Source organism: Rana temporaria, chromosome 9 (assembly GCF_905171775.1).
Source record: "Rana temporaria chromosome 9, aRanTem1.1, whole genome shotgun sequence".
NCBI lineage: Eukaryota > Metazoa > Chordata > Amphibia > Anura > Ranidae > Rana > Rana temporaria.
Window position 1 is genome coordinate 118,027,982 of NC_053497.1, and position 72,089 is coordinate 118,100,070.

The 72,089-nt window shown below is 45.8% G+C and overlaps 2 protein-coding genes across 4 annotated transcripts in view; both read left to right on the plus strand.

Moving 5' to 3' along the window:
- The first annotated feature begins 1,172 nt into the window (after positions 1-1,172).
- TFE3 (transcription factor binding to IGHM enhancer 3) lies at positions 1,173-52,875 on the plus strand. Of its 2 annotated transcripts, XM_040324267.1 has the most exons (11): positions 1,530-1,610; positions 16,504-16,607; positions 21,007-21,120; positions 23,978-24,218; positions 24,296-24,547; positions 32,259-32,351; positions 34,559-34,676; positions 40,694-40,750; positions 46,943-47,018; positions 47,630-47,777; positions 51,437-52,875. In XM_040324267.1, the coding sequence occupies exons 4-11, from the start codon at positions 24,027-24,029 to the stop codon at positions 51,809-51,811; spliced, it is 1,311 nt and encodes a 436-aa protein (XP_040180201.1). In that variant the 5' UTR covers positions 1,530-1,610; positions 16,504-16,607; positions 21,007-21,120; positions 23,978-24,026; the 3' UTR covers positions 51,812-52,875. The 2 variants fall into 2 exon arrangements, with proteins under 2 accessions (XP_040180200.1, XP_040180201.1); XM_040324266.1 differs by lacking the exon at positions 16,504-16,607 and having other exon boundaries at positions 1,173-1,610.
- Positions 52,876-69,827: 16,952 nt separating this feature from the next.
- The window catches only part of GRIPAP1 (GRIP1 associated protein 1), a 149,483-nt gene continuing 147,221 nt past the window's right edge, over positions 69,828-72,089 (plus strand). The window contains exon 1 of one of the 2 annotated variants that reach the window (XM_040324268.1): positions 69,828-69,967. In XM_040324268.1, the coding sequence (XP_040180202.1) occupies positions 69,926-69,967 (42 nt within the window). In that variant the 5' untranslated portion in view covers positions 69,828-69,925. The remainder of the gene's footprint in view (positions 69,968-72,089) is intronic. The other variant, XM_040324269.1, reaches the window with a different exon arrangement.

Sequence of the window (72,089 nt, forward strand, 5' to 3'; positions counted from 1 at the left end):
TAAGTGACTTACACCGTCGGATCTTAGGCTGCAATCTCCCGCCGGCCGCTAGGTGTCGCCTCGGTCTTTTACGCGTCGGATATGCAAATGAGGAGAACCGCCGATTCAGAAACGAACGCCGTCGTTTGCGTTCGGCGGATAGTTACCCCTGCTATCTGAGGGGTAGCTAATGTTAAGTATGGCCGTCGTTCCCGCGCCGAGTTTCAAATTTTTACGTCGTTTGCGTAAGTCGGTCTGGAATACGGATGGCCGCAATTGACGTTACCGCCAAAAACAATGACGTCCTGGCGACGTCATTTGGAGCATGCGCACTGGGAAATTTCGCCGGCGGCGCATGCGCAGTTAAATCGGCGCGGGAACGCGCCTGATTTAAATTGTACACTCCCCCTAGCCGCGGAATTTGAATTCCGCCTAGGGAGTTACGATCCGACGGTGCAATTTTCGAGTTAAGTGCTTTGTGAATACTGCACTAGCCTCGCTAAATTGCCCCGGCGGATCGTAAATCACATAGATTACGCGGATCTAAAGATCCGCTAATCTATGTGAATCTAGCCCCCGGTATTGAAGTGGGTAAAAAAAATAAAAATAAAAATTATAATTTTTTATGAAAGAGGGGGAGAAGAAAGGGCAGCCGAACATGCCCCTTAGGGTGAAGATTCGCGTTAAAAAAAAAATAAGTTCGTAAATTTTAAACCTTGCCCCAGGTAAATAATCGATCTTAGTGTTCTCTCTGTATGGGGCTGCTTGAATCCGCACAGACCCCCACTAATCGAAAATGAAAATGGCTGTTTTGCATTCAAGGAGTTGTATAGTAAAGTGAGCAAATGGCAATCCAAAATGGAATGATAGTAGAAACTTGCTAGCCTGGTGTCACAATTATCGGCATCTAAAATCCTGAAATAATGGAAAAAATGTGCAATGTATCACCTATAATTAGCCCAAGGCCTGGATTTATTATGCAATGCATGGAGGTGTATGTTTACACTGCTGTCTTTGTATATGGCCCACCGCCGGTCAGCACATGGTTAATTGATGACGTTACACCTCAGCTGGCCTTTCATTGGCTGTACCATTGTCCTTCTGTCAGCCCATGCTGGCTGCGGAATTTCCCTTGTCTGTGAGTCATCACTTAACTCTCGCCACGCCAGGCTGTTGGAAGGAGAGGCAGCCAGTGTGTCTTGATCCAGGATTGAAAGGGTGAAAGTGCAGAGGGAGAGAGGAAAGTGAGGGAGGGGGAGGCAGACTCAGAGAGGAAGGACAAGAGAGGGGGGGGGGATCTTGTTTTGCTCTGTCCTAGTTATGGGAAGTACAGTATGAACTAAGCTGAAGACACTGAGCTGAGTGACACAACCCAGCGACAAAAGTACCAGTCTACAGGCCATACAGGGGGAGGCCAGGGGCGAGCAGAAAACTTGCTGCGGCAAAACAGGTGACCACGGTTGGAGAGCGAACGAGTCAACAGTGGTGGACTACCTGGGGTCCACCGTTTACGGCAACACCCTAGAGATGTCTCATGATATAGGCTGTGAGGACCCCACAGTACGCAGCCCCTCACAACATACAGTCTATGTCCTGGTGGGTTCCAGCGCAGACAGCATTCAGCTGCTGAGGTAAGGCAGAGCGTTGTAACGCTCACTACCGCCTCGTTGTGTGTCTGTGCGTCTCCCAGTTGGCCCTGCGCAGCTCGTGTTGGTGCAGAGTGCGTGGCTGGCGAGGAGACGGTTGTGTATACTCGGGTTATGTAAAGATGACTCCATACGGAACAGTATTTTCACACCTGAGACATCTGTGAGCAGCCAAAGCCGTTGGAAGGCAACTTTTATTTTGGCGGTGATCTTGGGGATAACACCTAAGCTGCTTGGATTTAATAAAAATACGGGAGACCATTATGGTTAGACTGTGTTGTACAATGGTTGGGGGGTCTCTGATTTCTAGCAAAAGTCTTGGCTGTTGAAAATTTGTCTTCGGAAACTTTGGTCCTAGGCAGTGGCCCCCCTCACAGTCTGCTTCATCCTCCCTTCTTTTCTACGTCTTTAATTCTTCTCCTCTATTATGCAGGCCATACGCGGATCAAATTCTGAACAAATTTCCTTAAAATCAGAAATCTCGTGCCCTTTGCATGGTGCCAACATTTTCGAAATTCGATCAACAAAGCCATCCATTTCACCTCATGTTGCCACAGAAATTATTTTTTTTTGGCCGGGAATCTTCTTTTCTTTCCAGGTCACGGCATTCTTTTTCAATTCTATTTTTCCCACATTTCTCCCATCATTGATTAGAAATTAGTTTGTTTTTAAAAAACATTTCTAACATGCTTTGAAATTCGATGGCCGTACAAAAATTGGCCATTGTTGCGGCCCACTAATGGTCCATAATTTGAATTGAAAATTTTTAGTTAAGATTTTCAAAAGAACGTCCTTTCGGCATTTGACCCATGTATTGCTGGATTTAATGGCCTTCTAATCTGTACCTTGAATCATTTCCAATATACCGTATATACTCGGGTATAAGCCGACCCGAATATAAGCCAAATTTTACCACAAAAAACTGGGAAAACGTATTGACTCGAGTATAAGCCTAGAGTGTCCATCTGCATGCCTCACTGTGACCATGCCTCACTGTGCCCATGCCTCACTGTGCCCATGACTAGACTGACGTTTAACATGGGAGTCTATGGAAGGGGTGCCCGGTTTGAAAAATCGGTGCTCCCCAGCCGTAGGTCCCCCAGACAACAAACTTTGCACACTTGTAGAGGAGAAATGGGGCTACATGTGTGCCAAGTTCCGGGTCCAGGGGACCTACGATCGGCCAGTCCTGGGGCCCCAAATTCACCGGAGAAATTACTGTTTAACATGGGAGTCTATGGAAGAGGTGCCCGGGCTTGAAAAATCGGTGCTCCCCGGCCGTAGGTCCCCTGGACAAAAAACTTTGCACACTTGTAGAGGAAGAGTGGGGCTACATGTGTGCCAAGTTTGGAAGAGGCATTGGGGACCTACAACCGGGTCCCCAAAGTCCAGGAGATCAGGCGCAAAAAGGTGACTCGAGTAGAAGGCGAGGGGGGCATTTTCAGCACACAAAAAATATACGGTACTCTCTCAGCAGCAAAGTGTCTCATGAAAATATTGGTGGGTACATAACTTCTGTAGATGGCCAAAGTTGACTGGCCAAACTATTCTTCTTCTATGGAGTCATTTCAAGTCCCCCAGATGGACAGAGACCTGTAGGTCCTCAGCATTTGAAGGGAAGCAACGGTAGGGTATAAGCAAGAGATGCCACCATTTTCAGCACCATTTGCAACAATCAGTTCAAGTAATGATCTCTTCTATCATCTGAGGTTATTGTAATTGCAAAATAGATTTTTCAGCATGTTGGAAAATATCTTTACGACAGATGGTTGTCCATGCTGCTTTGAAAGCATATAAAGGGAAGAAGCTTGAGTGTTTACAAAAAAACAAATCAAGGTGGTTCTAGGATAGTAGGGCACCCCACAGCCCATCCTTCTCGACTTGGGGGCACTTAGAAAGGAGGGTGGGGGGCCACAGGCAGGGGGAAAGAGGTGAAGCAATACTCAGCTTTTGCTTAGTCATTCAGCTCAACACAGTCAAAGGAAAACAAGGGCACTAGTCTGTTTGTATCTATTAATACACACACCCAGCAGGTTCAACATGGCAGCCTCAAATTACACCCTGGCCTGGAGAGAGTTAATCAGTCAACACCGGCCTAATAAATAAAGGAGGGCAAACATCAGCGAGGTTGTGCAAAGTGCAAGAACGCACAGCAGCCAATCACAGCTCAGCTTACTGTTGTCTGATCTGTGAAAGCTGAACTCTGATTGGATGCTATTGACTGGGACACATTGCTCTACAAGGCAGAGCGTTCTTGGGAAGGGGAATAAAAGAGGGTGACATTTTAAAACCGCTTTAAGGGAGAAATGACTGTCCCAGTAAACCCCAGACCATCCTTTGCATTCTTAATACTGTGCTGCTTCCAAGAGCCACTTATAAAACGCAAACAATGATAAGATCTTAATGGAACATGAAATAAAGGGGGAAGTCTGAGGTCAGAACTGTAAAACTGCAACAAGCCAGGACTACAAGGGTCAGTTATATAGATACAGCCTTGATAACAGAGCAGCAGGCGATGGGTTAAGTCGTACTGAACTGCTGGCTCTTATTATCAGACTAGGGTTAATGTATAGGCTTGTCTTTGTCCACAACAAGTGAGAATAGCTGACTTCAGCACCCCCCTCTTAGAGACTCTGCTCTTGGAATTATGCAATCCTTGGACTCTTGCAGTCTGCTCATACACAATCAAGGCTCCCTAGCTGAGCTCAGAGGGGCCCCTCCTTGGTAGGCCCCCTTAATCTGTATTGCATCATGGAAAGTCCATAGCTACAAAGAAGACAACAAAGTGCCACTTATTTATTTAAAGAGGTTTAGGATGATATGCGTTCAGTCCCAGACTGTGCAAAGGTGAAGTCTATGTAGTTGTTTTTATGAATACCACAGCCTCACTGCTTAAGTAAATAAGACTTATTTATTGGACCAAGCAGCATTGCACAGATTACCGTAGTTCCCTACCAACCGGTCATAATTCAGCTTCTGTCGGCTCTTTTAACGCTAGTTATTGCTAAGGCTCTGTTCACACCTAGGCGTATATACGCCTGAAGCGCGACGCCGCAGCAGCCCCTAAGACGCTGGAGGGATGATTTTACATTGCCCTCTATGGAGATGGTTCACATCTCCACGCCGAACGCCGTACGCCTGCCGCCTGAAAACAAGTCCCGGACCTTTTTTTCAGGCGGCTTTCGGCATTCCGCAAAGGAGATGTGGACCTGGGGGTAAGCTGCATTCACAATCACGGCGTTTTATCGCCGCAAATCGCGGTACAAAACGCTGCAATTTGTCGCCACAATTCGCGGGACAAAACGCCAAGGTGTGAATGCAGCCTGGCCATAGATGAACTTTTTTTTTTTTCTTCAATTAGCCAGCAGGCTGATTGAAAAGAAAATATTGGATTCACCCATCCACCCAGGGGAGGTAGATGGAGCAATTCTCCCCGCTGTGCCATTGTATTTATACCAGTTGGGCTTCTGTCAGGATACACTGATCAGTGGCTGCAACACATTGCCTCAAGCCTAGCAAACACGGCCCTAATGTTGGACGGCAGTGACCGATTCGGTAGAAAATGGCTGACATTTGGCTGGTGTGTACTGCAGTCAGGGCATGGCCGAAAAAAGGTCTGCCAACCGGCTCCCCGACACCGCTCTCAGCCAATGGCTGGAGTGTTCTGGCACAGGGCCGCCCCCTGTCAGATAGAACAGCAAGGGATATTGCTGTACTAACGTTGGGATAGTTAGTACAGCAACTCATCCTGAGCTGTCAGTTTTGAATGAAAAAGGAAACTACTAGTGTGTACTAGGCTTCAGCCACTGATTGAGGCCACTTGGTTTTCCAACATTCCTGTTAGAAGTCAATCATTAGATCGACTTCTGTTAGAGCGGGAATGGTCATACGTGGATCGAAATTCAGCCAGTCCCTGCTGGACCGGCAACATTTTCATCCATCTATGGCCAGCTTAAGTGATTAATGAAAAGAAAATGACCCCATTGCATTAGCCATTTCCTAACCAGCCATTGCAGTTAAACTGGTAAAGAGAGCTGCAGCTCAGAGTGGCAGTTTATAAATGTTATTGTCTTAGAATGTGTTCAGGAACCAATTGTCATTAGACAGCGGAGATCATAGGCAAAAGGCACAGAGCCGATCAGAGTAGCTCTGTGCTTTTGTGATTGCCGTGAAAGCCAATCAGAGCAATCACAAAGACTACTGTTTACATTTGAGAGCCTGCCACTTCCTCTCTCCAAGTTGGGACAGGAAGAATTAGGATTGCAGCCAACAAAGTTTAAAGCGGAAGTAAACCCATCTATTTGATAGTTTAAAAAAAACAGTTAACATTCCCGGCATGCCGGAAATGCTAGATGTCACATTTGCTTATGCTCTCAACCAAACTGTCAAACCATCCAATGGCTGGTTTCATAACTGATCACATGTGCAGCATTGTGGCAGTTGCAGATTAAACAGAGGCCAAGATGGCCGCTTCCTTGGCTGAAAACAATAGGAGGCTTTACTTCCACTTTAAGGCTTGCTAAAAGTATTAATGCTGATGCTCATGCTAACTAGAAATGCCTATAGCTTTAACATGCGTTTAACATGCATTTAAGGTGTGTTAAAAATGCACCCCAGATGCCCACCAAGTAATTTTTTTTTTTTAAGGGGAATGTTTTTTTATTTATTTTTCAACTCACTGATATTTGATAAACACATGGGGCCATATTCTCTCTAAATATCCGCCTGCTGCGCTTAGGGCACTTACACTCCGCTGTCCCAACTTACTGGAGCAGGTGTTGTATTCCCCAAACACTTGCTCCATAAGTTGGGACAGCGGAGTGTAAGTGTCCCGGCGTAGCCTGGCGGATCTCCAAGGGGGCGTCTTCTATTCAAATGAAGCGCGCCCCCAATGCGAAAGAACTGGGCATGCGCCGGGCTGCAAAAAGCCCAGTGCGCATGCTCCAGTTCTCGGCGGAAAACGTCAATGACGCCGACGTGTGCGTCATTGACGTAAAGTCGTATTCAAGAACGACATGCGTAAACGACGTACCCGACGAAAAAACACGACGGGGACCCGACGCCATCCGTAACATGGCCTACGCGAGACTTGCGGAAACTTACCCCTCATATAGCAGGAGTAAGTTTCCGCTTACGCAAACGACGTTAGCGACGTTCGGGAATCGGCGTAGAAGGATCATTTGCATACGCAAATGACTCCTTCACGTAAATGCCATCTAGCGGCGGCCGGCGTCATTGCATTTAAGATCCGCCAGTGTAAGTGACTTACAGATGGCGGATCTTAAGTGTATCTATGCAAAAATGATTCTGAGAATCAGGAGCATAGATACACTGGCCAAAAAAGGGAGTTACGATGGAGTATCTGACTTACTCCATCGTAACTCCATCGTAACTTCACTGAGAATATGGCCCATGGTAATTGCACTGTAAACGCTACAGGCGTGCTTACAGCGTGTTACCATAGACGTGAATAGTAGGCTTTCCTTCACCTTTTTTCATCTGGTGTTTTTCAGACGCACAAGCTCTCCAGCTGAATGTATCAGTTTACTTGGATGAGACAAACCATTTACTGCCTGGTACACACATTCTTTTTTTTTTTTTCTTAGTTTTTTTCATTCAACCCAGCGGTCTGAATGAAAAAAAAACTGAGATCGCTTTACTAACAAAAGTGTTTATAGTGCAGCGATCTCTCCCGCTGTGACCCCCCCATCGGAACAATGGGTCTCGCAGACAATTGCTGAGCGCTCTGATTAAATGCTGGTTTTCCAGTATGTCCCTTCGACAAAAGACGGTGGTGCTTAGACCAGCTTCTATCGGAAGGACAGCTGTACACCTGGTTCAAACTTCAGATGTTTTCGGATTGTGTGTACCCAGTTTAACACCGGCAGAGGTGATTAAAATGACCAGCTTTTATTTATTCATGTAACTTTATCTCAAAATGAAAAAATAAATACATTAGCTGTAACTGATTATAAAGTGTAAGCTGGAGTTTGGCTTCAAACAGATGAAAACAAGGGGGAAAAAAAGCCTTTTATAGATGGATATAAGGCGGGTTCACTTCTGTTTTTATCCAGCCAACCAAAGGGATTGCATGGGTCCATTTTTCCTCCATTACAAGATGGAAGCAAAATTGGGAAAATGTTAACACATGTAACATCTGTGTTCATTCTGATCTGACTTGGGGGATCATTTGAGGATCCCCTGCCGGAGGACGTCTGTGTGGCAAAGGCCTATCTATGTTGCTCCTGGCACCAATCACAAGCTACCTTACTTTTTCTAGCTTGCTCTAAAAACATGAAATGGAAAAGGTGATTGGTTTGTATGGGCAATGCAGACAGGTTTTTCTTTACAGTCAATCTAAACATAGTTATATTACATATTCCCTTTGACTGAAATAAAAGTCATAAACTGTAGTTAGAGGGCAGCCATAACAATCAGTGCTGAGAAGAATGCAGTTTGGCTGGAATAAGTGATGTAACGTGTTTCTGCAGAACATTGCATCACCTTACTAACCAACCAGCTTATAAACTTTCCTCCCTTGTGTGGCCTTCAGCAACAATTCACAAACTTCCCTCACATGTGTGATGGAGCGGTATTATGCTTGAGGAGGAAGGGGAAGAATAAAGCGGAATGGTGGAGTTAAAGCTATAGATGTAGATATTAGAGAACAATTGGATGTGAATGCACAATCTGACTTCTTTACAGTGTTCCCTGGCCAGTATGTCCCCTAAACAGGAGTGTTCTAGTAGCATGAGGAGGATGGGGGAGATAACTTCTGTTATCCCAGACAGCAGGGCTATCAGGCAAAGTTTTCTTACCTATTCTTGCTCTAGTGATGTAGGGGATTGACACTTTAAGGCCCCCTTTCACACTGGGGCGGGAGGTGCGGTGGCGGTAAAGCACCGCTATTTTTAGCGGCGCTCTACCGCTAATTTTGTGGTGCTATTTTCCCCCCCTCTAGCGGCCGAGAAAGGGTTAAAACCACTCGGCAATGCGCCCCAGCAGTATAGCCGTGGTGTCCCATTGATTTCAATGGCCGGGAGAGGTGAAGGAGCGGTATACACACCGCACCAAAGATGCAGCTTTTTTTCACGTCCTGCTAGCACATTGATCCAGTGTGATCGGGGCTTTCACACTGGAGAAACACCAGCCGCTGTTTCAGGTCGGTTTGCAGGCGCTATTTTTAGCGCAGTAGCGCCTGCAAACTGCCTCAGTGTGAAAGGGGTCTAATGTCATCCAGAGTCTATGCACTTTAAGGCAGGGGTGCCCAACCTTTTGAAGAGTAAGGGCCACTTAAGGAACTTGGTAACCAGTCGCGGGCCACAATGAGCGGAGCAGGCGGATGACAGGTCACGGCTACTCTATAGGGCCTCCGTTCTGATCCGCCCAGACGGAAGGGTATGAATTCCCTTCCATTTTTTTTTAGAGGATCGGATTGGAGGTAGGCGGGAGTAAACGGACAAAGGGCTGTTTACATTTGCCGCTCTGTAGAGGTGAATTGAGGATCCGATTAGGTATGGACGATCGTGTGAAAAGGGCCTAAGACTGCTTTTTACACTGATGTGCTGCGGTTTACCCACACCGTGGGTGCAGCGTAGTGCACCTATGTCTATCCTGCGGGTTAGCTGAACTTTGCCATAGACTCCACCTGTGGCAAAAGCAGGAAGCATTGGCTTCCTCTACCACCAGCTTCATTCACAACACTGATGCTGTGGTATGACGGGTTGTCAACCTGCAAACTGGGCTTGTCAAGCCGCCATTCCAGAGCCTGGAGGTCGCCGGGCCACATCAGAGGGCTCCGCGGGCCACATGTGGCCCCCGGGCCACTGGTTGGCCACCCCTGCTTTAAGGTGTGGGGGAACGCAGTTCTGGCACCTCCAGCACATAATATATGTACTGGCAAAGTGGGCTTGGGTGTAATTGAGGGTCTATTGAAGCTGACTGCTGGGGATCTATTGTAGCTTTGTAGTTGGGGGTTGTAGTGTTGTTGGGAGGGTGTCAATTGTTGCAGGAGGGATCTACAATTTCAGTGGGATCTACTGTTGCTGGCGGGAAGATATTTGCCCTGGGGTTCTTATGATGTTCGGGAGGATCCACTGTTGAGGGGGGGGGTTATTGCTGGATGCTGGGGGGTCTAATGTTTCCAGCAGTGGTCTTTTGTTGCTGGGGTTTCTTCTTTAGTTACTGGTGGGGATATATTGTTGCTGGAGGTGCATTTTGTTCCTGGGGTGTATTTTGTTCATGGGGGAAAGGTCTATTGTTGCTAGAGGGTCTATTGTCATTAACCAATTCTATAAAAATTACTTATTACCACAAAATAATACTTGGTTCTAAATTCTTTAAAAGGAGTGGTACTAGGAGGTGAATAAAGGGCGGAGACAATGGATGGTCCTCAGAGGTAGGTAAGGGCGGTGAGAGTACCTGTACCTATTCTTTGAGGGGGAAAAAGCACTGCATAAAACATGTAGTGGGTACAGAATCACATCTAGAGTTCTGTGCGGCAAGTCCTGCTGTTCAGAACCACTTTTAGCAGAAAGTCTGGCGCATGAGGGAAAAATGAATACCTAATTATTATCTAGCTACAGCCAGAACTACATCAAAGTAATGATGTATTTTCCCAGTTAGATGGACTGGCAAAACTGAGAACCATTTTGTGTCTCAGGAAAATACTTGCATGTAAACATGAGCTGGAAATGTTTGTCAAAATTAGTTTTAAGCCCTCGTTCACATTGTGACCTGTCAAATCACAGGACAAGTCGCACCCTATTGTCGGCAAAAGCCATTTCAAATCGGTGCAACTTCAACTTTACTTTGCCGCATCGATTTGAAAAGTAGTTCCTGCACCACTTTTGATGATTTTGGGTGTTACTTGTGTAGAGCTCAGCCCCGCAGGAGCCGCTGGTTAGATTTGGGATGGCGTGTTACCTCTGTGAGGGTCTAGGGGTAATAATGATGATGAGAGCAATGACGGAATGTCCAAGCAGCAGGTGTCTTTTTGATAGCTTTATTTCACCCAACACGGCAAAACAGTTAACTTGAGGTAGATAGAAGAAGATGGGTGAAAAGGAGAGTTGCAGATTCAGGCTTTAAACAATAAAGAAGCAGTCCTGCTTCAAATAACACTTTACTTTTGTCGCCTCTCACACGGACCTGGCAGCCAGGGTATTACTCGGAGCACTGGGAAGAAGAACAAGTCTCTGCCACAGACCTGGTGCAATGAATATCAGGAAAGAACCTCTGCCACAGGCCCTTTCCCCATACATAGGATTATGAAGTGGATCTTCCCCAGTGAATTTAATGCCTGAATATCCCTCAGGTAGTCTTTCCAAATGGTCACCGACTGACAGGCTGCCAACAACAAACGGTCAATGTCCGGTCACCTCGATCCCCAGTGGATTGTCTGAGACCTGTTGGATCACCTGCCACCTGCCTCAGACCGACTCCCCGCCGAACAGCACAACTCGCCTGGGATCTTCTTCAAAGTTTGGGGAACCCAGTGGATCACTGGGGTCCCGCCATAGCTTCAATTGTTCCGGAGCAACATGGTCCCGGAACCAAGGACACCTCGTGGCATGTGCGCCCCGGCCTGGTAGGCCATATCGCCGGGGCCCGTGATGTGCACACACCCTGAAGGTGGGTGCCGCACCTGGAACAAACACCAGAAGACCAACCCCACAAAATGGCGTCCGCCCTAGAAGTACCCTCCCCCAGCATGCCCCGCGAGGGAAAACCCCTCCTGATTGGCTGCTGGCAAGAGGCACTCCTGACTGAACTCCACTGCTGCCAACTGTCGCCCCTGAGGTGGAAAGGCACCTTTGGAACACAGAATGAACTGACAGTAAAGACCAGCCTGAGCAGAGGCCTAATTGACACAAATTAACCTGGATGAGAGTTAACTAACTCATCCCCCTCTAAATTTAAAGCGGGGGTTCACCCTATCGACCAAAAAAAAAATTTTTTTTTTCTTTTACCTTAAAATCAGGCATTGTTGCGCGAGCTACAGTATGCCTGTCCCGAATTTTTTACCCCCGTACTCACCTTGTACGCGTAGATCGAAGATACCGGGGAATGGGCGTGCCTATGGAGATGGAGGATGATTGACGGCCGGCTCTGGCGCGTCACGCTTCTCCGGAAATAGCCGAAATAGGCTTGGTCTTCACGACGCGTGCGCATAGCCTGTGCGCAGGCGCCGTGAAGAGCCGAGACCTACTCCGGCTGTCTTCGGGGAGAGTGACGTGCCAGGGCCGGCCGTCAATCATCCTCCCTCTCCATAGGCACGCCCATTCCCCGCGGGAGCCGAAACCTACGATGTCGGATTACAAGGTGAGTCCGGGGTTAAAAAAATCGGGACAGGCATACTGTAGCTCGCGCTACAATGCCTGTCTCGATGGTAAAATGTGTCGGGGGGGGTGAACTACCGCTTTAAGATAGCACCTGGACTGAAAGTACGCAGGCGCTACACTTGCATATAGATATGTGCATGAAGTCGCATAGGTAGGCAGCTTTGAAATCGTGCGATTTCAGATGAATTCACACGATTTTTAAGCCGCATTCAATGTGAATGAGGGCTCAAAGTTACACAAGAAAAATGCAGTCCAATTATTGTACACACCGGTACAAGGGCAAAGTCTGTGCTGATATGTTGACTATGAGAAGCTACACCAATAAACCACCTCACCGGTGTCACCTCACCTCAGAAAGTGGCGTCACAGTGTACACAGTCTCCGGTCACATTTTATGGAAAGTTCGCAGCTTAAAGAATGTTGTCTGACAGGAAGAAGTGACCTCACCAAAGGTACTGGTTTAGCAGACTTCTCCAAAATCAACAGACTGTCACCAGAATTATCATCCTTTGTGTGGAGATGGCTGCCTTTTGCTCAGCTAGCTAGGTCTTAACAACCGATTGCTAAATGCAGCAACTACTATTGCTAAATGCAGCAACTACTCAGCTCCCGTCCTGGGGCCCTTCTGATACTCCAATGATTAGATATAATAACAGAAATATATGAATATTGTTCACTAATGTAAACTGATGATTTCTTCAAGGTAAAAAAAGCCGTCTTGGGTGGATTCCGTAGATAAGACCTGAACGTAGTAATGCAAGGGCCTGGCTTGTTAAATCGTCTTGGAAGGTTGCCACTTCAAATGAACATGCATGTTATCTTCCTCTTCCTTTTTTCCTCTTGACAACATGGATGAACCAGCGTGCTCACTCAATTTAAATAAAAAATAGCTGTAGCCATGGGCCAAATATCTTCCTAAGATTGTATAAAATGCCCCAACCAAAAACAGACTGTATACTTCAATTGTTACATAGTTACATAGTTAGTCAGGTTGAAAAAAGACACAACTCCATCCAGTTCAACCACAAAAAAATAAATAAACAAACAAAATAAAAAACACAATACAATCCCATACACCCAACTCCAATTGTATATCTAAAGCAACGGTCTCCAAAATTTCTAAACGGGGTCCCAGTTTACTGCCCTTTAGATTTTAGGGGGGCCAGACTGTGACCATTTGGAGAAGAAAAGGTCCCAACGTCAGTAAGTAAAAACAATGCCCAAGTGTTGGTGTCATTGAGGGGAATTGTGTCCCCCCCCCCCCCCCCGTTGGTGTCAAAGGAGTTGTGCCCCATCTTTGGTATCAGTAGGAGAAATTTTACCCCATCATTGGTGTTATTGGGAGAAATTGTGCCCCTTCACTGGTCTCAGTGGAGGAGAATCATGCCCCATTGTTGGTATCAGTGGATAAAATGGTGCCCCAGGGGCTGGATAAAAGCAAGCAAAGGGCCTTAGCTAGCTCCAAGTCAAGTCAAGTTTTTATTGCGAGATTCACCACTATATTTGTACTGGTGACCATTATCAACAGGGAAAAAAAGTCAGTGGAAGTCAAAATTTTAGTCATTGCCTGAACAAGAGGTAAGGGGAAATCTTCCAATGGGCACACCTATTTCAGGGACATCTGTCTAACAAGAGTTTCTCCTACTTTTGGAGATTTCCTCCAACTTCCTGTTCTTATCCCTGGGATAGAAAGTAAAGGGAAATTTCCCTGAGTGGTACACAGACAGCAAAAACTAAACCAACGGTCTTTCCTACTCTATCCAAAGTCTATGTTTATACTTGCAGCTGGGGTGCAGCAAAAATAGGTGGCTGAGCTGCATTATTATGGCCTTCTAACCCCCCCCCAGTCACATTTATCAGGCAGTATTAACAAGTGCATGGGGCTGTGCTTCAACCGCAAGCAAACGCTAAGTTCGCTGTTGTGGCATAGTTTTCCCATTGAAAAAAAGGCATTTCAACTGCAGAAGAAAATGAAAGCAAACACAGGCTTTCAGGAGGTAGAAGTATTGCCTTCTGATTGACTGTCAGTGGCACAACTACACGGCAGGTCACTTTTTTCCCAGACCAATGCAGGTGTAAATGAGCCCAAAGAGTTTTGGCTATACATACACTGGCCCAGATTCAAGTAGCAATTGCGCCTGTGTAACCATAGGTTACACAGCGCAATTGCTTACTTGCTCCGGCGTTACGAGTGCTCCTGATTCAGGAACATCGTAACGCCGACTGCAGCCTAAAATCTGCGTGGCATAAGGCTCTTATGCCACGCATATTTTAGGCTGCATTCTTGCGATGCCCGTAAGGGGGCGCTCCCATTGTGCTCAGTGTATAGTATGCAAATTGCATACTAACACCGATTCACAATGTTGCGCGAGCCCTGCGTACGCAAGTTACGTCGTTTCTGTACTGCGTGTTTAGCGTAAGGCTGCCCCTTTTAATAGTAGGGGCAGCCAATGCTAAAGGATACCCGTCGTTCCAGCGTTGCGATATTTGAATGTTACGTCGTTTGCGTAAGTGATTCGTGAATGGAGCTGGACGCCATTCACTTTCACTCTGAAGCAAATGACGTCCTTGCGACATCATTTTCCGCAATGCACGTCGGGAAAGTTTCCCGACGGAGCATGCACTCTACGCTCGGCGCGGGAGCGCGCCTAATTTAAATGATTCCTGCCCCCTACGGGATCATTTAAATTGCGTGCTCTAGCGCCGGGCAATTTTGCCGGCGCACCCTCGCAACTGCTCCGTGAATCGAGGGCAGCGGAGCAAATTTGCGGGGGCGCGGGGCAAAATCGTTGCCCTGCGCCTCCGCTAAAAAAGCGCAATTCTCTTTGAATCCGGGCCACTGTAATTTGGAATTGCCCAGTTATAGCTGATTGCTGGTCTGCTTACTAAAATACTACGACAACCTCTCCCCTCTCTGTTTATTCGGTCTGCTTGAAACTGGCCCTGCTACACTAGACTTTTCCTAAAAATAAAAAAAACAGCCCATAAGGCCATTGCTGGGTGAATGAACCCATCTCGCTTATCCTTTTACAATTTGAAATAATGATCAACCAGATTGTGCCATATAAAGTCATGTACAGAAAAAGGAACTGTAAAGTGTATGTAAGCCCCTATCACACAGAGGCGGTTTTCACCGTCTCCCATTAATTTCAGTGTGACTTTTCACACTGGGGTGGTGCGCTTGTGGGACGTTGGTAAAAGTCCTGCAAGCAGCATCTTTTGGGGCGGTTTGGGAGCGCTATATACAGCGCTCACAAAATGCACTGTTCATTTAAATGAATGAGCAACGCTTCCAAAGCACCTGAAAAGCGATTCGGAAGCGCCGCAACACGGGTATTTTTATCCTCTTCTTTGGGGTTAGAAGCGCCCAGCTAGCAGCCAAAAGCTGCACAAAAGTATTAGCAATGCTTAAATGCTGACGCGGCTGTGGCTCAGTGTGAAAGGGGTCTTACAGTGAACCTTTTCCCTTTGCTTCCACTTGGTCTGTTAAATATACCTTTAAAATACTCTGATAAAGTGGGTCTGCCAATGAAATGCGTCAAGGGGACTTCATATTGTAGTAGAATTTGAGTCAAAACTTTTTGTTTTAACTTCAATACTGGGCACTTTCACCCCTTTCCTGCCCAGGCTACTTTTCAGCTTTCAGCGCTGTCACACTTTGAATGACATTTGCACGGTCATGCTACACTGTACCCATATGAATTTTTCTTTTTTTTTTCTTTTGAGACCGATAAAGCTTTCTTTTGGTGGTATTTAATCAGCACTGGGTTTTTTCATTTTTGCTAAACAAACTAATGTTTTTCTTAGTTTCTGTTATAAAATTTAGCAAATAAATAATTGTTTTGTTCGATGATGTGCGCTGGTGAGGCTGCACTGCTGGGCGCTGGTGAGGCTGCACTGCTGGGCGCTGGTGAGGCTGCACTGCTGGGCGCTGGTGAGGCTGCACTGCTGGGCGCTGGTGAGGCTGCACTGCTGGGCGCTGGTGAGGCTGCACTGCTGGGCGCTGGTTAGGCTGCACTGCTGGACGCTGATGGGCACTGATAATCTGCACCGATATTCGGCAGTGATGAATAATCTGCACTGATAGACGGAACTGATGGGGCTGCACTGATAATCAGCGCCCTGATTATCCGTGTAAATGTGCACTGTCATCCTTGCCGATTATTGACTCTTCGTGAAGAAAGGACTGCCGATAACCAGCTAGTTTGTTTACATGTGATCAGCTGTGCTTAAACACAGCTGACCACATGCTAAAGGGCTGCTGTGATTGGCCCTTTGCCTCAATCTGTGGTCAGCTGTGTAAAAAAGTGTAAGAGCGCGCACAATGTCCCCCCCCCCCCCCCTGTCTATATGTGAGTCGCCCCTCCCCCCTCCTGCTGCTCTCAAAACACTAATCTGTATACACCATCAGCACTGCCCCCTATTGCAGTGTCCCACTCTGTGAATGATTAATAAATATAAATCCTGTAAATACTTAATTTAAGAGCCAAGATTGCGATCACATGACCAGCCAGCTTTTTCCTCCTCCCCTCCAGATTGATATCAGCAGAGGAATCTCAGCCCTGCCCGCTGCATCTCTCACAGGAGGAAAGGAGAAAGCTGGCCAGTCATGTGATCGCAATCTCGACAGTAAAATTAGGTATTTGCAGCATTTATTTTTTCATAAATCGCACAAAGAGGAGGACACTGCAATAGGAGGCAGTGCTGATGGTGTATACAGGTTAGAGTGGCTTAGCAACCACTTTTAACCCCTTAACGCCCGCCGCATGACTATTTACGTCCACAGAATGGCACGTACAGGCAGAAGGACGTATATATACGTCCTTGCCTTCTAGCGGGTGGGGGGTCCGATCTGGACCCTCTCCGCTGCGTGCGGCGGGCGGATTCCCTCGGGGAGCGATCCGGGACAACGGCGCGGCTATTTGTTTATAGCCGCTCCGTCGCGATCGCTCCCCGGAGCTGAAGAACGGGGAGAACCGTATGTAAACACGGCTTCCCTGTGCTTCACTGTGGCGGCGTATCGATCGAGTGATCCTTTTTATAAGGGAGACTCGATCGATGACGTCAGTCCTACAGCCACACCCCCCTACAGTTGTAAACACACTAGGTGAACCCTAACTCCTACAGCGCCCCCTGTGGTTAACTCCCAAACTGCAACTGTCATTTTCACAATAAACAATGCAATTTAAATGCATTTTTTGCTGTGAAAATGACAATGGTCCCAAAAATGTGTCAAAATTGTCCGAAGTGTCCGCCATAATGTCGCAGTCATGAAAAAAATCGCTGATCGCCGCCAATAGTAGTAAAAAAAATTTTTTTTTATAAAAATGCAATAAAACTATCCCCTATTTTGTAAACGCTATAAATTTTGCGCAAACCAATCGATAAACGCTTATTGCGATTTTTTTTTATCAAAAATAGGTAGAAGAATACGTATCGGCCTAAACTGAGGAAAAAACTTTTTTTTATATATGTTTTTGGGGGATATTTATTATAGCAAAAAGTAAAAAATATTGAATTTTTTTCAAAATTGTCGCTCTATTTTTGTTTATAGCGCAAAAAATAAAAACCGCAGAGGTGATCAAATACCACCAAAAGAAAGCTCTATTTGTGGGGAAAAAAGGACGCCAATTTTGTTTGGGAGCCACGCCGCACGACCGCGCAATTGTCTGTTAAAGCGACGCAGTGCCGAATCGCAAAACCTGGCCTGGGCATTTAGCTGCCTAAAGGTCCGGGGCTTAAGTGGTTAATCAATGAAAAAGTCACTATGGAGACACTATTCCTCAACCCCACCCCAGGCTTATAATGCCATTATTATTCTAGCATGGAAACCGAGTGCGTCTTATGTGTCATCCTTATTGAACAAGTACACAGTAGTTTAAGGGTCACCATAAATGTTACAACATGACCATACAATCTTTCTACAATCAACTTTAGATTTACTAGGACTGTGTAATATGAGGACCTACCTAATCTATCCAATCACTTTGTATCCGGACAGGCAGGCCCTTGCACTACATAAAAACGTGTTTGCACTACATAGTTGTTGGTAGATCTAAAGGAGAACGCACAATCGTATTGTAACGTTTGTGTGATGAGCTTAAAGGCTGCGTATGACACTTTTTTTAATTTTTTTAAATATGGAAAACAATTAATAAAAAACGCATAGAATAAAAAAAAGTCTAAGGTGTTTTCCTTTAAGTGCCTCTAAACCAGCCTCTCAATATCTCTAGACATGGTGTTAACCTTGTAGAATAGGATTGCTACTCTGGCTGATCAAATGATAAAAGAAATAATCCAGCTTCCTTCATCCCTGACTAGAGGCAAGTTATGGTCCCTGACTGGTCCACATCCTTTCTGCAGGTCACAAGGACTTCCTGGGTCACAGGGGAGACGCTGGGACTTCCTCTGTCCTATCACTATCTGCTATATGCCAGGACAGTTTTTTGCAAAGTGGAAATGTCAGAAGCAGAAATGAGTCCTAATGTTACGTAATGTTAAACTAAATTGTGTACAGAATGCAACTTTCAAAAAGGAAAAATTGTGCAATGTGACCCCTTTATTCTGAACCATGGGTGAGGGTTGCGTAACTCGCCGACCATCCAATCAGATTGCAGTAATGCTTTATCCAGTGTGTACAGCACAGATGTTATATTTCTCAAAATTGAATAAACCATGAGAAAAAATTAAGAGGCTTTGAATGGATTCCAATGTCTATGTATTAAAACAGCAACTTTCTGTGTATAAGAAGGAGATCATGTATGATATCTGTGTATAAGAAGGAGATCATGTATGATATCTGTGTATTAGGAGAGGAGAGGTCAGTGCATCCCGATGTCTGTGTATTAGGAGAGGAGAGGTCAGTGTATCCTGATGTCTGTGTATTAGGAGAGGAGAGGTCAGTGCATCCCGATGTCTGTGTATTAGGAGAGGAGAGGTCAGTGTATCCTGATGTCTGTGTATTAGGAGAGGAGAGATCGGTGTATCCTGATGTCTGTGTATTAGGAGAGGAGAGATCAGTGTATCCTGATGTCTGTGTATTAGGAGGAGAGGTCAGTGTATCCTGATGTCTGTGTATTAGGAGAGGAGAGGTCAGTGTATCCTGATGTCTGTGTATTAGGAGAGGAGAGGTCAGTGTATCCTGATGTCTGTGTATTAGGAGAGGAGAGGTCAATGTATCCTGATGTCTGTGTATTAGGAGAGGTCAGTGTATCCTGATGTCTGTGTATTAGGAGGAGAGGTCAGTGTATCCTGATGTCTGTGTATTAGGAGGAGAGGTCAGTGTATCCTGATGTCTGTGTATTAGGAGGAGAGGTCAGTGTATCCTGATGTCTGTATTAGGAGGAGAGGTCAGTGTATCCTGATGTCTGTGTATTAGGAGGAGAGGTCAGTGTATCCTGATGTCTGTGTATTAGGAGAGGAGAGGTCAGTGTATCCCGGTGTCTGTGTATTAGGAGAGGAGAGGAGAGATTGGTGTATCCTGATGTCTGTGTATTAGGAGAGGAGAGGTCAGTGTATCCTGATGTCTGTGTATTAGGAGAGGAGAGGTCAGTGTATCCTGATGTCTGTGTATTAGGAGAGGAGAGGTCAGTGTATCCTGATGTCTGTGTATTAGGAGAGGAGAGGTCAATGTATCCTGATGTCTGTGTATTAGGAGAGGTCAGTGTATCCTGATGTCTGTGTATTAGGAGGAGAGGTCAGTGTATCCTGATGTCTGTGTATTAGGAGGAGAGGTCAGTGTATCCTGATGTCGGTGTATTAGGAGAGGAGAGGTCAGTGTATCCCGGTGTCTGTGTATTAGGAGAGGAGGAGAGATCGGTGTATCCTGATGTCTGTGTATTAGGAGAGGAAAGGTCAATGTATCCTGATGTCTGTGTATTAGGAGAGGAGGAGAGATCGGTGTATCCTGATGTCTGTGTATTAGGAGAGATCGGTGTATCCTGATGTCTGTGTATTAGATGAGATTGATCATTGTGATCTGATGTCTGTGTATTAGGAGAGGAGAGATCGGTGTATCCTGATGTCTGTGTATTAGGTGAGGAGAGGTCAGTGTATCCTGATGTCTGTGTATTAGGAGAGGAGAGATCGGTGTATCCTGATGTCTGTGTATTAGGAAAGGAGGAGAGGTCAGTGTATCCTGATGTCTGTGTATTAGGAGGAGAGGCGAGATCGGTGTATCCTGATGTCTGTGTATTAGGAGAGTAGAGGTCAGTGTATCCTGATGTCTGTGTATTAGGAGGAGAGGAGAGATCGGTGTATCCTGATGTCTGTGTATTAGGAGAGGAGAGGTCAGTGTATCCTGATGTCTGTGTATTAGGAGGAGAGGAGAGATCGGTGTATCCTGATGTCTGTGTATTAGGAGAGGAGAGGTCAGTGTATCCTGATGTCTGTGTATTAGGAGGAGAGGAGAGGTCAGTGTATCCTGATGTCTGTGTATTAGGAGAGGAGAGATCGGTGTATCCTGATGTCTGTGTATTAGGAGGAGAGGAGAGGTCAGTGTATCCTGATGTCTGTGTATTAGGAGGAGAGGAGAGATCGGTGTATCCTGATGTCTGTGTATTAGGAGAGGAGAGGTCAATGTATCCTGATGTCTGTGTATTAGGAGAGGAGAGATCAGTGTATCCTGATGTCTGTGTATTAGATGAGATTGATCATTGTGATGTCTGTGTATTAGGAGAGGAGAGGTTTAGTGTATCCTGATGTCTGTGTATTAGGAGAGGAGGAGAGATCGGTGTATCCTGATGTCTGTGTATTAGGAGGAGAGGAGAGATCGGTGTATCCTGATGTCTGTGTATTAGGAGGAGAGGAGAGATCGGTGTATCCTGATGTCTGTGTATTAGGAGGAGAGGAGAGATCGGTGTATCCTGGTGCCTGTGTATTAGGAGAGGAGGAGAGATCGGTGTATCCTGATGTCTGTGTATTAGATGAGATTGATCATTGTGATGTCTGTGTATTAGGATGATAACATTGTATGATTGTTTAGGAAATACAACATTTGCTTATTGTAAATACTCCCATTTGTTTTATTTCCCGAACAGCCTGAGTCCCATTCTTCCGGAATCTGGCATTGTCGCTGACATCGACATTGAGACGGCCCTAGAGCCCAGCAAGGAGCAGTTCTACCAGTTGAAGAGCCAGCCAATCCCCGCCAGGTGAGATAATTGGGGCTTTGTTGGGACCAGACACTGGTGACACCCACGCAGGAAGAATGCGCAGTGTAGACACAAATATAGGAGACAGGCAGAGATAGTCAACAGGAAGAGCTGATAAACTTCAGATGAACACAACAAAAAGCAGCAATGCTGACAACTCCTGACATGCCGAGATAAGAGGGGGACTCACTCAGCAATTCAGAAAATACAATTTCCTAAATCAGGCGTCCGGTACGGTACTGTCTGTACAAATTCAGTTTCAAATTCAGGAAATAGCGGTGTATTCCAATGTGTGAACATTTTTATTTTATTTTGGTAAGGTTGACCTTCTGCCCTCATGCACACAGGCGTATGAATTTATTCTGCAAATGGGCTAGATTTTTTTTTTTTGCCAAAATTTGGCAGAAAAAATGCTTCTAATGTCACATAAGATCATACATTTGTGCATGTATGGCGCTGAGCATAAATGCATTATAAGGACCAGAATATTAATACATTCTGGCCATTGGAATACATTTACGCTCATGCATATGCGTTTTTGTGGCTTTATATTATATTTTAAAATTAGTACATTTTATTAAGCCCATGTGAATGTAGACTTATGCTCTTGAATACCTAACCTTTTCTGGCACTTTTCTGGCCCCCCCCTCCCAAAAAAAAAAAAAATTATATATATATATATATATATATATATATATATATATATATATATATATATATATATATATATATATAATTGTATTATTTATTTTTAGCAGAGATCCTAGGGAATAAAATGGCAATCGTTGCAATTTTTTATGTCACACGGTATTTGCGCATCGTTTTTTCAAACAGTTTATTTGCAAAAAAAATTATTTTAATGAAGTAGAAAATAAAACAAAACACAACATATACCCCATTTTTTTTTTTTTTTTTGTAAAATATGAAAGATGATGTTACACCTAGTAAATAGGTACCTAACATGTCACGCTTTAGAATTGTGCACGCTCGTGGAATGGTAACAAACTGTGGTACTTAAAAATCTCCATAGGCAATGCTTTTTATAGGTTACCTGTTTAGTTAGAGAGGAGGTCTAGTGCTATACATTCATTTTTCTGCAGCATTTATCAAATCCTATATTGTTATGAAAATTAGAGTCCTTGTATATGTAATATATCCAGATTTTTTTTTGTTGGCTGTTACCCAAGAGGTTAGATCAGGACAAAGTAAATAGTGCAATCCATGGCCGTTCGTTGTCTGCTGTGCACATGTGGAATCAATGCTCAGCTCAGATAATCATTGTGAACAGCACCACATGATGGGCAATAACAGGCCAAAAAACCCAAAAACATTTACAATCATGTACCTTTTACTGCATGATGCCATATTACTTTTCTAAAATAACCTTATTGTGTCCTGCATGTTTCCCATTATCCTGCAACATACAGAAGGGGCTCCTCCTTCTGGCTGTGGCTGTTACTGCAAAATGATTTACCTATGTGCGATGACAGGTTTTCCTTTAAATATTTGTGACTGTAGAGACCCAGGGGGCTGCCATTTCTGGACTTTGTCTGGAACTTATTTATGATGTCACCTGGTGATTATTACATACATTACATACCCACAGTTGTGTTGTAATGTATGTAATAACCACTAGGTGACATCATAAATAAGTGATATGGTAGTATGGTCATGCAGTAAAAAGTACATGATTGTAAATGTTTTTTTTTTTTTTTTTGGGGGTTTATACATTCCTTCACAGGGACCATTTTCATGACCACCTTTGATTTACATACCGGGATTGGGACATTTAATGGCCATTCATAGACTTTTGTTTCTCTTCAGTGCTGAAAATTTTACATCCATCGACACTCCCCACTGACACCCAGAGCCAGGACAAGGGGTGGGCAGGAGGGACGGCTGCCCTGGGGACTGTAGTTTTCTGTGAGGTTGGGGGAGGGGGCTGCAAGGAGATTGGGAGGTGGGGGGTTGCTTTCAGGAGGGGGAACCTGATGGGTGGCAGGGGGTAAGCATTGTTATAGGAGGGGATATTTGTGTGTGTGTGCTAGGAGTGCTGGTTTAGGGGGATTTGCATTGGAAGGGGGGATGGGGAAGAGAATTTGTGCTAGGAGGAGTGATTTGGGGGGTTTGCTCTAGAAGAGGTGATATGGTAAAAGAGGAGGGGAATTGTGCCAGGAGGGAATATTTTTCTTTTGGGGGGGGGGGGGATTTGTGCTGGAAGGGGAACTTTGGGAAGGAAGGATTTGTGCTAGGAGGGGGGATTGGGGGGGGATTTGTGCTGGGAGTGGGGATTTTGAATGGGGGGAGAGGAGGTGTACTCGGAGGGGAAATTTGAGGGGTAGAGGATTTGTGCTATGATGGGTTAATGGGGGGGGGGTAAAGATTTGTGCTGGGAGGGGTAATTCCAGCGCAGGGGGTGGATTTGTGCTGGGAGTAGGGGGAATTTTGGCAGTTTGGCATGATCACCCTGGGTTTTAGATGACCTTGTCCAAGCACTACTGACACCACCACTTGTGGAAGGGATTTCCACATCCTTACCGCTCATACCAACATTAATTCCCTCCCCTCTTCCTCCTATACCTACCACAACTCTACATCTCCCCTTTCTCCCCCCCGCTTTTTTTATATTCTTTTCTTTTTTCTCTCTATCTCTTTTTATGTAAAACTAAGGTGGTTTGCTTCTGTCATGGATCTGCATGGACCCACCTTTTTCATAATGTTCCCATTCATTTATTGGATTGCCTGCTTTGTTTTCATCCTTGATCGTTTTGGTAACTGCCTTCTCTTCCTAAATAAAAAATTGCTAGGTTGTCTTTGCAGATTGTGTTTTTTACTGGTCTTTGTGTTTTCCATGCAGTCAGACGCCAGTGTCCTCTCCTCAGACTCCGCTACAGACCTCCAGTGTCATGTCTTCGCGGGTTCTCCTCCGGCAGCAGCTGATGCGCGCTCAGGCCCAGGAGCAGGAACGGAGAGAGCAGGAACAGAAGGCCACACAGCTCTTGTCGGAGCGTGGCAATGTCCCACCAGCTACACCAGCCATCAGTGTGACTCAGCCAACTCGGTCCACTCCAGCGCAGGTGCCGCTGGAGGTGCTAAAGGTATACCCTGCGAACAGGCAGTATATGTTGTATAAAAGGTTGTGTGGCCTCCCTTCATACATGTTGTCTTCACTTAGGTACAGACCCACCTGGAGAACCCAACAAAGTACCATATCCAGGAGTCACAGAGGCAGCAGGTCAAGCAGTACCTTTCCACCACCCTCGGAACCAAAATGCCCATACATGCATCTGCTCCAAGCACCACCACCTCAGCCCCCCCTGTGACCGGGGTCTCTCCTCAGACAGGACAGGCGCGTCTTCCATCGGCCAGCAGCGCTCCCAACAGCCCCCTGGCCCAGCTGAAAATTGGCTCCAACTCAGAGAAGGAGGTATGCGTTAAAAACAATGCAGGGGCTGCGATTTTTATCACTTTTCTCTGCACTTTTTACTTATTGCTTTCTGTATGTACAATGTTTACTTTTGTTGCTGTGGGGTACCACTGAAAAGATACTCAACAACCACTTGCTGACCGCCCTATAGCGCTGGGCGGCAGCTGTGCGCAGAATCATGTACTGTATATGTATACATGTGATTCTTGTCTCTGCAAAGAGACTAGAATCAATCTCCTTTCCCTAGTAAAAGCAGCGTACACAAAAACACTGGCTAGGCACACAGTTAACCCTTTGATCACCCTAGATGTTTAACCCCTTCCCAGCCAGTGTCATAACTAAGTACAGTGACAGTGCATTATTTTATCAATGATCACTGCGTTAGCATCACTGGTTCCCGCAAAGTGTCAGTGTCCGATTTGTGTGCCGCAATATCGCAGTCCCACAATAAGTCGCCTATCGCTGCCATTACCAGTATAAAAAAATCAGTTAATAAAATTCCCAGAAATATATCCCATAGTTTGTAGATACTATAATGTTCGAGTAAACCAATCAATATACGCTTATTGTTTTTTTTTTTTTTTACCAAAAACATGTAGCAGTATACATATTGGCTTAAAGGGACGGCTGTCTCGGCTCCTCCCCGCTTCAGCTAACCCCCTTCATGGGAAGCGCTCTCCCAAGGGGGCAGTGCCGGCCCAAGACATTGTGCTGCCTGGGACCAAGAATGAAATGCTGCCCCCCCCCCCCAGAAAAAAAATCACGCCAACCAAAAGGCCCCCACATTCATTATTTTATATCATGATAATTAAAGGGGACCCGTCATGGCTCTATACATGTATAAAGAGGACCTGTCATTGCTCTATACATGTATATAGAGGACCTGTCATTACTCTTTACATGTAAAGGAATATCAAGAGGACCTGTCATGGCTCTATAAATGTATATAGGACTATAAAGAGTACTTGACATGGCTCTATACATGTATAAAGGTGTATAACGAGGGCCTGTCATGGCTCTATAGATGTATAAAGAGAACCTGTCATGGCTCTATACATGTATATAGAGGACCTGTCGAGACTCTTTACATGTAAAGGAATATAAAGAGGACCTGTCATGGCTCTATGGATCAGGATCAGTATGCTGCCCCCCTAAAAGTGCTGCCTGGTACCCATGGTACCACCCGGTCCCATCATAGGGCCGGCCCTGCAAGGGGGTTAGCTACGGGCGCTCTCCCATGATACAGCCGGCGGCCATAGCCGCCGACTGTATCACACCGCCCCGCCCCGCGGCGCGCCGTGTCATTACATGTGATTGACAGCGTGAGCCAATGGCTGCGCTGCTATCAATCTAGCAAATCTAGCCAATCGACGGCCAGACTCCAAAATGAAAAGGACTCCGGGGCAAGCGCACAGCAGATTCGGGCTCAGGTAAGTAAAACGGGGGGGGGGGGGGGGCCGTCATTGCCAGTTTTTTTTTTTTACCTTAATGCAATTTTTGTATTGATGTTTTATAGCAGAAAGAAAAAAATCTATATTTTCAAATTTTCGGTCTTTTCTTGTTTATAACGCAAAAAAATAAAAAACGCAGTGGTGACATACATTTTTTTTATTTAATGCCCAGAGCAGTGCTTCAAGAAAGTTAGTGGACATTTTTGTGTGGAGAAATCCCCTTCTAGACAACTGGTGCTGGAAGATTTTCTCTCACTTCTGATGTTCTGGTGACAACGTTAGCATTTGACTTCCCAGTGACAAGGCAACAAAAGTCACAAAGACAAATAGAGCGGAGCGAATCTTCCCAGCAGGGACTGTAATAACACCGCTTCCTGGACCTGCCTTTGAATATACTTTAAACTCCAATCAGAATCTTTATTAAAACAGACTCCTCTCCTCCACTAGAATTCTGATTTCACTGGGTGCAGCACCTTACTTGCTCCTCCCACCAGTCATGATCTGCCTCCTCCCACCTGAGATGAAAACAGGCTTTGTTTAAAAATTTTACTTGGCAAGTTGCTAATGAGGAAGAGAGTAAAAGAAAAAATATAGACAGATTAACTTCTTGCTGACCTCCCCCGTATATGTACTGCGTGGTGATGGCTCCTCTGCGCAGGGCTGGTGCAAGGATTTTTTAAACCCTAGGAGAAACCTCATTGCCACCTCAGTGCCCCCCTGACTCCACCCCCTCTGTCCTGCCCATGTATACCCCACCTTTTTAATGAAGCGTCCATCAAATTCAGCCTCACCAGCGCCCATCAGTGCAGCCTCACCAGCGCCCATCAGTGCAGCCTCATCAGCGCCCATCATTGCAGCCTCACCAGTGCCCATCAATGTAGCCTCATCAGCGCCCATCAATGTAGCCTACTCGTGCCCATCAGTGAATGTTTTCTTGCTTCCATTCATTCAGGAGTTGGGACACAGACACAATCCTCCTCTGCCACTGCGCCTCTGACACTATGTACAAACGGAGCGGTGGCTGCCTGCTGATGCTGAGACTTAATTGCTTGTTGCAGAGAGAAGAGAGTAGAAACACCAGTGGCCAGGTGCCCCTAGGCAGCAGTGCGTCCTAGATGGCTGCCTAGTTTGCCTAGTGGTACCACCGGCCTTGCCTCTGCGTAAAGTGCATATACGTGATTTTGCACTTCCGGGTCTTCTGCGCGAATGCACGCCGCCGGAGACCCACTCCCGCGGTGGACCCGACAATCGTTCCCAACAGAGGCAGAACGGCGGTCTGCCTATGTAAACCAGGCAGATCACTGTTTTGTTAGTAGGGAAGACAGAGATCCTGTGTTTCTGCTAAGCAGGAACATGGATCTCTTCCCACAGTTAAAGCATCACCCCCACACAGTTAGAAAGCACTCCCTAGGAACACATTTAATCCTTTCTTCGCCCCCAATGTTAACCCCTTTTCTGCCGGTGTCATCAGTACATTGACAGTGCATATTTTTTTAGCAGCGATCACTGTATTATGTCACTGGTCCCCAAAAAAGTTTTCAAAGTGCCAATTTGTGTCCGATTTGTCCGCCCCAATGTCGCAGTCCCGCTATAAGTCGCTGATCACCGCCATTACCAATAAAAAATAAACATTCCATGAAAATATCCCATAGTTTGTAGACGCTATAATTTTACGCTAACCAATAAATATACACTTAGAGCCCTTTCACACTGACAGCGCGGCCGAGTCTTAGCGGTGATTCATCGTCGTTTTAGAGGCGCTTTTCGGCCACTAGTGGTCAACTAAAAGCACGCTACCGCAGCACTTTGCAGGCACTTTGGCAGCACTGCCCATTGATTTCAATGGGCAGGGGTGCTCCTAAAGCACCCCAAAGATGCTGTGTGCAGGAGTTTTTTTAACGTCCTGCCAGCGCAGTGCTCCAGTGTGAAAGTCCTCAGGCTTTCACACTGGGACTGCAGATGAGGCATTTTTCAGTCGCTTTACATGCGCTATTTTTAGCGCTAAAGCGCCTGAAAAACACTTCCAGTGTGAAAGGGGTCTTTTTGGGATTTTTGTTTTAACCAAAAACATGTAGCAGAATACATATTGGCCTAAACTGATGAAGAAATTAGATTTTTTTTTATTGGATATGTTTTATAGCAGAAAGTAAAAAAAATATATATTTTATTTTTTTCAAAATTGACAGTGGCCCGGATTCAGAGAGCAATTGAGCCTGCGTAACCATCGTTACGCAGCGCAATTGCTTACTTGCGCCGGCGTAACGAATGCTCCTAATTCAGGAACCTCGTTACGCCGACTGCAGGCTAAGATATGCGTGGCATAAGGCTCTTATGCCCGCATATCTTAGGCTGCATTCTTGCGATGGCCGCTAGGTGGCGTTCCCGTTGTGCTCAGCGGATAGTATGCAAATTGCATACCAACGCCGATTCACAACGTTACGCGAGCCCTGCGTACGCAGTTTACGTCGTCTGCGTACGGCGGTTTTCGCGTAAGGCTGCCCCTGCTATTAGCAGGGGCAGCCAATGTTACGTATACCTGTCGTTCCCGCGGCGCGAAATTAGAATTTTACGTAGTTTGCGTAAGTGATTCGTGAATGGCGCTGGACGCCATTCACGTTCACTTTGAAGCAAATGACGTCCTTGCGACATCATTTGCCGCAATGCACGTCGGGAAAGTTTCCCGACGGAGCATGCGCTCTACGATCGGCGCGGGAACGCGCCTAATTTAAATGATTCCCGCCCCCTACGGGATCATTTATATTGCGCGCGCTTACGCCGGGCATTTTTCCGGTGCACCCACGCAATTTACGGAGCTACTGCTCCGTGAATCGCGGGTAGCGCAGAAAATTTGCGTGGGCGCAGGGCAAAAACGTTGCCCTGCGCCTCCGTAAGAACAGCGCAAAGGTACCTGAATCTACCCCAGTATTTTTTGGTTTATAGCACATTAAATAGAAACTGCAAAAAATCAAATACCACCAAAAGAAAGCTCTATTTGTAGGGAAAAAAAGGACATACATTTTATTTGGGCACAGCATCGCACAACCACGCAATTGTCAGTTAAAATGGCCTGGTCATGAAGGGGGTAAATCTTCCGGAGCTGAAGAGGTTAAACTTCATCTTTATGTTTTATTGCTGTCTGTGTCCTTACTGGGGAGATATTTCCTCACCTGTCAGTGGGACAGGAAGACGCAGGGATCGATAAAAAACAGACAGAGGTTCTAACCCTTCTCCACTCTATCCGAAATGTAAATCAATGTTTTGGCTGGAGCTGAGCTATAAAAGAATGGCAAGGGAGGGTCACTAAATAATACCTTTTCCTCTCAGGTTTGCTGTTGCTTAACGTTTGCAAGTATGTGAAAGTTTAAATACACATATCAGAGAGGATTCTCGGGGCACCATATCTGCCCGGAATACTTTCTGAAAATATGCAGCAGTTTCGCCCATGGGGTTGTTTAGTTTTGATTCCTTCCTCATTCCTGTGCTTGTTGTATCCTGGAGCACAGACGCTGTACATGCCTCAGTACACAAATGAGGAAGGAATCAAAACTAAACCGCCTCATGGCGAAACTGCTGCATATTTTCAGAAAGTATTCCAGACAGATATGTTAAAGATGCCCTGAGAATCATACATTTTCAATGCTAGGTCATTGTCATTTTTTTATTTTAGGCCTGGTTAGTGTGATCAGTTTTCACAGCAATTTTAGGTGTGATTATCAAGTGCAAGTGCTATTTACCACTTAAGGACAGAAGGTGTTTTTCAGATTCGGCGTGTACAAGACTAAAACATTTTTTTTTGCTAGAAAATTACTTAAAACCCCCAAAAATTATATATATATATTTTTTCTAACCCCCTAGAGAATAAAATGGCGGTCATTGCAATACTTTTTGTCACACCGTATTTGCGCAGCGGTCTTACAAGCGCACTTTTTTGAATTAAAAAATAAGACAACAATAAATTTGGCCCAATTTTTTTATATATTGTGAAAGATAATGTTTTACGCCGAGTAAAATGATACCCAACATGTCACGCTTAAAAATTGCGCCCGCTCGTGGCATGGCGTCAAACATTTACCCATAAAAATCTCGATAGGCGACGTTTAAAAAATTCTATAGGTTGCATTTTTTGAGCTACAGAGTAGGTCTAGGGCTAGAATTATTGCTCTCGCTCTAACGATCGCGGCGATACCTCACTTGTGTGGTTTGAACACCGTTTTCATATGGGGGCGCTACTCGCGTATGCGTTCGCTTCTGTGCGCGAGCTCGTCGGGACGGGGCGCTTTAAAATAATTTTTTTTTTTGTTTTCTTATTTATTATTATTGATTTTATAATTTTTTACACTGAAATAATAAAAAAAAAAAAAAATTATCACTTTTATTCCTATTACAAGGAATGTAAACATCCCTTGTAATAGAAAAAAGCATGACAGGTCCTCTTAAATATGAGATCTGGGGTCAAAAAGACCTCAGATCTCATATTTAGGCTTAAATGGAAGAAAGAAAAAAAAAAGGAAAATTTGTCATTTAAAAAAATGACAACAAAAAAATTGTCTCTTTAAGACGCTGGACGGGACTGACGTTTTGACGTCACTTCCGCCCAGCAAAGCTATGAGGACGGGTGGGGGCCATCTTGCCCTCACTCGAGTCCTCACTGAAGAGCCAGCAGCATCCGATCTCCGCCGCTACCGACGTCTCCGGTAAGCGGTGGAGGGCGCGGAAGAGCAACCAGGCCTTAAAGAGCAACTAGACAGGTTTTTGTAAAGTGTATGACGAGACTAATTTTTAATTTTTTTTGGATTAAGTGGGGAAGGATGAGGACCCATGATATCTAGGGCTCTGCTAGAGAGATTTTCTCTTACTTTCCTGCCCCAGTGATAACAACTTTACTAGACCCGGAAGTGAGGTTAGAACCCTTCTCTATTCTATCCCAAAACTAGAAAAACTAATTTGGCTGGGTATACACTATTATTAGGTGGATTCAGGTACAGTTACGCCGGCGTATCAGTAGATACGCCGTCGTAACTCTGAATCTACGCCGTCGTAAATTTAAGCGTATTCTGGAAACCAGATACGCTTAAATTAGGCTAAGATACGAGCGGCGTAAGTCTCCTACGCCGTCGTATCTTAGGGTGCATATTTATGCTGGCCGCTAGGTGCCGCTTCCGTTGAGTTTGGCGTAGAATATGCAAATGACTAGATACGCCGATTCACGAACGTACGTGCGCCCGTCGCAATTAGTTACGCCGTTTACGCTAGAGATACGCCGGCGTAAAGATAAAGCTGGTCTCTAGGTGGCGCATCCCATGCAAAGTATGGACGTCGGAACAAGCGTATCTTTTTACGTCGTTTGCGTAAGTCTTGCGCGAATAGGGCTGTGAGTAAATTACATTCACGTCACAGGCATTGCGCCGACGTATCTTTGGGCGTAAATACGACGTGATACTGAGCATGCGCGCGCATGCGCCGTTCGTTCGGCCATGCATCTACATGGGGTCAAGCCTCATTTAAATACAACACGCCCCCTACAGCCTACTTTGAATTACGCGCGCTTACGCCGGCCCATTTACGCTACACCGCCGTAACTTTGTGAATACAGGACTTGCCTCTCTAAGTTGCGGCGGCGTAGTGTAAATACAGTATGCTACGCCTGCGCAACATAGATCGGCCGTACGTGAATCTAGGAAGTGTGTTAGGGTGGGCACAAATGGCTACAGAAACTCGCCCTGTAGGGGCATCTTGGGAGTAGTAAATCAAATTTATTTCACATTTGACAGTTAATTTAGATGACCTTACACTTTCAGGCCAGAAGCCCCCAATGCACTTACAGCATCACACCCTTGCAGAAGGACCGCGTCTTCTCCTCCTTTCTTCAACCAGTGACAGCCTCCTCCTACCCATCCCAACACGCCATATCATTTTGAGGAAGTAATATTTATTATGTACTTAACGCCACCAGCTTGTCTCACATCTTTGAGCATATTTTGGCCCTTAGGCACACAAGGAAGCCAGTGTACTTCATTCAGCAAGGCCTTGCATGCCATGACCCCAGGCTCAGTCTCTAGGCAGGTCCTGTACCACAGTGGGCTCCAATATGGAGACCCTGCCACTATGTAGGGAACAAGAAGTACTAACTGTTCCCTCACTACCATTTTGAATGTTATTTGTAGCTGTTTCACATACGGTAACTTTACGGTTTGAAATTTATTGGTCCATTAAGTGAACCTATATTTTTCTCCTTAGACGGTTTTTATTCATCCTTTTAGATTAGTGATGTCATCGATGAGATCATAAGTTTGGAATCCAGCTACAATGATGAAATGATGGGATTTGTGGACAGTGCGAACCTACCTAGCACAGTAAGTGACTCTTATACACTTTAACAAATAATTTTTACATTACATTATTTTATCTTTATAAACTACTAGATTTTACAGTCTTTCTTGTAACTTTTTCATAATTACACTGTGTTTACTTCTGGCTGTCTTTTGTGGTTTTTGGTTATGTCTTTCAGTTCCACCAGATAGAAGTTTAGGTTTGCTATCCTGGTGTCACATGTAGTGGATGTCACAAGCTGGTGTTGTGACACCTAGGGGTTGATTTACTAAAGGCAAATAGACTGTGCACTTTGCAAACTGCAGTTGCACTCTGCAAGTGCAGTTGCTCCAGAGGTTAGTAAATGCCAATATGACATCTGTGTGGGTGCGGGTCACCAGAATTAAACAGGGTGAGTGTCACAAATGTCATGTTGGGACACAGCGGCTGTGTCTGTGCAGCCATTGTGTCCCAAAAGACAACAATGGGACCGTTAGTACAGGGGTTCATACAACACAAGTGCTTTGGGGTGGGGGGCCCCAAAGCATTCACCCCCAATGTTGAGGGCATGTGGCTTGGTATGGTCCAGGAGGGGGGGATGGGGGGCGCTTGATCGTCCCCCCTTTCCTGACCCGCCAACTGTGTGCTCGGATCAGGGTCTGATATAGATCTGGGGGGGGGGGGGGGGGGCCACACGGCCATTTTTTGGGCGGAGGGTTTCCCCTTAAGATCCATACCAGATCGAAGGGTCTGGTATCGTCTTCGGGGGGGGACCTCACACAAATTATTTTTTTTAGCATTTTGGTGGGATTCCCCTTAAAGATTCTCAGCACACAAGTCAGATCATCTTGATCTGACTTCTGGTGCGACTTCTATTCAAATCAATGGGCTCCCATAGGGAACCATTGTTTTTGAAAAGAGGCAGAGAAACGTGGCTGAAAGCTAGTGCAGCTGAACACCATTTCCAAAAGCTAATTTGTGAGGTCAGGCACTGATGTTGGACAAAGCAAGATCCATAAAGACATGGATGAGTGAGTTTGGGGTGGAGAAACTTGACTGGCCCCCACAGAGTCCTGACCTCAACCCGATAGAACACCTTTGGGATGAATTAGAGCAGAGACTACTTGCCAGGCCTTCTTGTCCACATCAGTGCCTGACCTCACAAATGCTCTTATGGAAGAATGGTCAAACATTCCCATAGACACACTCCTAAACTTTGTGGACAGCCTTCCCAGAAGAGTTGAAGCTTTTATAGCTGCAAAGGGCGGGCCAACTCAATATTGAACCGTACGGACTAAGACTGGGATGCCATTAAAGTTCATGTGCGTGTAAAGGCAGGCGTCCCAATACTTTTGGTAAATATAGTGTATATGTGGCAGGTACAGCCAGGTGTTTCTGATCAGCTGCAGAAAGTAAGCCTCTACAGATCTATGACAGACTGACTCTGTCTGTGGCTGTCCACGGTTGTTCGCATGTAATCACACATTAAGTGATTAGTTGCCGTTAGGGACAGATGTGCGCCCTGGACACAGAGGGGTTGATTTACTAAAGGCAAATAGACTGTGCACTTTTCAAAGTGCAATTGCACGCTGCAAGTGCAGTTGCTCCAGAGCTTAGTTAATGAGGTAAAGCTTCACTTTTCAAAGAGTACCCAATCACGTGCAAGGAAAATTAAAAAAAATGCATTTTTGCTTGCACATGATTGGATGATGGAAGTCAGCAGAGCTTCTGCTCATTTACTAATCTCTAGAGCAGATTCACTTGCAAAATGCACAGCTTTTTGTGCTTTTAGTAAATCAACCCCAGAGAGTTCACACCCATTCGTCTCTAACTGCAGGTGATCGCTCAGTGTGTGATTTACATGTGAACCGCTGCAGACAGTTATGGATAGTTCCAGCCTGTCATTGATTTTGTACGGCTTCCTCTCCGCAGAAATACACTGATCTGGGTAGTGCCCTAATGGTCAGTGTGCATTAGCCTAAAAAACAACCAAAACCTGACTTTAGAGTCTTTGTTGTGATATTCAAAGATTTTGAGAACAAATTACTTCACATTACCTGCAACTAGAGAGGTCGGGGATGTCTGGTTTAAAAGCTATTTTAAGGCTTAAAAATATGTGAATAAATGAATGTCCATAGTCTGGTCGCAGGTGCACTTTAAACTTTTTACCGGTACTGAATAAGGCAATCTTCTTTGAATAAGTAAAACATTTTTTTAGGGTATTGCTCTAATGAACTTCATGTCTTTCCAGCTTCCAGGATCAGGAAATCTCCTTGATATGTTCTGCACTCCAGGAATGTCCGCTCCCGGTATCACTGTTAGCAACTCCTGTCCAGCCGACCTGACAAACATTAAAACTGAATATTTAGGTAGGTTTTGTTGACATTTCTCCCCATTTATTGAATTGGACAGCCTAAATAAATGGGTCTTCTGACAATATACTGTACTGCAGTGTTGCCAACATACCAGATTGAAATTTACTCACATGGCACCAAAAATTTACTGGCACAGCCAAGTTTTTACTGGCATTTCCAAAAGTTACAAAATTACAGTTTTAAGTGCAAATTTTAGTATTTAGGCTTCAAACAAAAACAATTTGCAACTAGCAATGTGATTTAAGGTAGATATTAAGGCAAACAAACATATTTCTTATTTCATTTTCAATATAGTAAGTGGCTTAGGGACAGGACTCAGAAGGGCAGGAAATTAGCATTGGCGACACACACACTTTAAATTTACTCTCATGGTGACACACCGACAGCAGCTCACAGCAGCACAGATCACTGGCACGTCTCCTCCTGGGTCACAGTGACCGTCTCTCTCCATGCCAGGTGGTTCCTTGAGTCCCCTCCAGTCCAAACAGCACTGACAATCCCACACCCAGCTTGCCTTGCTCCATCCTACAGACCCGCACACGAGGCTCTGGCCGCTCCGCTCGGCTCCTTTGCACCATGACATGCCTCTGCCAAACCCATCCCTCGCCAGTACCACCCGAACACACTGTAGCAGGCACTTGGATGGTCTCGGCGGGCTCACGACCCAAGCTTCGCATTCACAGTTTCCGAGCCAAGTGTCACAGACATATCTTTTTTACTGGCAAACTTTTGCTTTTATTGGTATTTACTGGCAGGAGAAAAGTGCCTGTTTTTTACTGGCTGTCAGTAAAAAATACTGACGATTGGCAACACTGCTGTACTGCATATTATTATCCAATGAGCAGGTTCTCCTGCTATAATGAAAAGAGATGTCCTTCCCTTGTTTACATTTTTCCTACGTAGTATTGAGCTTGTAGCACAAATAGCGGCATTTATATTGCCTTTGCTAATCACAGGTCTATGATCTTTCACAGACCTGTAATTAATCACCACACAAATACATTTTAGGCTGCATTCACACCTAAGGCCTCGTACACACGGACGGACAGTCCGCTGAAAACGGTCCGCCGGACCGTTTTCAGCGGACATGTCCGCCCGGAGATTTCTGTCTGATGATTGTACACACCATCAGACAGAAATCCGCGCGGGGACGTGGCCGCGCCGTCGCCTCGACGATGACTCGGCGACGTGGGCGGCCCTGGAAGTTCAAAGCTTCCACGCATGCGTCGAATCAGTACGACGCAATGCGAGGGATGGCGGCCGATCGGACATGTCCAGTGAGTCTGTACAGACGACTGAACACATCCGACGGACAGGTTTCCAGCGGACAGGTTTCTTAGCATGCTAAGAAATTTTTGTCCGCTGGAAACTGTCCGATCCGCCGGACAATTGTCCGGTCGGGCCTACACACGACCGAACATGTCTGCTGAAACTGGTCCGTCGGACCAGTTTCCCCGAACAGATCCGGTCGTGTGCACGGGGCCTTAGCGTTTTCAGCTCATAAAACGCCCAACAAGCAAAATCCCATTCATTTCAATGGCACCTGTTCACATCTGAGCGTTTTGTCACCCGAAGCCAAACGCCTAAAAAATGCCCTAAGCTCAAAAAAGAACATTTGCTTCTTTGGGGCAGATTACAGGAGTTATCTGCCTTTTACACTGACCTGAACAAAATCAAGATAAAACGCGCTAAAAACTCTGCAAAATCGCAGTAAAAACGTGTGACTTTGAAACGCTCAGGTGTGAATGCAGCCTTAGTGTTTCGAATATCTAATTCAGTTGTGAAAGAGTGGAATGGATGAAGCATGGTGGGTTGAGTTTTAAGAACAATAAGAAAGGGTTTTAATAACAGTACAAATATTTGCCTATTACATATTGTTAAGCCACTGCATTTATTTATTTCATAAAATATACAGTCCTGATCAAAAGTTTAAGACCACTTGAAAAATGGCAAAAAATCATATTTTACATTGTTGGATCTTAACAAAGTTCCAAGTAGAGCTTCAACATGCAACAAGAAGAAATGAGAGTGAGACGAAACATTTTTTGAGCATTCAATTAATTGAAAATAACGAATAAACTGAAACAGACTGTTTTTCAGCTGATCAACATGCCCACTTTTTATCCGCCCCCTCTCCCTCCCATTATCACTTCCCCCTTTTTTGGACTATTTATACCTGGCACAAGTCCTACACACTTGACTTTGAAAAAGCGATTTGAAGTGCGAAACGCGTCGTCAAGACCATCACCCCATTCCCCCATTTTATGGAATTCCAATCCATCTATCTATCTTTCAAGATTGACTTCATTTTAATATTGATTTTCCGCTGGCAGCTTCCACTATATTACATGTGAGCGTGTAATCTACGGTTCTTCCACTAGAGGGCAGCAACTACATCTCTGCTTCACCACTTCGATCAAAGAGCGGCGTCCCAGACGTGTGACGTCATCGCGAACGGACGGAACGAGTGGCTGTCCTCCCAGATCTCACGGTACCGTGTCCCCGATCGGTGGATTCGTCGGATGATCCCGTCGTTTCTCCCCTACGGTGACACTGCAGGTACGCGGACCGCCTGGTGACAGGCTCCTGTTGAGGCTTGTATGGTCATCTCCTCACCACCGCCACCCTACCATCTGCCCTGAAAGTACTGTCATTGTTATTGTCATTTCCAGCTGATGATACGTTCATTGAACCTGTGAGGTTTTAACCCCGTGCACTTGATGGTCGCTGTCTGTGGAGTCCATACAGCTTATACAGCTTTGCATATTTTTATCATATACCTGGAGTTCATCTTCAATAAATGGATTTTCTTCCAAAACATTTTATTTGAAACTCTTGTCCTTTCCCAAAATTGTTTGGTTTATTATGAACTGTAGATGACCATGAGCGCGGTCTTCTGGTGTGTTTACTGTCTGAAACTGTTGTCCATTTTTGTAAACTTCCCTTGCCATCCATCCCCAAAGGTTCTCAATTGGATTTAGATCAGGGAACACGTAGGATGGGCCAAAAGAGTGATGTTATTCTCCTGGAAGAAGTCCCTTGCCCTGCGGGCATTGTGTACTGTAACGTTGTCCTGTTGAAAAACCCAATCGTTACCACACAGACGAGGGCCCTCAGTCATGAGGATTGCTCTCTGCAACATCTGGACATAACCAGCGGCCGTTTGACACCCCTGCACTTCCTGAAGCTCCATTGTTCCACTGAAGGAAAAAGCACCCCAGACCATTATGGCGGCCCCTCCACTGTGGCACGTAGAAAACCTCTCAGGTGGGATCTGCTTGTCATGCCAGTAACGTTGGAAACCATCAGGACCATCAAGGTTACATTTTTACTCATCAGAGAATAAAACTTTCTTCCACCTTTGAATGTCCCATGTTTGGTGCTCTCTTGCAAAGTCCAAACAAGCAGTTCTGTGGCGTTCAAGGAGACAAGGTTTTTGAAGACGTTTTTTGTTTTTGAAGCCCTTCAGTCTCAGATGCCGTCTGATGGTTATGGGGCTGCAGTCAGCACCAGTAAGGGCCTTAATTTGGGTCGAGGATCGTCCAGTGTCTTGATGAGAGACCCTGCTTATGCAGTTCAGCAACCCGACCACGTTCAAAAAGGGAGAGTTTTTTTGCCTTTGCCATCACAACGTGTGACTACCTGACAGAGAATGACAATGAATCCACATCTTTGCACAGATTTGGCCTTTTAAAGGCATGTGGCCCTAAACTTTTGATCAGCTGAAAAACAGCCTGTTTCAGTTTATTCGTTATTTTCAAATAATTGAATGCTCAAATTTTTTTTCGTCTCACTCTCATTTCTTCTTGTTGCATGTTGAAGCTCTACTTGGAACCTTGTTAAGATCCAACAATGTAAAATATGATTTTTTGCCATTTTTGGTCTTAAACTTTTGATCAGGACTGTATCACAGTGCAGTAATTCTGATACCTTGGCATTTTTTGAAGCAAGATAACATAATATGGTACCAATGAATTTAATGAACTTCAGTCATCAAGCATGACATGATGATAAAACAAGGAGATGGGTTAAAGTTTTTTGAAGGTTTTTTCATTTTGGATAGAGCAAGAGGGAGTTATAGTCCCTATGAGATTTATTTTCACAATCTGTGTCCTATTGTGGTGAATTCCCCTTACTTCCTGTCCCCTATCCAAACAGAGTAAATCCTTGCAATTTAGGGCAACTCCTTGTGGACCCCTAGATCACCATAACTAGTGTCTCCATTGGAAGATTTGCCTTCTATTACTTTTCTGGGGACAACACAAAATTTGGGATTTTATTTTACTTTCAATGGTAAACAGAGCAAATAGAAAGGGGGAATCTCCGAGAGCAGTAAAAACTAACAAGTGTTCTAATCCTTCTCCAGTCTATCCAAAAATTAAATAAAAAAAAAAGTTTTACCTGTTAGTTACATTTTAAGTCACCAGCATTTTTTTTATACTCAGAAGCTTCTCTCCTGAATGCACAAGCAATGTTTTTTTTTTTTCTGCCTCTGAACTCCCCTGCCATTAAACTCCTAAAAATGCCTATAGTGTGCATGGACATATACACTATGATGTTTATTTACTAAAGCTGGAGAGTGCAAAATCAGGCTCACTTCTGCAAAGAAACCAATCGGCTTCAAAATTTTATTACCACAGCTTAATTGAACAAGTTGAGGTTAGAAGCTGATTGGCTACCATGTGCAGCTGCACCAGCTTTAGTAAATCTACTCCTATATTACCGAAAGTATTGTGACGCCTGCCTTTACATGCACATGAACTTTAATGGCATCCCATTCTTAGTCCATAGGGTTCAATATGGAGTTGGCCCATGCTTTGCAGCTATAACAGCTTCAACTCTTCTGGGAAGGCTTTCCACAAGGTTTAGGGATGTGTCTATGGGAATGTCTGCCCATTCCTCCAGAAGCGCGTTTGTGAGGTCACCGGAGATGCCGGAAGACCAGACGGTATTGCGAAGTGGCTATTGTGCTTCGAGGGAGGACCCTCTTCTCCCTCGAAACACGTTAGCCAGTTCACAATACCGTCTGGTCTTCCGACATCTCTGGTTCCATCCATAGACTTAAAAGAAACCGTTCGCTATTGCTGTTGCCTTGATATGCTTGTATACCACGTTTTTATGTGAGTATAACCATTGATGTTTTTACCTATATTAAAATAAATTTTGGTATTGCACTAGGCTGGTGCACCCTCCCTTCTTTCTTTTACAAACATTCCCATAGACACACTCCTAAACCTTGTGGACAGCTTTCCCAGAAGAGTTGAAGCTGTCATAGCTCAATATTGAACCCTATGGACTAAGACTGGGATGCCATTAAAGTTCATGTGCGTGTAAAGGCAGGTGTCCCAATACTTTTGGTAATATAGTGTAGGTTAAAATAGAGGGGAGTTTGGAGGCAGAAAAAAAAAAGTTCAAACGCTTGTAAAAGCAGCTTTTATCAGTTGCAGTGTGCATGTGGCCTCAGGCCCCTTTGACACAGGCGCCTCAGTTTGGCAGATTCTGCTTTCTCAGAAGGGGAGCGATCTGCTGATCCCTGCTGAGCAGGTGGATGACAGGTCCATCTCTGCTCACTGTGCAGAGCGGAGACGGGCACAGTCCCACTCTTTTATGGGGGAATCGTGTGAAAACTGACTGCCAGTCCATTTTCATCCGATCCTATCTGATCCGATCCACCAGACGGATAGAAAATAGGACCACCATCCATCTGGCTTTTGCGGGCGGGATCGGATCAGATAGCGGCGGATGTCAGCGGACATGTGTCTACTGACACCTGCCACTCCATAGGGGAGAGTGCAAGGTCCGATCAGGTCAGCCTGAAAAACTGACAGGCGAACCTGATTGGACAGCCCTTGTAAAAGGGGCCTTAGAGGTATAGGTACTCTTTATATAATTTCTCCAGTGAAATGGTTGTAGATTTCTATAATTTAAATGCAGTTGCATTATGGGGCTTTATAAAAAAAAAAAAAATTAAACTTCCCATATTTTCATATTTTCTATTTTCCTTCACACAGAACATGACACAAAAACACTGATGAAAGAGCGTCAGAAGAAGGACAATCATAACTTAAGTAAGTGATATTGGAGATAAAGCAATCTGGCCTTCAAAAAGTACCTACCTAAAAAGTTCTCGCCACTGGTCTGTGTTAGGCACTTAGACCAGGGGTGTCAAACTCAATTTCATCGTGGGCCGCATCAGCATTATGATTGCCCTCAAAAGGGCCGGTTGTATCTGTAAGATTAGATGTCCAGCGCACCCCCTACCCTTACATTCGATGTCAAGAGCCACCCTACCATCAGAAGTTGAGCCCCCCATTCTCCCTTACATCACAGTGTACCCCCTTTCCGTATGCTGCTGCTGCTGGAAAAAAGCTGGATGCATTGCTTGAAAGCAGAAAGTAAGGGTCTGGAGGAAGACCAGAGGAGGGCTGGAGCTCTCCTGCTGGTGCAGGAGAGGTGCAAGGGCCACATGAAATGGCCTGGAGGGCTGGATTTGGCCCATGGGCCTTGTGTTTGAGACCTGTGACTTAGACACTGGCTTCTGGATGTGGAGTATAGACATCTCCTCCATCTCTCCTATAATGCAACTCTTGGTGCTTGATTAGCAATCATGAAACCTGAGCTTGTCATATTTGCATGTGATTCTGGTTGCAAAGCTTCTGTGGTGGATTGGTGTGGAGTATAGAGGCGCTAGTTCTAATTGGATGTTGATTTCCCTGCATCCAATTCGCATGACAGGAGATTGTGACCAGCTCTCTATGGAGCCAGTTCACACATCTCCAGGGCGCCTCCGGAGCGGCTTGCACAGGAGTCCTGTGCGTCTTTGGCTCAGTTTGAGGGACGACTTTAGGCAAAAATTCAGCCTGATTTGTCCCTGAAACGAAGAACAGAGACACACCGGCCCCTTGCTGCGAGCTGCAATGTGAACCCAGCCTAATGCCGCGTACACACCATCACTTTATGTGATGAAAAAAATGACGTTTTTAAAAAGTCACTTTAATTGACTGTGTGTGGGGGAAAACGTAGTTTTATGTCTTGTAAAAAACGACCAAAAAAAATTGAAGCATGCTTCAATTTTATGTGTCGTTTTTCAAAAGTGCACTTTTTACTTCACAGAAATTGACCGTGTGTAGCAAAAAACGTCGTTTTCTAAGACGTTTTTTTATCCACGCATGCCCAGAAGCTACTTATGAAGTGAGCTTCAATGGAAAAAGTGGTGAGAACGTAACCTCACTTTGCAAGAACATTGTGAGAAAACGATGGTGTGTAGGCAACTTCGTCTTTGAAAATTGAAGTTTCAAAAACGTCATTTTTTATTTTTTTCATCACATAAAGTGATGGTGTGTACGCGGCATAAGGGTTTTTTCTAAAGTGTGGTTACAACTGTTTTCTTTCACGCTCTCTCTCTCTGTGTGTGTCTCTCTCTCTCTCCCTCTCTCAAATTGAGAATCTTTATGGAGCTGTGTAAAGGGGGGAGGGAGTCACTCCTCTGACTCATTCATCTGTGTGCATAATGTGAGATTCAGCTATTTGAGCCCTGTAAACGGCAGTCTTTTTTTAAGAGAAAATATTAAGTGGAATTAAACCACAAGACCAAATGCTTTTAAGAGGAAGTAAAGTCTTTCTTTTTAATTGTACCTACAGGTAAGCCTATAATACTGTTTAGGAGATATTTACTATATATGTCGCCGTCATTGGTGCATACGCTCTGAGGAAACGGCTACCTGTGCCTTTTCTTTAGGACCCTGTGCAGTGACCGGCAGCTCCCGCGCACATGCGTGGGAGTGATGTCATTGCGGCTCCGGCCAATCACAGGGCCGGAGCCTGTGAACCCAGGAGAAACCCCAGGGAAAATGTCAGCAGTCTGAGCGGTGTGCGAGCGCCGCTGAGAGCTTCGTTCTAAGATAAGTATTTCATAATGAGCTAGTATGCCATGCATACTTGCTCATTATGCCTTTTGTCTTACAGTTTTTTTTTATAGGGTTTACAACCTCTTTAAGCATAAACACCAGCTTTCTGGTTGTGTGGCGCTGTCTGGTTGCGCTGATAAACATCGGTTTACCATGTGAGAACTGGATAAGAAAGAAATCAAATTGGGAGACAATAGAGCATTGTGTTATGAGACTTGATGGTTGCAGTGAGCCAGCGCTGAACATGTGTGGGCAGACTGTGGCCCCTAGGCTCGCAGCTGCCTTCTTCAAGCCACAGGAATGCTGACAGAGCAAGTCAGGCCTGTCTGGGTGTTGCTAGTGCTTGGAAACGTCTGTGTTTTTAGTTACTTCACCACAAAAACAGTTTTAACACGCTCCAGCACATACATCTATGGGGAAGCAAAAGATAAAGAAGTAACATACACAGATATGTATGTGTACAGAAAACTAGGGGGCAGATCCACGGAGAGAGTACACCGGCGTATCTACTGATACGCCGGCGTACTTTCAAATTTCCCGCGTCGTATCGTTGTTTTGAATCCTCAAAACAAGATACGACGGCATCTGGGTTAGATCCGACAGTAGTACGTCTTCGTACGCCTTCGGATCTAAGATGCAATTCTTCGGCGTCCGCTGGGTGGCGTTCCCTTCGCTTTCCGCGTCGAGTATGCAAATTAGCTATTTCCGACGATCCACAAACGTACGAGCGGCAGGCGCATTCCTTTACGTCGTCTCTAGTCGGCTTTTTTCGGCGTATAGTTAAAGCTGCTATTTCGTGGCGTACTCAATGTTAAGTATGGCCGTCGTTCCCGCGTATAATTTAATTTAAGTCGTTCGTGAATCGGGAATGAACGTAATTTACGTCCAGGTCAAAACCAATGACGTCCTTGCGACGTCATTTAGCGCAATGCACAGCGGGAAATTTAGGGACGGCATGCGCAGTTCGTTCAGCGCGGGGACGCGCTTCATTTAAATGAAACACGCCCCCTACCCGCCCAATTTGAATTCCGCGCCATTACGCCGCTTGAGATACACTACGCCGTCGTAACTTACGGCGCAAAATCTTTATGGATTCAAACCAAAGCCAGGTAAGGTACGGCGGCGTAGCGTATATCAGATACGATGCGCCAGGGCAGATCTTTGTGGATCTGCCTCTAGATGTCCAACATTTTATCGAACTCTGCTGTACAGCCGGTTGCTCTATGTTAGATGCCATTTAAAGGGAAACCATAGTGTGATGAATACAATATGCAGGCAGGCATTGCTTCCCTCCTAGCAATCCTAACTTTTCTGTCACTGACCAGCAACAAGCATGCAAGTAATGAAACACGTGTGAAATATGTGCAACACCAGTGAGTCATATTTACATCTACTTTGGTGGAGCCAGAGGATAGAAACAGCCAGGCAACCAGTATATTCATTAGAAGTTGGCAATAGTACCTTCATAGTTTCCGTTAGGCTGCAATCACACTTGTGTGACGTTGGACATTGCATGTGATTCGCACCGCACCGCACCGCTGTGCAGATTACATGCGATGTCTGTGTGATGCAAATTCAGCCATACAGATTGTGTGAAAAATATACTACAGCGCTAATTAAATAATCAATTCCACGTGCACCTAAATAAAAAAACAAATAATATAGCTGCTATCTTGAGTGATACCAAATCCAAACAGTGAAACATATAAAATATAGATGCGCTAATATTAACTTAAAAGGTGATAAAACGTACAAAGAAAAACTAATCAGGGAGAATACTCCATAAACTGTGAATTACTAATATGTCCTTAATTAGTGCACAGTGATTAGCAGGATTCCATGCAGGGAAAAAATCACTCTCTTCAATCTGAATGCTAATCCAGCCCTCCACCGCTGTGATCAGATGATACAGGCAGAATCCCGGCTTTCAGTAAAGCATGAAAACGCCACTCAGTATGTTGTTTCCTCAGCTCGATCCGATGCACTCGGATTCGATCGCAGGCTCCTCCCTACGCGTTACGTCACAGGCACGCGACTTACTCATGGGTTCATACCATACAGATTGTATGGCTGAATTTGCATCGCATTTACACCGAAATGGTGCAGGACCCTTTTTTTGGTTTGCACTGGAATCAAATCGCATGGGTGTTCACACCTATGCGATATGACTCTTGCATCATTTGGCACTGTGATCTTCAAACCGATCTGGGGGTGTCATTAACTTTGCATTGACACCTGCAGCGGTTCGCAGTTGTCAGTGTGAACCGCTGGCAGGTGACATGTGATGCGGGAACCCGCACTGGAATTGCGCTGGTTCCTGCATTCGATATATGTGAACCGGGACTTAAAGTGTATCTAAAGCCAATATTTTCTTTTTTTTAGCTTTGCATGCAACATGGAAAGGTTAAAACTAAGGTTGCACCGATACTGGTTCTTTATTGTCAAGTACGAGTACCAATACTTTTGATTAAGTACTCGCCGATACTGAGTAACGATACTTTGCGATTTGCATCAATAGAAAAAAAATGGCGCAAATCGCACTGCAAAGAATAGCATGCGATTTGAACAGGAATGCAGTGGATTCTTGTCTGAATCGCGTGTGATTTTTTTTCCCCACTGCTTCTATGGGCCAGATCCACGTACCTCCGCGCATTTTTACGGCCGGCGTAGCATATCTCAGATACACTACGCCGCCGTAACTTACAGCGTATTTTCCGTATCCTGAAAGAATTTGTGCCGTAAGTTACGGCGGCGTAGTGTAACTGTGTCGGCGTAAGGGCGCGCAATTCAAATGGATGAGATGGGGGCGTGTTTTATGGTAATTCCTATTGACCCCACGTAATTGACGTTTTTTTTTTAACGGCGCATGCGCCGTCCGTGGGGGTATCCCAGTGCACATGCTCGAAAATTAACCCGTAACAAGCCAATGCTTTCGACGTGAACGTAATTCTACGCAAAGCCCTATTCGCGAACGTTTTACGCAAACGACGTAAACGATGGAAAATTTGACGCTGGCCCGACGTCCATACTTGACATTGGCTACGCCTCATATAGCAGGGGTAACTATACGCCGAAAAAAGCCTTACGGAAACTACGTAAAAAAATGCACCGGCTGGACGTACGTTTGTGGATTGGCGTATCTAGCTAATTTGCATACTCAACGCGGAAATCGACGGAAGCACCACCTAGCGGCCAGCGTAAATATGGACCTTCGATCCGACGGCGTACTAAGACGTACGCCAGTCGGATCTAGCCCAGCTTTAGGCGTATCTTGTTTTGTGGATACAAAACAAAGATATGCCGGAGCAACCTAGAAGTTACGCGGCGTATCAATAGATACTCCAGCGTAACTGCTTCGTGGATCTGGCCCAGTGTGTATAAAAAGGGAAAAGCGCCATCTAGTGGGCAGTTTTAAAAAAAAAAAATTGTTTTGAACGCCAAGGACATCTGGCTCCATGCTAAATAATCTACATAGGTGTCCCGGTCAGCTGATGGTAATCGGGGGTGTTGGAGGTGCTCACAGGGCTGGAGGAGAAGTTCCTGGAACCCATGGGTATAGGGCAAAAGTGATGTCAGATTGGAGACGGACCACCTCTACATCTCCTCCAGCCCTGTGAGCACCTCCTGTGCATGCAGGCTTTATGTACTGTGATTTCTAAAAATAAATAAACTGGCCACTAGATGGCGATTTAATCCCTTTCTATACACACACGCACCCACAGGAGCGGTGGTGGAAATTGCATGCGATTCGGACAGGAATTGCACCGCATTCCTGTTCAAATAGCATGTAATTCTTTGCAGTGTGCTTTGCTCCCATTCATATTTTATTTACACAAATCACACCACAAAGTCGGTTTTAGGTATCGGGAGCATTTGGGCAAGTACAGATACTCGCGCAAATGCTTGGTATTGGTGCATCCCTAGTTAAAACTTTTGTCAGGTTTTCTTTATTTTTATTTTCCTTAGTTGGGAAATAGGAACAGATGACCTATTGGGAAGATTTCCCTCACCTCACCTCCTGTTCTAGTGACAATTGTAAAATGATGGATTTATTGTTACTTTCTGTCCTGATGACAATGATCAATGGGGCAAATAAAGTTGAATTTAGCCAGTGGTGACATAGACATCCATAAAAACCTGATCCTTGCCTACGCCATTCAAACTTTTAAAAAAGTTTTTGTTTTTAGAGATACTTTATTTACCAAGAAGCCAAGGCTGTGTCAAGTAGCATTGAGACCCCCCCAGAGAAATAACAAGAAAAAGTGGTCTCATTGCCATGTATAAATGTACAATTTTTTTTTGTTTTATTGTTTTTGGTACAGAAGATATCTGACCTTATCTGTTTTTCTGCAGTTGAACGCCGGCGAAGATTTAATATCAACGACAGGATTAAAGAGCTTGGGACCCTCATCCCAAAATCCAGTGACCCGTAAGTATGATCACAGCTTCTGATTACCAGATCTTGATTTTTTTTTTTAATTTAACCACATGACGACCGCGCGCTGATAGTTGGCTATTGCCCACTATCAGCTGACGGGGCAGAGCTGTGCAATTATGGAAAGGATCTTGACAATAGTGTCAGGATACACATATTTGCCTTATCGACAGCTGTCTCCACTTTTTGGGTGGAGCAGAGAGGCGAAGCCAGCTGCAACCACCCCTTACCAGTGAACTTTGGAGGTGCAAAACAGGAGGCAGCGATTGACCGCTGCAAGCAGAACGAGTGCTGACTGATCTCAGATCTGGCATGGGACAGCTGCAGTGTCATACAGATGCTGCAGTATGGAGGTGAGTATGTATGTTTCTATTTTATGTATCCCAAACTTCTCCTTTTAATGAATTCTGAAATTGGCATTGGCTGTGAACAGTAATGGGGATAAAGGTTTAAAATGACACAGGATACAGCTTCTCATGGCATCACTCATCATAGTTGAGCTCCATCCTGTGTTTACAGATTTAATGTCAGTTTTTCCTCTTGGTCCCAACTTCCTCATTATTGTTTTCCCAGTTTTATGTGCTTTGCATATCTTCTATTTCCAGGGAGCTGCGCTGGAATAAGGGCACCATCTTAAAGGCGTCTGTTGAGTACATCAGGAAGCTGCAGAAGGAGCAGCAGCGAGTGCGTGACCTAGAGGGACGCCAGCGCAAACTAGAGCATGTAAACCAGAGCTTGCTCCTGCGTGTACAGGTACTGTGCAGTACATGCAGGGTTATAGGGAATATTTATAGTGGCAAGGCAGTATTTTTTTAGTATAATGTACAAACATAATAGTTATACTAATCTCCTGCAGATATATAGGCTAAATAGTGTTATTTACTAAGAATGATATTCATAAAGAATACCCTGTGACAGGGATAGCGCAGAAGCCAGTAAAATGTATATGTAAATATAGAAAGCATTCAGTAGCATTTGCGTAATTCCAGTGTCTGACAAGTACCTGATGATGACAGAGTGTGTGTCTGCACTGGTTTCCTGCTGCCCACAGCAGCCTGTTGTGAGGACAAGCGCGGGACGCTGGCTCAGGTCTTCTGCAGCAGCCTGTGTGACAGTGAGCTCAGGAGGAGGACTCTCTGGAGACTGGGAATCAGGGACACTTGCTCCACATGTCTCCTCTCCTGTAGCAGCCAGCTCAACACGGCGACGCCGGGCGGCTGGGGATGATGTCAGCGGGAGGCAGAAAAAGAGGGTGCGGCTAGCGCCCACAGCTCACTTGGGCTCCGTTTGCAGAGGCAGGGCACAGCGCCTTTTGGGTGCTTTCGCGGCTAACGCCCATGGCTTATTTCGGCTCCGTACGGAGTGGCAGGGCACAGCGCGGATGACGTCATCCATAAATCTATTATTTTGGTCGCAGCATCGGTGCAGAATCGCGAGGCATCGACTAAATTCAACACCCCTAATAAATCAATGTATTATTTTACTGCTTGAGTTGTATATTTTGCACTTAAGATTATCATGTTGATTATATGAAAATATAAAGGAAAAGCTTTAATGGGTTTAAGAAATCATTGCTTTAATTCTGCATGATCCATGTAGTCAGTGGTGTATCTACCGCAAATCAAACAAGGCGTTTGCCCTGGGCAGCATTTTTCAGGGCGGGGGGGGGACCATTTGCCGTCCTTTTGGTGGTTGTACCAGGATGATGCCTGCAGCCAGTCTGGATTACAAAGATTACTACACATGCATGAATATTGTAAACATCATATAGAACCGACTACAAGGGTAGAAATTGCATCCAACCGCCCTAATCTGCATATACAGTCATGGCCGAAATTGTTGGCACCCCAGACATTTTTCCAGAAAATCAAGTATTTCTCACAGAAAAGTATTGCAGTAACACATGTTTTGCTGTACACATGTGTATTCCCTTTGTTGGCATTGGAACAAAACAAAAAAAGGGAGGAAAAAAAGCAAATTGGACACAATGTCACACAAAACTCCAAAAATGGGCTAGTCAAAATTCTTGGCACCCTTTCAAAATTGTGGATAAATAGTTTCAAGCATGTGATTCTCCTTTAAACTCACCTGGGGCAAGTAACAGGCATGGGCAATATACAAATCACACCTGAAAGCAGATAAAAAGGAGAGAAGTTCACTTGGTCTTTGCATTGTGTGTCTGTGTGTGCCACACTAAGCATGGACAACAGAAAGAGGAGAAAAGAACTGTCTGAGGACTTGAGAACCAAAATTGTGGAAAAATATCAACAATATCAAGGTTACAGGTCCATCTCCAGAGATCTAGATTTGCCTTTGTCCACAGTGCCCAACATTATCAAGAAGTTTGCAACCCATGACACTGTACATAATCTCTCTGGTCGTGGACGGAAGAGAAAAAATGATGAAAGGTTGCAACGCAGGATAGTTTGGATGGTGGATAAGCAGCCCAAACAAGTTCCAAATAAATTCAAGCTGTCCTGCAGGCTCAGGGAGCATCAGTGTCAGTGCGGACTATCTGTCGACATTTAAATGAAATGAAACGCTATGGCAGAAGACCTAGGAAGACCTCACTGCTGACACAGACATAAAAAAGCAAGACTCCAGTTTGCCAAAATGTAATTGAGTAAGCCAAAATCCTTGTGGGAAAGAACATCATTCTACTGTTTCCCGAAAACGGAATGAGGCCTACAAAGAAAAGAACACAGTACCTACAGTGAAATATGGTGGAGGTTCAATGATGTTTTGGGGTTGTTTTGCAGGCTCTGGGTACCTTGAATGTGTGCAATGCATCATGAAATCTGAGGATTACCAAAGGATTTTGGGTTGCACTGTAGAGCCCAGTGTCAGAAAGCTGTGTTTGCGTCCGAGATCTTGGGTCTTCCAGCAGGACAATGAACCCAAAAATATGTCAAAAAGCACCCAGAAATGGATGGCAACAAAGCTCTAGAGAGTTCTAAAGTGGCCAGCAATGAGTCCAGATCTAAATCCCATTGAACACCTGTGGAAAAAGGCGCCCTTCTTCTAATAAGAGACCTGGAGCAGTTTTCAAAGGAAGAGTGGTCCAAAATTCCGAGTGAGAGGTGTAAGAAGCTTATTGATGGTTATAGGAAGCGACTGATTTCAGTTATTTTTTCCAAAGGGTGTGCAGCCAAATATTAAGTTAAGGGTGCCAAGAATTTTAACCAGCCCATTTTTTGAGTATTGTGTGACATTATGTCAAATTTGCTTTTTTTCCTCCTTTTTTTTGTTTTGTTCCAATACACACAAAGGGAATAAACATGTGTATAGCAAAACATGTGTTACTGCAATACGTTTCTGTGAGAAATATTTGATTTTCTGGAAAAATTTCTGGGGTGCTAACAATTTCGGCCATGACTGTATGTAGCTAGAAATGGACCCTAGGATAATGGCATCCCAATCTAAAAGCCACAAAGCTAAATAAGGTACAATACGGTAAATTATAAGCTTGTAAAGATCATGAAGGTGCAACCACGGCTTGTAGCTAGCTCAACGCGTTTCTACCCTTGTAGTCAGTTCTATATGATAAACATATATGTATTATCAATAAATATCAATAAAACATTAACAGCGCTGGAGCCACTAAAACTGACTCTATAGGTTATGAGCCAATGAACTCATGAGTCAGTTTTAGTGGCTCCAGCGCTGTTAATGTTTTATTGATATTTATTGATAATACATTTATGTTTTTTAGTAATTTTTGTTATATAATAGCTACTACTTACCTTCTAAAATTTCCATTTATACCATTGTGCGCTAGGATCAGGGTTGTCTTTCAGATGTCTTCTGATATATTTTAGTAATCGGTTCTATATGATGTTTACAATATTCATGCATGTGTAGAAATTTTTTAAATCCTATGGGAACTGTACCAACAATATCAATTATTGTCTTTTTTTATGTATTTATGGTCTTTAATATTATCATAATTATTATATTTTTTTTATGTAACTTTTGTCCATTTGTATCGAATAAAACATTCTTATTTTCAATTATTTGATAGTTGTTCTTCCCTAGTCTGTGTGCTCCATACAAAGTCCCACCTCTCTCTATCCATTCCCGGTTCCCTCCATAGTTTTTATTTTAGATGCCTGCAGCCAAGCAAAGCTGAGATCGGCTTTGAATGGCTGTTCGTAACAGTAAACTGGAAGCGATGACATGACATCACTTCTGGTTTACTTGGAAACCATCTGCGCCAAAAATCTAAAGTATTCAGAAACAGAGATCTTGGTGTTTTGAATGCAACATTTTAACAATTTGGGGTTTGATACACCTTCAGTGTTGCAGCAGTATTCCCTTTCTATCTTTCTCTTCCCCTCACCCCTCACCCCTGAACGCAATAGACTGGATTTACAACCAGCTAACTAGATGAATGCTTTCTGTTTTTTTTGCAGGAATTGGAGATGCAGGCTCAGCTAAATGGATTTCCAGGCAATCACCCAGCTATGATCCCCACAGATGTTGTCAAAACAGCAACTGCATCTGGAGTTGTGTCTGCCTTTGGGGCTCTGACCACCCAACAACAACTTCTGGACCCCTCCACCCTAGATTTTGGAACACTGCACTTCGCAGATCACCTGAGTGACTTGGTTGATCATGGCCTGGGTTTTGATTTGAGTTTGACTGGAGATTCGGCCATTGCAGATATACTTATGGACGATGCTCTGTCGCCATTGGGAGGAGCTGATCCCCTCCTCTCTTCCGTCTCTCCAGGAGCCTCCAAGACCAGCAGCCGTCACAGTAGCTTTAGTATGGAAGACGATTCTTGATTAGGCACAATGTGACCCTCAACCAATGAACTGCTGCAGCATCTTCTGTTTTAAGACTGTACCAACTGACGGCAATTCCCTCACCAGAGTGACATATTCATGGTTCCCAGCTGACTTCTAGAGCTGAACTTTGGTCACACAACTGAGTGCCGGATTTCACCCCAAGAAAAAACTAAATAGGCGTTGCTTGTTTTGCAGGGGCCTTGACTGTTAAGTAGGGTGGAGGGATTAATAGAAACTGCTTGTAGAGAAACTATTAACAGATACTTAGAGAATACCTATTCTTATAACTTTGATACTTAGAAAGCCAGTTTATATTGAACCCCCCAGGCCAGTGATCGGACTACTGTGAAGTGTGACTGAGCTTGAAGTGTGAGATTCAGTATGGCGTTGGATAATGAGCACTGGCTAAGGTTAAGTCTCAAAAGAGATATAATTGGTGTCCTGTGGTCAACAGCAGGTGAGATGAGCAAAATGGTGTCTCCAGTGAGAGTGTGAGGTTCACAAGATAGTTCCAGATAGTGAAAAATCAAAGACTCTTAAAGCAGAACTAAACCTATTGCTTTAACTGTTTATCAAAACAGTTACATTCAAGGCATGCCTTGAATGATAACTGTCACATTAACTTGTGTTTTCAACTGAACTGTGAAGCCATCGAATGGCTGATGCCATTACTGATCACATGTGCAGCACAATGGCAACTGCAGTTTAAACAGAGGTTAAGCAAGATCTCAAGCATGGGACTCGAACCCACAATCCCTGTCTTAGGAGGCCAGTGCATTATCCATTGGGCCACTGGGGCTTGCTGGTGACCTAAGAAAATTCAAATAAACAGAGGCTAAGATGGCAGCTTCCATGGCTGTAAATGCAAGAAGTTTAGTTCTGCTTTAAGAAGTAGAGACAGAACAAGATTGATGCATATCATAGCATGGGATGCTAAGACAAATGTTGTTATGTAGCAAACAACGACCTAGACTGGTGAATGAGCAAAATGCATGCTACACAAGATGGAGTCAGACAGAAAGCAGTGTAAATGTGCTAAATAAAATAGCGTCTGGTAGAAACTGGCGTCTGGTGTTTGCGAGGTGGGTCCAGATTGAATGAGAAAGACAATACAGATGATAGTATCTAGTGAAGACAATCATCATGATACCCCATGATAAGTAACGGTGTAATAGACAACACAGTGTCCAGTAGTTGAAGGAAAACATAACAAGGCAAGTTATAAGTGAGTGTGATATACAAAACAATGACCAATTAAAACTCAGAATGTCACCCAGTGGAGAGGTAACAAATTGGGTTTATACAAAAAACAAAGATACAATTTATTATACAATCTGCAGGGAGCTGAAAAGTAAAGCAGAAGGCCAAGATGATTCCAGAGAAGCACAAATGACATGAATAATAAATTCTTGATTACTGAAAATGAAAATCATACCTCCTCCACAACAAAAGTGTAAAATCTCCCACCATGCCGGGATAAGGTTGGGATTGTTGGCCTCCTATTAGGAGAGTCAAGTGTACAGGACAAGATTTTTTTTTTTTTTTACCATTCAAACCTTTGGGTTTTGGGGTCATTGTGATAAAGGACGTCATTTCCTAAAGTTAAGGAATATGTTTCTCCCCTGGGGGACAGGGTAAGCCTTCCTATACAGAGGCAAAGCCTTCTCTTGGACATGTCTGCTCCTGGTTGCTTTTTCCTTGAGAATGCAGAGGTTTTCAAATATTATTTCAAATCTCTGCAGCTGACAGTTTGCCGCAATCTGAATTTTGGGAGGTATAGAAAATGCATCTGGGACATTTATACAACTCATACAAACTAAAAATGTATTGTAATGTGCCATTATTTTATTCCTAAAGTTCATTTTATTTGTTACTTTTTTTTCAGGAATATAATCAGTAAAGTTTCAGTAAAGGCTGAAATATCCACCTATCGCATATAGCACAGGGCAAAATTATGAGAAACCCTTTTGAGGACAAGTATCCAGCAATTTATATGTTTTAAATAGTTCATTAACTCCAGCCAGAATTACATGTTTGTGGGGCGAGCAGAGAAGAGTTAGAACACCTATTAGTTTTTAATTGCTGTCTGGTTGGAAAGATTACCTTTATCTTCCTGCCCCATGAACAACATTTTCTGTGCAGGAAGTGAGGTAATGTATGCAAAGGGGACACAGACAACAACAAAAAGCTGGCTGAGGTCTACTCCAAGGCCCTTTTACACGGGTGCCTCCACAAAGCGTAATCCGCGTGCTGAGTGGTGATCCCCACTGAGCAGGCGGATCAGAGGTCCGTGTCCGCTCTGCATAGCACACAGTCCCACTCTCCTATATGGGACAATAGGATGGAAATGGACCACCTGTCCGTTTCCATCCTATCCGCCGGACAGATGGAAAATAGGACCACCATCTGTCTGTTTTTGGCAGATCGGATGGCGACAGGTGTCGGCAGATATGTGTCCGCTGCCATCTGCCACTCCATAGAAGAGTGGAAGATCCAAAAAGGTCTGCCTGAAAAACTGACAGCCCACGTGAAAGGGATCTAAAGCGCCCTACTCTAGTAAAATACTTTTTATTGCAGTGTCCCTGTTGGACATTTTCATCACTTCCTGTCCCAAAGACAAAGTTGTCACTAGGGCTGAAAATGAGGGAAAGCGTTCCCAGCTAAGTTCATGACAACAATGTCAGCTAACAGAGTTACTAACCCCATTGCTAATTTGTCCAAAATTATAATAGAACTTTTTACCATACAATATAAGGGGATTTTTGCAAAGTGATGTGAGTTTTATAAATGTCCCCATTAGGAGACTGTAGCTTTTATTTCAGAGTGGTTGGCATGTGCCAATGTTCTGGGTTGCATGACAAGTACAGCACTTATGTTGCTAATGTAAAAGGAGTGTGAGTGTGAGTGTGTATGTAAGGTAATGAAAGGTGAAGGAGAGAGATTGTGAGATTTTATCTTTACGTTGTTTATTGCCTATAGCAATCAGATTCCGGCTTTCTCTCTTGCAGGGCAAGAAATGCAGTATAAAAAAAAATCAGTAATATTATCTGCATGCTTTTAGGAAATGGCTGCATCATTCCTGTGATGGTGAATGAACAGTAACAGCTGGGTGTGTCTTAGCAACGTCCTAGCAACAAGGCAGGATGGGAAGATGTTTTCTCTGGAAGTTTTTCAGTCAGGCTTTATAAGTAATGCAAATGGCTTACACCTATAGCGATGACATTATTCAACTTTGGTCAAAGCTGCACAGTGTGGGGCAGATCCACAAAGAGAGTACGCCGGCGTATCTACTGATACGCCGGCGTACTTTCAAATTTCCCGCGTCGTATCTTTGGTTTGAATCCTCAAACCAAGATACGACGGCATCTGGGTTAGATCCGACAGGCGTATGGCTTCCTACGCCTTCGGATCTTAGATGCAATTCTTCGGCGTCCGCTGGGTGGAGTTCTCGTCGTTTTCCGCGTCGAGTATGCAATTAGCTGCTGTTTTGCGGCGTATAGTTAGACTTGCCATGTTAAGTATGGCCGTCGTTCCCGCGTTTATTTTGAAATTTTTTTTTTTTCTGTAAGTCGTCCGTGAATCGGGATGGACGTAATTCACGTCTATGTTAAAAAAATATGACGTCCTTGCGACGTCATTTAGCGCAATGCACGGCGGGAAATTTAGGGATGGCGCATGCGCAGTTCTTTCAGCGCATGTGTTTAAATTAAACACGCCCCCCTACTCGCCGATTTGAATTAGGCGCGAGAGATAGACTACGCCGCCGTAACTTACGGCGCAAATTCTTTGTGGATTCGAAGTTTAAACAAGTAAGTTACAGCGGCGTAGCGTATCTCCCATACGCTGCGCCGGTGCAGATCTCTGTGGATCTGCCCCTTTGTATTTATCTACAGATGCGTCTTATCAGCATAGGCAGTTTTTGGTGAAGGTAGACTATGCCTCTGAATGTACCTGTAGGTTTGCTTTAAATTTGTAAAAAACAAAAAAATCTGTTGCAAGCAGCTGCAAGTGGTGAAATGAAGAGCTCCTTACCATTCATTGGTAAAGTGTACCTAGCTACAGATATATTTTTCATGATAATCAATGGTAATCTCCCCTCAGGCTGGATTCATACCTATGCATTTTAAAGCGGATGTTCGCTCAAAAAAAAAAATTAAAAGCCAGCAGCTACAAATACTGCAGCTGCTGACTTTTATTATTAGGACACTTACCTGTCCTGGAGTCCAGCGGCGTCCGCAGCAGAGGACGAGCAATCGCTCGTCACCCTGCTGCTCCCCCCTCCATCCACGCTGAGGAAACCAGGAAGTGAAGCGCTCCGGCTTCACTGCCCGGTTCCCTACGGCGCATGCGCAAGTTGCGCTGCCCCCCACCGATTGGCTCCCGCTGTGTGCTGGGAGCCGAGTGTTCCCAGCACACAACAGGGGGGGGGGGGGGCGACGGGATGTGACACAATGCCCATCTTTTGCCCGTGAATGCCGGGCCGGAAGTGGGTGCAAATACCTGTCTTTAGACAGGTATCTGCACCCCCCTCCCCCCTGAAAGGTGTCAAATGTGACACCGGAGGGTTCCGATCAGCGCGACTTCACTTTAGGGTGGAGAACCGCTTTAAGTGCATTTTGCAGATGTGCACTACAGAACGTGTTCCATAGGAAACCATGTTAAATGGGCTGTAGTGCAAATCTGCAAAATGCACTAAAACTGCATAGGTGTGAATCCAGCCTTAATGTGCTTTAGGGCCTGTGTTAATGGGTCTTTGTTTACCTCCAAAAGGGTTTTGCATTCCAATACAAGTTGATGGGGTTGCAAAACTCACTTGAAGCAAGTGAAATGCAGCTCAGTAGGAAGTCACCTGTAGGTCAAATGCACCTCCAATGATTTCAGAAGCATCTCAAACTGATGCCACCAATTTAAGCCTAAGGACCGTTGACACAGACCCTTAGTCGTAAACTATGGCTAAACGGTTTACTGGGTTTACTGTGGATAAAAAAAAAAAATAGTACCCTGGCTAGACTAGGCAGTAGATGCTGAGACTGATTGCTATAGGAGTGGGATGCTGGACATCAAGATTGTCTGTGAAGTTGAGGTTGTGAGTGTGGAAGAGTGCGAATCATGGCACAGGTTGCAGCAAACATGAAGAGTGTGAATGCAATGGCGTGTCAGACTAGGACACAGAGCCACGGACCTATTGAAGAGGAATGTGTCACAGAGCACGTGTTTCACCTATGTAAAAAGCCTTAGATTGTAGCTTCCAGTTTACAACCCTCTGATGTGTGCCTAATTTTAGAGCCTTGGCACCGCAGTGTCCAGTCCATGGTTGGAGAATGACTACTTATGTCTGAGACTTTTCACACAGGTGATTTGCTTTATGACAGATTGTGTTTAAAGGTAAAGAGCAAATGTGCAAAGCGAAATAACCCGCAGGGACCAATCGGCTGATTTCCGTGAGGGATTGGTTGCCAGGGTTAGCCACATTCTGCATGTCTTCATTGCTCTGTACACTGCCTTATTGAATAGGCCTGCAAGAGTATTTTAGGGGGGTATGTAGACAGGGCAGTGAGCGTATTGGGGTGCAGGTCTCATCCCATCTCCTCACTGAGATTGTGTTTCTATATAGATATTAAGAATTGTGTTTTCTATAATACAAACTACTAAATATAATAATGTACTTTCAATAAAACATTTTACACTCTCTACAAGTTGTTCCATGACTCTTACATGTGATTGGGGTGCATTTAGGTCAGGGCTTGACAAATTTGCTTGGAATCTAGGAGCCAGCTAAGAAAGGTAGGAGCCAGGTTTTTTTTTTTAAACTAACAATGGTTATTTTTGTCGTTGAAAATGAAGCTTAACCACTTAAGGACTGCCTCCTGCACATATACGCCGGCGCGTGCACACGACCCAATCCGAAGGGCTGCGACCGCTAGACCCGATCACCGCGATGTCCCGCGATCGGTCACAGGAGCTGAAGAACGGGGAGAGGTGAAACACACCTTCCCCGTTCTTCACAGTGGCAGAGTCATTGATCGTCTGTTCCCTGAAAATGACAATGGTCCCAAAAATGTGTCAAAATTGTCCGATGTGTCCACCATAATGTCGCAGTCATGAAAAAAGTCGCTGATCGCCGCCATTAGTAGTAAAAAAAAAAATAATATTAATAAAAATGCCATAAAACTATCCCCTATTTTGTAAACGCTATAAATTTTGCGCAAACCAATCGTTAAACGCTTATTGCGATTTTTTTTTTTTACCAAAAATAGGTAGAAGAATACCTATCGGCCTAAACTGATGAAAAAAAATGTTTTTTTATATCTTTTTTGGGGATATTTATTATAGCAAAAAGTAAAAAATATTGATTTTTTTTCAAAATTGTCGCTCTATTTTTGTTTAATAGCGAAAAAAATTAAAACGGTGATCAAATACCACCAAAAGAAAGCTCTATTTGTGGGAAAAAAAGGACGCCAATTTTGTTTGGGAGTCACGTTGCACGACCGCGCAATTGTCAGTTAAAGCGGCGCAGTGCCGAATCGCAAAAAGGGGCAAGGTCCTTAACCTGCATATTGGTCCGGGTCTTAAGTGGTTAAATTTACACATAAAGATGACTAGAAGCAAGCATGGGGAGCGATATGAAATCCGGTGACTTGTGCCACCTTAGGCCCCTTTCACACGGGCACCTCCGCTAGCGGGATCTGCTTGCTCAGCAGGGAATCTCTCCGCTAATCCCGGCTGAACAGGCGGGTGACAGGTCAGTGTCCGATCTGCTATGCAGAGCGGACATGGACACAGTCCCTCTTCTCTATGGGGAAATAAGATGAAAGCAGACCGCCTGTCCATTTCCATTCGATCTCATCCACCAGTCGGATGGAATATAGGAGGGGACACTTAAAATGAAAGTGGGCGGGTCTGGATGAAGTCCAGGGCCAAATTTCTGTCCCAGTCCAGCCTTGGACCTATACACATTTTTTCTTTTTCCAACTATATATACTCTGATTAAATCAAGAGTCCTTTGGTAAAATCAATTGGCCAGAAGTGAAGATCTAGTGATCCTCTCGCCCATTCGCTGACACACTTTTGACCAAGAGATTCCAAGCCTGCCCACCACGGCAAGGTAGACTCTTCTAGGGCAGGATCAACACTAAACTACACTAAGCTACCCTATTGGATGCTAGTCATCCTTTTTCTAATGTTGGGTGTATGTTTGTAGTAGGCCTCATCCTATAATCTGTGTGTGCGATCTACTCTCTCCTAATTTGGTTGTCTGTCTGTGTGCATCTATCTAAAGCATGGAGCGGTCAGTTTATGTACATCTGGACGTTGTCTGTTAGTGTAGGTCAGTGAATGCCAGTCATTGTATGTTGACCAGTGTGTTAGGCCTCATACAAACGGACGGACTGTCCGCTGAAATCGGTCCGCCGGACCAGTTTTCAGCGCACATGTCCGCCCGGAGATTTCTGTCTGATGGTTGTACACACCATCAGACAGAAATCACTTCGACGCATGCGAGGGATGGCGGCCGAGCGGACATGTCCGGTGAGTCTGTACAGACGACCGAACATGTCCGACGGACAGGCTTCCAGCGGACATGTTTCTTAGCATGCTAAGAAATTTTTGTCCGCTGGAAAACGGTCGGCTGGACAAATGTCCGCTGGAAACCTGTCCGGTCGGCCGTACACACGACCGAACATGTCTGCTGAAACTGGTCCACGGATGCTGACAGGTTAACAAACAGGTTGGTCTTTATTGAGAAGACATAAAAAAAAAAAAAAAAAATACAAGAAGCATGTTTACATAGCTCAGACAGGATAGTGCAAGTATCCGCAGGAAAACAAGCAGGGATTCAACGTACACCATAATTCAGTAACAGGCCGTATCTGCAACCCACCCTCCCACCATATACACACCGCAACCACCGACAAAGCACACATAGCAGGTAAAATATACATTAGAACTGTTGTGTCCATGGGAGCCACACTCTGTAGAATTTTTGGGGACATCCCCTATTGATATAAGTCAGCTTGTACATTGGCAACAACGCATTTACAGAGGAATCCCAGGCCTCTACAGTGGGAGGCCGGGGAGAGGTCCACTTCATGAGGATCTCCTTTTTGGCATAAAACATAAGCAGGGAGACAAGTATCTTAGTGTAGCGAGGGCGCTGATCATCGTCATGAATCCCCAGTAAGGCCAGCTCAGGTGACACCGGTATGGACAGTGATAGCCGGATATTGACACATTCAAACACCTTCCTCCAGAACGCCACTAGTAAAGGGCAGGACCAGAACATATGGATAAACGTGACAACCCGGGGACCTATCAGGGTATATACGATGCAGCCTCTGAGGCGTGTAGTAGACACGATGCATAAATTTGGTATGTATCAGCCTATCTCTTGACGAGATCAGTATCTTACCCCCATCCTCAAAGCATTCCTCCCAATCCTCTTTATCAAGGCCAGGGATATCCGCTTGCCACTTGTCCCAGAGAACACCCATCTTGGGCGAGTCTACCTCCAACAGGGCTAAATAGAGCGTGGACAACGTCTTCTTAAAGCGGAGGTTCACCCGCACATGACACTATTTCCCCCTAGATGGATGCTCGTTTTGTCTAGGGGAATCGGCTAGTTGTTTTAAAATATGATCCGTACTTACCGTTTACGAGATGCATCTTCTCCGCCGCTTCCGGGTATGTGCTGCGGGACTGGGCGTTCCTATTTTGATTGACAGTCTTCCGAGAGGCTTCCAACGGTCGCATCCATCGCGTCACGATTTTCCAAAAGAAGCCGAACGTCGGTGCGCAGGCGCAGTATAGAGCCGCACCGACGTTCGGCTTCTTTCGGCTACTAGTGACGCGATGGATGCGACCGTCGGAAGCCTCTCGGAAGACTGTCAATCAAGAAGGAACGCCCGCTCCCGAAGACCCATACCCGGAAGCGACGGAGAAGATGTATCTCGAAAACGATAAGTACGGCTCATATTTTAAAACAACTAGCCGATTCCCCTAGACAAAACGAGCATACATCTAAGGGGAAAAGAGAAAAAAATACTTAATTGGGTGAACTCCCGCTTTAAGTGATTCCTGAGCTAGTAGCTCCTCAACAGGGTCAGCCTTAAGGGTGATCACCTGTGGGAACTGTGCCCTAGCCGCGTGCCTCAGCTGATAATATCTAAATAGCATTTGCCCTGGAAGTCCATACTTGACAGTTAGCTCCTGGAAGGACATCAGTGACCCCGAGCGTATGACATCTTGTAGAGTTTTGATCCCGTAGCCCGCCCACAGCTGCAGGTCAGGGATGGTTCTAAAGTGAGAAACACAGGGATTCCCCCAGAGCGGGCAGAAGGGTGAATAGCGAAGGGGACGCACCAATCGCCGCCGGGCCGAGGACCACACTTGCAGGGTGGTCTTAGTGGGCGCCGGCAGGGAGGGGTACGCACCAGCCCCTCTGTAGACCAAATTCCCCAGCTCCTGAAGCAAACCCAGTATCGCTGCCTCCAAACATGTGGCCGTGTTTGATCTGGATTGTTCGAACCACCACCTCACAGTCACCAGGACCGCTGCCTGATAGTACACCAGAAGATTGGGAAGCAAAAGGCCCCCACAGCGGACCGGCAGCTGCAAGGTGGACCGGGCCAACCTAGGGGACGAGCCCCTCCACAGAAAGGAGCCTATGCAGGCATCGATCTCCCTGAAGAAGGCAAGTGGTAGCCTAACCGGGCACTGCCTAAATAAATAGTTAAATCTTGGTAGAGCATTTTCCGTATGTTTATTCCTCCTAATAAGTTAAGGGGCAGATCCCTCCATCTAGAGCAATGCTCTTTAAGTCGTCTAACCACTGGCATTAAATTGAGACGGTGGAAGTCCCAGAGGTTGCGTGACACCACTAAACCCAGGTACTTGAACTCCTCCACCCACAACAGTGGGGACGAAGTCCCCCTTGCTCTGGCCCCAGGATCTAGGGGGAATACGATTGATTTAGCCCAATTGTTAGTCCTGTTTTTACCTGGGCATGTAGCCCAACTTATCTGCAAGGCACCCCATTTTCTCTGGACCCTCTTGGTGGTAGATGAGTGTATATAGGTGGGGCCAGGGGGTAGTACCATTATGCTGGGAATGGGGGAGTGTGGACAGATGAAACTTGGGGGGGGGAGTTCCACTGGCCACACTCACCCTATACTCAGGGTGGTAGCGTACCCTCTTGGTGGTAGATGAGTGCATATAGGTGAGGGCAGGTGGTATTACCAGTATGCTGGGCGTGGGGGAGTGAGGGCAGATGAAACGTGGGGCGAAGTTCCACTGGCCACACTCACCCCATACCCAGGGTGGTAGCATCCAATCTTGGTGGTAGATGAGTGGGTGTATTGGATTGTGAGGCAGTTGATCCAGAGGAAGGCAAAAAAAACCAGCAAAGCATGATCAATGTGCTCCAGCTGGGGAAAAAAATCCTTCCTGATCCCCCGAGAGGCAATCGAATATTTCCTGGATCAGCCCTGTGTGTGGGGGAGGGCAGGCAATTGGAGCCCCACCCTTGGTGGTAAGTGAGTGGAGATGTGGGTGTTGGTGTGTGGAGAGCGGGGGAGAAGGGACAATCCCCCACACAGAGCTCTAGAGGGAGGAGCCATTGCCCAGACTACAGGTGGGTCACAACGTGTCTGTGTAATCTGCCGCCTCTGCTCAGGCTCTAAGGAACTACAACTCCCAGCAATATCTGTCCGCATGGAGAACTACAACTCCCAGCATGCAATGTGTAAGTAGTGGGGGTTCAGCTCTCAGCCTGGAATAAAATGCTGTGGGACTACATATCCCAGCATGATTTTTTCTATGGAGATATTACAGGTCCCAGTGATCTCTACATATCCCAGCCTGCTCCCCTTCCTCATGGGGGATTGCACCCCCCCAGTCCCACCACCCCACTCATCTCCCACCGCCCTTTACCCCTCCCCCGCAGGCCCAACCGGCCCACCCTTATCCTGGGGGGAGGGGACCCACCACCCTTGGTGGGAGAGGAGTGTGGGGTGAAATTACCCCTGAGGAGGGGGAGGGGAGCAGGCTGGGGTATGTAGAGATTGCTGGGACATGTAGTACATCTATAGAACAAATCATGCTGGGACATATAGTCCTGTAACATCTTATTCCAGGCTGGGAGCTGAAGCCCCATTACATACACAGTGCATGCTGGGAGTTGTAGTTCCCCATGCGGACAGTGATTGCTGGGAGATGTAGTCCCTCTGTCCCCTTCCCACGGCGTCCCTCCGGCCTACAGACATGAATTTTCTCCTCACAAGATGGAACATCGAGAGGAGATGAAATCTCAGTTTAGAATTCTGGCAAGCAGCATTTTTAGAGCAGTGAGAGGAGCAGTGTGTATACCGCTCCTTCCAATTGAAAACAATGGGACACTGCGGTAATACCGCCAGCAATGCGCCTCTGCAAAGGCGCATTGTGGGCAGTATTAACCCTTTTTCGGCCGCTAGCGGGGGTTAATACCGCACCGCTAGCGGCCGAACAGTGGCATAGCGTGGGTTGTCAGTGCCTGGGGTGAGGCAAGTAATTTGCACTTCTCTGACCCATGGACTTACATATTTTCAGCTAGCTCCAATCTGGTCACATGATCCACTGTGTGAGACAGCGGTGGCTGTAGGTAAGAAGAGAGTGTGCTGGATAATGACTGGTAAAGCTTGGAGTGGTGACATTATACATATGTTCCTATGTTCCATCTGTTGTTGGTGCTCCCTCCTCTCCACACTTGTGACAGCGCCCCTCTAAATTTTGCGCCCGGGGCGGTGGCCCCTGGCACCCCCCACACTACGCCACTGCATCTACGCGGGGTGCGCTTGATGCGTTTCTCAAGCACGTTTTGCAGTGCATTTTGTGTTTTTGAACCCTTGTTTTCATGCATTTTTTTCTCTCTTTAAACACACTGTATATAGCTTGTTGCTAAGGAGCGGGCCAGGAAGCCGGCTGCTGCGTCCTTAACAACGGTGAGTCACCAGCTGTTAGTGGGGTTTCCAGCTGACAGCTAAACGAAAAAAAAAAAGAATTGTCGGCAAAAAAAAAAAATCCAGTAAAATGGCATGGAGTCAATCTGTCTGACTATCTCCTACTTTCCACCTTTAGACGATCCCTGAAAACTCATCACTTCAGAGAAGCCTATTTGGCCCCCACCTAGCTGTACATTGACCCTCCCTCTTAGATTGTAAGCTCTAACGAACTACTGTATTAAAGTGTATTGTATTTGTACTGTCTACCCTATAGCTGTAAAGCGCTGCGTAAACTGTCAGCATTATATAAATCTTTTATCCCCCATCCTCATCCTTTACAGTCTTCCCCCAACCTCATCCTTTACAGTCTCCCCCCCAACCTCATCCTTTACAGTCTCCCCCATCTTCTTCCTTTACAGTCTCCCCCATCCTTCTCCTTTACAGTCTCCCCATCCTCCACAGCCCCCCCATCCTCATCCTTCACAGCCCCCCCATCCTCATCCTTCACAGCCCCCCCATCCTCATCCTTCACAGCCCTCATCCTCATCTTTCACAGTCCCCCCATCCTTCACAGTCCCCCCATCCTCATCCTTCACAGTCCCCCCCATCCTCATCCTTCACAGCCCCCCCCCATCCTCATCCTTCACAGTCACCCACATCCTCATCCTTCACAGTCCCCCCATCCTCATCCTTCACAGTCTCCCCCATCCATATCCTTCACAGTCTCCCTCATCCTTTACAGTCTTCTCCATCCTCATCCTATACAGTCTCCCCATCCTCATCCTTTACAGTCTCCCCCATCCTCATCCTTTACAGTCTCCCCCATCCTCATCCTTTACAGTCACCCACATCCTCATCCTTTACAGTCACCCACATCCTCATCCTTTACAGTCACCCACATCCTCATCCTTCACAGTCACCCCATCCTCTTCCTTTACAGTCTCCCACATCCTTTACAGTCTCCCCCATCCTCTTCCTTTACAGTCTCCCTCATCCTTTACAGTCTCCCCCATCCTCTTCCTTTACAGTCTCCCTCATCCTTTACAGTCTCCCCCATCCTCTTCCTTTACAGTCTCCCACATCCTTTACAGTCTCCCCCATCCTCTTCCTTTACAGTCTCCCTCATCCTTTACAGTCTCCCCCATCCTCTTCCTTTACAGTCTCCCTCATCCTTTACAGTCTCCCCCATCCTCTTCCTTTACAGTCTCCCTCATCCTTTACAGTCTCCCCTATCCTCATCCTTAATAGTCTCCCCCCAACCTCATCCTTTACAGTCTCCCCCCAACCTCATCCTTCACAGTCTCCCCCCATCCTCTTCCTTCACAGTCTCCCCCCATCCTTCACAGTCCCCCATCCCCCTTTTTTCACAGTCCCCCCATCCTAAGTCTTTACACCGCATCGCCTTCGCCGTGCCTTTCTCTCATATTCCTCTGTGCATCCATCCTCAAATGAATCACTATATCATTAATGACATTCACTATGGCCACTAGCTCTCTTATGTGATTAATGCAACTGATGTCAGTTTCCCGCCTCATCCTGGCCTCCTCCCTCAATCCATCTTCCAGTGCCTCCATTAGCTCTCTCATCCTGGCTTCCTCCCTAATCCGAGCCTCCATTAGCTCTCTCATCATGGCTTCCTCCCTAATCCGAGCCTCCTCCCTCAATCTCGCTTCCAGTGCCTCTATTAGCCCTCTCTGCTCTCTCATCCTGGCTTCCTCCCTAATCCGAGCCTCCTCCCTCAATCTTGCTTCCAGTGCCTCCATTAGCTCTCTCTGCTCTCTCATCCTGGCTTCCTCCCTAATCCAAACCTCCTCCCTCAATCTTGCTTCCAGTGCCTCCATTAGCTCTCTCTGCTCTCTCATCCTGGCTTCCTCCCTAATCCGAGCCTCCTCCCTCAATCTGGCCTCCCGCATCTCCATATGCTTTCTCATCCTGGCCTCCTCTCTCATCCTGGCCTCTTCTAGTTTTAATAGCTCTCTCTTCTCTCTCATGCTGGCCTCCGCCTTTATCCTTGCCTTCTCTCTCTCTCTGCTCTCATCCTCTTGCATGTCGTCTTCATTCTTCCTTTTATACTCAGGATCCACCTATAAAGAAAAAAAATAAAGGTAACTAGAAGTACATGACAAAAGGAGCCTTTCTCGCTTAGAAACCTAACTCTAAAGCTGGGTACACATGGACCAAAAACCGGCCAGTTCCTGCTGAAACAGCAGTCTTTCTATCTGTGTATACGGCTGTCAGTTCAACAGAAGCTGATCTAACGACTGGCTTCTATCAAACGAGCATGATGGAAAAACAGTATTTGATCAACGCTTGCAGCCAATGACTACAAGTGTTGATCTGTGTATTCTGGTGGGTAGAGTCCTCTCTCTCAGAATACAAAAAAAGAAAATCAATAAAAAAAAAAGTAAAGTGCCCAAATGCTTGCATGCAGAGGCAAACGCATGTGTCGGTCCCGCATGCACACATCTTGCCACATATGTGAGGTATCACCACGAACATCAGATCATGGGCAGTAATTCTAGCACCAGACCTCCTGTGTACATCTAAAGTGGTAGCCTGTAAAGCAGTGGTTCTCAACCTGGGGGTCGGGACCCCCTCGGGGGTCAAATGATAATTTGCCAGGGGTCACCGAATCCTGGCCTATTCCCGAAGCCCGCACCACTCTCCCAGAACGGCTGTCCCTGGAGCCTGTGGCCGCCCAGCTGGGCTGTTCCTGGAGCCCACGGCCGCCCACTCAGCCTCTTTGCAGGCGCCCATTCAGTTTACAGCATGGCTGGGGGCAGAGACTAGCGGTCAGCTGACTGGTGAGGAATGTAAAGTGGGAGGGACTGGAGGAGACCCCATCTCCTGATTTCGGCATAGGTGTCACTGCTGCGAGACACCACAAAGTCAAAGACACAGTGAAGCCGGAGACACAGTGAGTGCGATTATAGTTGCCATTAAAGGGAGCGCTAAATGTCTGTGGTTTAGGTGCAAATTACTTGTCATGCCTTGGGTGCCGACAACCCACGCTACAAGAATAATTCTACTGTTAGGGGTCCCCACAACTTGGGAAATTTTATCAAGGGGTCACGGCCCTAGAAGGTTGAGAACCACTGCTGTAAAGGCTTTTAAAGCATCGCCTATGGATAGTAAAATCGATGTTGTGGATTGCCATTGCACAGGCGTGAACATTTTTAAAGCATGAGATATTTGGTATCTATTTACTCGGCAAAACATCATCTTTTATATTTTACCAAAATTCAATAATTCAAAAAAGTGTATTTTTTTTCCAACAAATTACATTTGAAAAAGCTGCACAAATACTGTGTGACATAAAAAAAAATGGCAAACCCCACCATTCTTTTTTCTCTAGGGCCTCTGCCTAAAAAAAAAAAACGGCCTGGAGGTCAAGCTACAAAGGCGTAATCTATGCTGCAGAGGGGAAATCTGTTCACCAAATCAATCAATAATACAATTATATACATTACTAATCACATATGACATAAGTAAAAAAAAATTACTTACTAAGTAGTTCCAAATTCTCCTGATTACCGCTGCGATCATCATTTTGTCAATCTCTAGAAATTCCGAACGTTTAAGAAACAATCTATAACTGCAAAGAGAAAAAAAAATAAGATTATTTTTCTATTTCTACTTTAATTTCACACAAAATAAACTGCACCTAATGTCAACGGGTGTATTAAACACTACAGGTCTGTTTATTAAACATTTGTTGGATGAATGTCACATTGGTGCAGGCTGGATGAATCGTCATTATATTTTCTGCAATTGATGAAATTCCTATTATTAGCTCCATCTAGTGGTCAAAAATGCAGTTTATTTTCCCAAACTACCTGTGTGAGAAAATATACCGAATTTTTTTGCCACTAGATAAAATATACTAATAACGCAGTATAACATAATAGAATTAATCTAGTATAGAAAATACGGGGAAAATGTGACCACTCTGCACGAATGTGTGTGACATTCCTCCAATGTTTTATAAACAGACCCCTTGCTGAAAAAAAAACTGGCCACAGTCTTCATGGACACAGCACAATATGCCTATCACTGCTAACTGTCACTTTTAGGTAGATTCAGTAAGAGTAAGGCCCCTTGCACACTGTGGTGTTTTTCATGCGGTACAGCGCTAAAAATAGCGCTGCTATGCCGCATGAAAAATCATGCCCTGTAGTGTTCTAAGTGAAAGCCCGAAGGCTTTCACATTGAAGTGGTGCGCTAGCAGGAGCGCACCAAAAGTCCTGCTAGCCGCATCTTTACCGCGGTATAGGAGCGGTGTGTTCACCGCTCCTATACCGCGCCTTCCCATTGAAATCAATGGGAAAGCGCGGCAATACCGCGGTAATACTGCCTGCAACGCGGGCGGTATTAACCCTTTTTCGGCCGCTAGCGGGGGTAAAAACCTCACCGCTAGCACCCGAATATCGCGGTAAATACGACGGTATAGCCGCGCTACAAATAGCGCGGCTATACCGTCACCGCAGCTGCAGGCCTCAATGTGAAAGCAGCCTTAGGCCGACTTATCAGTAGATAAGTCGACCTAACTCTGAATCTACGCCGGCGTTTGTTTAAGCGTATGCTCAAACAGAGATACGCTTAAACAAAGCTGAGATCTTATCTTATCTTAGCTTGCAATTTTTCTGCTGGCCGCTAGATGGCGCTTCCATTGCGGCCGGCGTAGATTATGTAAATGAGCTTTTACGCCGATTCCCGAACGTACGCGAGCCCGCCGCAGTCGAATTACGTCGTTTCCGTAAGGCCTTAGGGGGCCTAAAGTTATTCCACCTTCGAAGTGGAATAACAATGTTAAAGTATGGCCGCCGTTCCCGCCGCGAGGTTCGAATTTTTTACGTCGTTTGCGTAAGTCGTCCGCGAATCGGGAGTTACGTCGTTTACGTCCGCGTCAAAATCAATAGGTCCGTACGGCGTACTTATCCGCAATGCGCCCTGGGAAATGTAGGCGCCCGGCGCATGCGCAGTACACAAAAACTTCAAAAAACGTGAGGTCAAGCCTCATTTCCATACTACACGCCCCCCTCCAAGTAATTTGAATTAGGCGCCCTTACGTCCCGCTCGTTTTAGGCTACGCCGCCGTAGATTAGCAGGTAAGTTGATTGAAAATCACTACTAGCCTAGCTAATTTACGGCGGCGTATCCTAAAAACACTAGGCTACGCCGCCCTAAATTTAATCCACTCTACCTGAATCTACCTATTTGTTTTCAGTGTTCCTTATTACAGTCTGTTAGCTCTGTGAATGCAGCCTGTTAAGCTCAACCTGTTACAATCGGTAATATCTCCTTTAGATTATTATTATTATTATTATTATACAGGATTTATATAGCGCCAACAGTTTGCGCAGCGCTTTACATCAGGGATACTATGTACTGTGTATATATATATGTGTCTGTATTAAATGTAGCATAACATGCCTGCTTGTACAGAAACAACAACAATTTGATTACGATTAAAATTTGTCTTGTAAACCAAAAATCGAAATCGTACCTTCTGGAGCTCTAGTAAACACGTCTGTTCTCAAAACAAGCCTGAGATCAAATGCACTCTACCCCAGCGGCTTCCTTTTAAAGGCTCTGCACACTGTGACATCACACAGTTCTAACAGTCAAACACTTTTTTTTTAACTTTATTGAACAAAACATCTTGCACACATTAACAGACAATCAGCAATCTTGGCGACCACTTTTTTTTTTTCGTTTATTGAACACAACAAAATAACAATATATGGATACATTGGTTCTAAAAGATTGATTGCAATTAGAAAATATATTCGCATTTGATATACATTGTATAAAATGTACAATAAAATGATTGTGAATAATAGGTGGCTTGGTTAATTTATTAAGGCTGTGATAAAACAATAATTGTTATTAAAAACGAATAGATGAAATTTGATATTACACAATTGTACATGATTGATATAGATATATAAACACGGTGCAGTAATTGATATGGCCAGCAGATGGCGAACACTGCCCTCCTTGCCTTTCTATCTTACCGACCCTAACATTGTTTATACAACCGAGTTCCTGTTTGTTCCTGACTTCCTCTCTATAGTAGCATCTGAAGGATACCATAGAGCAGAGCGGTGGGGGTGTAGTGCCGGTGTCAGGCAGGAATATGGCGCAGGCTCTGTCAGAGGATGAGTTCCAGAGGATGCAGGTAAGGGGAGCCCCGGGGGGGTGCAGCTATTGGGTGACGTCACTCCTAGCAGTGTGTCTGACATCATATTGTGCCTGCAGACTGAGGGGGAGAATGTAAACAACATCTTGTGTCTGCCATCCCTTTCCTGATAAAGGGGGAATAGCTGTGTGTACTCTGAGGATGTATGAGAGGCAAAGAGACCTGTGCTGGCTTTGTCAGGAGCCCCCTGTGATCTGCTGTCACTGCAACACCACCTGTCATCAGTCATTGTACTGGTGATGTCACTACACACACCACTAGTGATGTCATATGTAATATACCACCCAACACTGGTCATGTCACTGCACCTGTTTTGTGTCATTTTACTAGTGATGTCACTGCTCCCGGTAATAATGATGTCATGTGTCTCTGCACCCAGCACTAAATAGGATTTTTTTTTACTGATTGTACCCAGCACTATTAATGTCGTGTATCCCCGTCTCCTAGCGCTAGGGATTTTGCGTGTCCCCCGTCTCCCACCAGCGCTAGGGATTTTGCGTGTCCCCCGTCTCCCACCAGCGCTAGGGATGTCGCGTGTCCCCCGTCTCCCACCAGCGCTAGGGATGTCGCGTGTCCCCCGTCTCCCACCAGCGCTAGGGATGTCGCCTGTCCCCGTCTCCCACCAGCGCTAGGGATGTCGCCTGTCCCCGTCTCCCACCAGCGCTAGGGATGTCGCGTGTCCCCGGCTCCCACCAGCGCTAGGGATGTCGCGTGTCCCCGGCTCCAACCAGCGCTAGGGATGTCGCGTGTCCCCGGCTCCCACCAGCGCTAGGGATGTCGCGTGTCCCCGGCTCCCACCAGCGCTAGGGATGTCGCGTGTCCCCGGCTCCCACCAGCGCTAGGGATGTCGCGTGTCCCCCGTCTCCCACCAGCGCTAGGGATGTCGCGTATCCTCGTCTCCCACCAGCGCTAGGGATGTCGCGTGTCCCCCGTCTCCCACCAGCGCTAGGGATGTCGCGTGTCCCCCGTCTCCCACCAGCGCTAGGGATGTCGCGTGTCCCCCGTCTCCCACCAGCGCTAGGGATGTCGCGTGTCCCCCGTCTCCCACCAGCGCTAGGGATGTCGCGTGTCCCCCTGGCTCCCACCAGCGCTAGGGATGTCGCGTGTCCCCCTGGCTCCCACCAGCGCTAGGGATGTCGCGTGTCCCCCTGGCTCCCACCAGCGCTAGGGATGTCGCGTGTCCCCCTGGCTCCCACCAGCGCTAGGGATGTTGCGTGTCCCCTGGCTCCCACCAGCGCTAGGGATGTCGCGTGTCCCCCTGGCTCCCACCAGCGCTAGGGATGTCGCGTGTCCCCCTGGCTCCCACCAGCGCTAGGGATGTCGCGTGTCCCCCTGGCTCCCACCAGCGCTAGGGATGTCGCGTGTCCCCCGGCTCCCACCAGCGCTAGGGATGTCGCGTGTCCCCCTGGCTCCCACCAGCGCTAGGGATGTGGCGTGTCCCCCGGCTCCCACCAGCGCTAGGGATGTGGCGTGTCCCCCGGCTCCCACCAGCGCTAGGGATGTGGCGTGTCCCCCGGCTCCCACCAGCGCTAGGGATGTGGCGTGTCCCCCGGCTCCCACCAGCGCTAGGGATGTGGCGTGTCCCCCGGCTCCCACCAGCGCTAGGGATGTGGCGTGTCCCCCGGCTCCCACCAGCGCTAGGGATGTGGCGTGTCCCCCGGCTCCCACCAGCGCTAGGGATGTGGCGTGTCCCCCGGCTCCCACCAGCGCTAGGGATGTGGCGTGTCCCCCGGCTCCCACCAGCGCTAGGGATGTCGCGTGTCCCCCGGCTCCCACCAGCGCTAGGGATGTGGCGTGTCCCCCGGCTCCCACCAGCGCTAGGGATGTGGCGTGTCCCCCGGCTCCCACCAGCGCTAGGGATGTCGTGTGTGTCCCCCGGCTCCCACCAGCGCTAGGGATGTCGTGTGTGTCCCCCGGCTCCCACCAGCGCTAGGGATGTCGTGTGTGTCCCCCGGCTCCCACCAGCGCTAGGGATGTCGTGTGTGTCCCCCGGCTCCCACCAGCGCTAGGGATGTCGTGTGTGTCCCCCGGCTCCCACCAGCGCTAGGGATGTCGTGTGTGTCCCCCGGCTCCCACCAGCGCTAGGGATGTCGTGTGTGTA

Coding starts and splice junctions, on each gene's coding strand:
- TFE3 (XM_040324266.1), top strand. CDS start 1,507: ATGTCTCATGATATAGGCTGTGAGGACCCCACAGTACGCAGCCCCTCA. Junction 1,611..21,006: donor GACAGCATTCAGCTGCTGAG/GTAAGGCAGAGC, acceptor TTTCCCGAACAG/CCTGAGTCCCATTCTTCCGG. Junction 21,121..23,977: donor AGCCAGCCAATCCCCGCCAG/GTGAGATAATTG, acceptor TTTTCCATGCAG/TCAGACGCCAGTGTCCTCTC.